Source organism: Lipophrys pholis (genome assembly GCF_963383615.2).
Source record: "Lipophrys pholis genome assembly, chromosome: 22".
NCBI lineage: Eukaryota > Metazoa > Chordata > Actinopteri > Blenniiformes > Blenniidae > Lipophrys > Lipophrys pholis.
Window position 1 is genome coordinate 4499994 of NC_137644.1, and position 69805 is coordinate 4569798.

At 46.5% G+C, this 69805-nt stretch overlaps 5 protein-coding genes across 15 annotated transcripts in view; all 5 read left to right on the forward strand.

The window, feature by feature from the left end:
- Positions 1 to 1489: 1489 nt before the first annotated feature.
- On the forward strand, positions 1490 to 7360 carry strap (serine/threonine kinase receptor associated protein). The gene is made up of 9 exons (XM_080491947.1): positions 1490 to 2060; positions 2685 to 2820; positions 2896 to 2977; positions 3121 to 3193; positions 3664 to 3763; positions 3831 to 3968; positions 4712 to 4848; positions 5964 to 6113; positions 6438 to 7360. Exons 1-9 carry the CDS (start codon positions 1949 to 1951, stop codon positions 6497 to 6499), a joined length of 990 nt encoding a protein of 329 aa, XP_080348073.1. The 5' UTR covers positions 1490 to 1948; the 3' UTR covers positions 6500 to 7360.
- Positions 7361 to 9073: 1713 nt separating this feature from the next.
- tmpoa (thymopoietin a) lies at positions 9074 to 28786 on the forward strand. 4 transcript variants are annotated; one of them, XM_080492274.1, is made up of 8 exons: positions 9074 to 9577; positions 19667 to 19784; positions 20735 to 20878; positions 20988 to 21145; positions 23270 to 23362; positions 25165 to 25209; positions 26943 to 27043; positions 27163 to 28780. In XM_080492274.1, exons 1-8 carry the CDS (start codon positions 9335 to 9337, stop codon positions 27524 to 27526), a joined length of 1266 nt encoding a protein of 421 aa, XP_080348400.1. In that variant the 5' UTR covers positions 9074 to 9334; the 3' UTR covers positions 27527 to 28780. The 4 variants fall into 4 exon arrangements, with proteins under 4 accessions (XP_080348400.1, XP_080348401.1, XP_080348402.1 ...); XM_080492275.1 differs by lacking the exon at positions 25165 to 25209; XM_080492276.1 differs by lacking the exon at positions 23270 to 23362.
- Positions 28787 to 32141: 3355 nt separating this feature from the next.
- On the forward strand, positions 32142 to 38675 carry slc25a3a (solute carrier family 25 member 3a). Of its 6 annotated transcripts, none has more exons than XM_080492261.1 (8): positions 32142 to 32257; positions 32856 to 33010; positions 34950 to 35074; positions 35612 to 35791; positions 35863 to 36044; positions 37585 to 37757; positions 37847 to 37957; positions 38344 to 38675. In XM_080492261.1, exons 2-8 carry the CDS (start codon positions 32869 to 32871, stop codon positions 38502 to 38504), a joined length of 1074 nt encoding a protein of 357 aa, XP_080348387.1. In that variant the 5' UTR covers positions 32142 to 32257; positions 32856 to 32868; the 3' UTR covers positions 38505 to 38675. The 6 variants fall into 6 exon arrangements, with proteins under 6 accessions (XP_080348387.1, XP_080348390.1, XP_080348389.1 ...); XM_080492264.1 differs by lacking the exon at positions 34950 to 35074 and adding an exon at positions 33860 to 33984 and having other exon boundaries at positions 32147 to 32257; XM_080492263.1 differs by having other exon boundaries at positions 32207 to 32315.
- Positions 38676 to 50730: 12055 nt separating this feature from the next.
- LOC308127239 (L-lactate dehydrogenase B chain) lies at positions 50731 to 59887 on the forward strand. Of its 3 annotated transcripts, XM_080492139.1 has the most exons (9): positions 51899 to 52242; positions 52334 to 52928; positions 53990 to 54126; positions 54962 to 55079; positions 55181 to 55354; positions 55432 to 55605; positions 57637 to 57754; positions 59114 to 59237; positions 59370 to 59887. In XM_080492139.1, the coding sequence occupies exons 3-9, from the start codon at positions 53998 to 54000 to the stop codon at positions 59535 to 59537; spliced, it is 1005 nt and encodes a 334-aa protein (XP_080348265.1). In that variant the 5' UTR covers positions 51899 to 52242; positions 52334 to 52928; positions 53990 to 53997; the 3' UTR covers positions 59538 to 59887. The 3 variants fall into 3 exon arrangements, with proteins under 3 accessions (XP_080348264.1, XP_080348266.1, XP_080348265.1); XM_080492138.1 differs by lacking the exons at positions 51899 to 52242; positions 52334 to 52928 and adding an exon at positions 50731 to 51221; XM_080492140.1 differs by having other exon boundaries at positions 51895 to 52928.
- A 7986-nt stretch (positions 59888 to 67873) lies between these two features.
- Positions 67874 to 69805, forward strand: part of gys2 (glycogen synthase 2) — a 16620-nt gene continuing 14688 nt past the window's right edge. The window contains exon 1 of the mRNA XM_080491548.1: positions 67874 to 68067. Coding sequence (XP_080347674.1) covers positions 67944 to 68067 — 124 coding nt within the window. The 5' untranslated portion in view covers positions 67874 to 67943. The remainder of the gene's footprint in view (positions 68068 to 69805) is intronic.

Below are 69805 nucleotides of genomic sequence, written 5' to 3' on the forward strand. Positions count from 1 at the left end.
CGGGAAGGGGGTTGGACCTTCCCCAGGTGGAGGAGTTTAAGTATCTCAGGGTCTTATTCACGAGTGATGGGAGGAGGGATCATGAGATCGTAATAGAGTGAGGAGCTCAGCCATCAGGAGAGACTCCAAGTCGAGCCGCTGCTCCTCCACATTGAGCAGAGCCAGTTGAGGTGGTTCAGGCATCTGATTAAGACTCCCCTCAGTGGCCTCCCTTTATAGGTCTACCAGGCACGTCCAACTGAGAGGAGGCCCCGAGGTCGGCCCAGGACTCGCTGGAGAGAGTGTATCTCTGGTTTGGCCTGGGAGCGGCTCGGGGTTCCCCCGGAAGAGCTGGAGGAAGTTACAGGAGACTGGGAGGCCTGGATGGATGGATGGATGGATGGATGGATGGATGGATGGATGGATGGATGGATGGATGGATGGATGGATGGATGGATGGATGGATGGATGGATGGATGGACATTAAATTCTTTCAGATTAAAGGATCAGATTGGCCCATTTACATGACCACTGAACAAATTAATCAGAGTATTGAGCCAGTTTATGTGTACCGATATGACTGGATTAATTTCAGTGGATTAATCCCGTCATGTTTTGCACTGTGATGTTTGCAGTCTGTGACATGCGCACAGGATCCCACAACCGGCTGGAATTAACCAGTTATTAGACTTGTGGGGGTTTTTTTCCCATCATTTCTGAAACTTTAACATCAATGATTCTTGTTCTTGGTCAAATTGGAATCAGGAAGAGACAAGACGCTTTAGTGCGCGACGTGGCTACACCACCGCCTCCAATCCGATCAGGATTTCAATCGGATTGTGCAAATATGATCAGATTGAAGTGTTTACATGGTGCAAATTTATTCAGGTTGTCATTTAATCGGGTTAATTTTGGTCCAGTAACAGCTATTATCTTCTCAAGTGGCCTTTACAGTGCAATTATCAGAGGTTTTTTTGTTGTACTTGCTGTATTCTAAATTAGATTTGTGTTGGTGCTGTTTAATAAGTTTAATAGTTGAAGAAGTTTTTGTGCTCATTTTGTGCTTATTTTTATATAAATGTTTATTAATTTATTAAGTTATATATATATATATTTAAGTTGTTGTTGTTGTTTTCTTTATTATTATTATCGAGTAGAGGAACTAGCTTGAGTTTTTTTGCTTTTTTATTTTAATTCGGAGTCAGCTTGCATGGATTTTACTTGTTTTCCTTCTGAAGTATATAAAGATCACCTTTATAGATACACATCTTCTTTGCATTAGTTTTTACTGTTGTTTGTTTGTTCTTTTTCTCTTTTGCATTTGTTTTTAATTTGGGGAGGAATTACTTTTTTTGTTTGGTTTGTTTTGTGGAGAAAATGTGACCATTTCTTGCTTGTTGCTTTCCTCCAGAGCATGACACGCATAAGAGCTCTTATTGTGAAAGACCACTTTGCTTCTACCGGTGGTGACCCTGATCTTACTGTGAAAGGCTACTTTTCTCTTCCCGGTAGTGACGCTGCTTTTAATGTGAAATGCCGCTCCTCATTTTCCGGTGCTGACGCTGCTCCTCGCTATGGCTCCTCGCGCTGCTAGTTAGTTGCCATGTTGTAGCTATTAGCACGACGGAGACGAGCCGCTCTTCAGTCTCTTAACCCGGACTCAGACCCGCACAGCCCCGGCAGTTGGACCGCAGAGCCTCGGACTCAGACCCGGCGCGAGAGCGGCAGTCGGCCCGCAGAGCCTCGTCAGTCGGCCTGCAGAGCCCCGGCAGCTAGCCCGCAAACCCGGCAGCTGACCCGCGAGGCCCCGGCAGGTAGCCCGCAGAGCCCCATCCGTCTCCCCGCAGAGCTCCGTCCGTCGGCCCGCAGAGCCCCGGCAGCTGGCCCGCAGAGGAGTGCTAGCGTGCTCCCGTCCCGTCCTCCCAGCCCAGCCGAGCCGCAGCTCGCTCACCACCCCGACCGGAGGACCATGGCCATGAGACAGACTCCCCTCACCTGCTCCGGACACACCCGGCCGGTGGTGGACCTGGCCTTCAGTGGGATCACTCCCTATGGCTACTTCCTCATCAGCGCCTGCAAGGGTGAGCCGGGGGCTACAGGGGGCCAAACATAGGGTCCAGGGGATACAGGTTGTCAAACATAGGGCCCGGGGGATTCAGGGGGTCAAACATAGGGTCCTGGGGATACAGGGGGTCAAACATAGGGCCCGGGGGAAACAGGGGGTCAAACATAGGGTCCGGGGGATACAGGGGGTCAAACATAGGGCCCGGGGGATACAGGGGGCCAAACATAGGGTCCGGGGGATACAGGTTGTCAAACATAGGGCCCGGGGGATACAGGGGGCCAAACATAGGGTCCGGGGGATACAGGGGGTCAAACATAGGGCCCGGGGGATACAGGGGGTCAAACATGGGGCCGGGGGCAACTGGGTGTTGGGAAGACGTTAGAGTCTGGGGGGGGGCTCGGGAGGCTTTTTTGGAGGCTTTTGGGGTGGAGGGGGCTCAGTTGGAGACTCTGAGGGGATTCGGGGACGAGGGGCTTCAGGAAGTTTTGTTGGGTCCAACATTAAATCGTGGGATTTCTTTAGAAGTGTTGACGTGTTCGGCGCCCTGGAGCAGCCGGTGTGTAGGAGTCGGCCTGCTGCTCGCGGCCTGTTACTGAACCATCCACCTCATCCTTCATCTCCTCCTCCTCTCCCTCACCAGATGGCAAGCCCATGTTGCGCCAGGGAGACACAGGGGACTGGATAGGAACGTTTCTGGGTCACAAAGGTGCTGTCTGGGGAGCCACTCTGAACACGGACGCCACCAAGGCCGCCACGGCTGCCGCTGACTTCACAGCGTGAGTGATTCGGACTGGACTGCTGGTCTTTTGTGTTGAGATGCTTCAGCTGATCGAGGGTCTCTGTACCTGCAGGAAGGTGTGGGACGCTGTGAGCGGAGACGAGGTCCTGTCGCTGGCACACAAACACATCGTCAAGACCGTCACCTTCACCCAGGTAGAGTACGGCTTCATCCCGCTTGCATGAAGGGAACGCTGCACATCATGCCACAGCTGAATAATGATCCTCACGTGAGGTTTAGTGTAAACGTTGAATAAAACATTGATTCATGCAGTCGTCTTCAACTTGTTTCTGTGCAGGATAGTAACTTTCTGCTGACTGGAGGGAACGACAAACTGCTGCGAATCTACGACCTCAGCAACCCTGAAGCAGGTGTGTGTTTTTATTAAATTATATTCCAACATGGTTGCTGCCTGTCAAATTTGCAGATCAAACTCAAACCAGGGATCATAACAATTCTGTACTTGAACCCCCCACCCCGCCACCCCAAATGTTCTGATAAAGTCAGATTGGTTGTTTAGGCTTTCAACTTGTTTTGGTTCACTTTGTTCTGATGGATGCAGTGCTGCCCCCTGCTGGCCACATTATTCCCGAATATCTGAATAGCACTAGAAGATGAGCTGTGTGTGTGTGTGTGTGTGTGTGTGTGTGTGTGTGTGTGTGTGTGTGTGTGTGTGTGTGTGTGTGTGTGTGTGTGTGTGTGTGTGTGTGTGTGTGTGTGTGTGTGTGTGTGTGTGTGTGTGTGTGTGTGTGTGTGTGTGTGTGTGTGTGTGTGTGTGTGTGTGTGTGTGTGTGTGTGTGTGTGTGTGTGTGTGTGTGTGTGTGTGTGTGTGTGTGTGCAGCGCCGCAGGAGATTGCAGGCCACACCTCGGCCATTAAGAAAGCTCTGTGGTGCAACAACGACACTCAGATCCTCTCTGCTGCTGACGACAAGACTATACGGTCAGTACACACACACACACACACACACACCTGGCCCTCTTCAGTTACTGACCGTGTGTTTGCGCAGGCTGTGGGACAGGACCTCCATGGAGCAGGTGAAGACACTGACCTTTGACACGTCGGTGAGCAGCATGGAGTACGTGGTTGACGGAGAGATTCTGGTGATCACGTATGGAAGGACCATCGGCTTCTACAACGCTCTGAGGTTAGCTGCTGTCACACTCTGATCATCATCCTCACTATCCTTCATCATCCTCCCCACTAACCCTCATCATCCTCCTCACTAACCTTCATCATCCTCCTCACTAACCTTCATCATCCTCCTCACTAACCCTCATCATCCTCACTAACCCTCATCATCCTCCTCACTAACCTTCATCATCCTCCTCACTAACCCTCATCATCCTCCTCACTAACCTTCATCATCCTCCTCACTAACCCTCATCGTCCTCCTCACTAACCTTCATCATCCTCCTCACTAACCATCATCCTCACTAACCCTCATCATCATCCTCACTAACCTTCATCATCCTCCTCACTAACTTTCATCATCCTCCTCACTAACCATCATCCTCACTAACCCTCATCATCATCCTCACCAACCCTCATCATCCTCCTCACTAACCATCATCCTCACTAACCCTCATCATCATCCTCACTAACCTTCATCATCCTCCTCACTAACATCATCATCCTCACTAACCTTCATCCTCCTCACTAACTTTCATCATCATCATCATCATCATCCTCACTAACCATCATCGTCCTCACTAACCCTCATCATCATCACTAACCCTCATCATCATCACTAACCCTCATCATCATCCTCATCACCCCTGATCATCATCATCCTCGTTAACCTTCCTCCTCATCATGCTGCTTGACCCTGCTGCTGTCACTCTCTGATCATCATCATCCTCACTAACCACCTTCCTCCTCATCACGCAGCCTGGATCTCATTAAGTCGGTGGAGGCTTCGGCGCCCATCAACTCGGCGTCGCTCCACCCAGAGAAGGACTTCTTCGTGGCCGGTGGAGAAGATTTTAAGCTCTACAAGTTCGACTACAGCTCCAAGGAAGAGCTCGGTGAGGAGCTCCTGCACAACACGCCCCCAGAAGTTCCACTCAACTTTTAGAAGTTTTTAAAAAGCGACACCATGTGTCATGTTCGTCTTATTATTGTCAGCATAAAACGTAACAGTGGAGGCCATATTGCCTTCATCAGATGGAATGTTGATATATTTACCCTTTCTAGAATATTATCCATAGTGGCTCGGGGGTGGGTGGAGGGGGTGGGTGGAGGGGGAGGGGTCTCGCTCGGGGACCCACGGTGCTTGTTTTTTCGGGCTGTGGGAGGGAACCAGACTACCCAGAGGAAACACACACACACATAGACAGAGCACAAACAGACTCCACATTTGAACCGGGCCCTTCTGGCTGTAAGGCGAGAGCCACTGTGGAGTCGGGACTCGTTGTGGAGCGTCACTATATGACATCAGAGCTGCAGTCTTTATTCGGTCGCCTGCCACTAACTGACATAAACACCTTCACGTAGTCTTGACCGTTTGGCGTCTCGTCTTCAGGTGGTCTGATTCTGTTCCGGAGTTGCTGGTTGATGATTGAGTCAGTCTGACGTTCACACACAGTCTTTGCTCCTTCGCTGTGTTGGTTGGCGGCGAGTGTTTCCGCCGTGACATCACAGCCAAGATGGCGACAGTTCTGAAAGCACGCTTGGCGTCGCTCGAGACTCAAAACTTAATTTCACTTGTTTTTCATATTAGTTCACTGGCGGATGACAAAACGTGAATACTTTTTTTTTTATAGCGTTTTATTCATTTATTTTTTTACAGTTTTTGGGGTCATGAGCTCTTTAACTTCGCACAATGAAAACGTCTGAATCATTTCAACACTTTTAATCACATCAAAAGTTCCTGAAGCGTCACAAACATTTATAAATGACTTATGAGTGATTGACACAATCCAAAGAAGGAAGCTGAAAGTTGAACATTTAGAAAAGGACTGTAAGCTGTGGGCTTCTTTAACCGGGAATGTTCCACCGCAGGAAGGAGCTGCGTTCTATGAGCTGAATAGAACGAAAGAAAATGCCTTTGAACGTCTTTGTTGAAGGAAAAAGCAGAATGAAGCGTTGGGGTTGGCTGGAGGCGGTTTTCCTCTGTGTGACGCTGTTCTTCTTCTCTCAGAGTCGTACAAAGGTCACTTTGGTCCGGTGCACTGCGTCCGCTTCAGCCCGGACGGGGAGCTGTACGCCAGCGGCTCCGAGGACGGCACGCTGAGACTGTGGCAGACGGCGGTGGGCAAAACCTACGGCCTGTGGAAGTGTGTCCTCCCAGGTAACTTCACCGTACCTGCAGCTCACAAACTACTGGAAAGATCTAGAACTGAGTTGACCAGGTGGTTTTCTATGTGCTCTGTGTCGTCTTCTGCGTTGTTGGTGAATTTGGCGAGTCACAGCGCCCCTAAAGGCCTGGCATAGATACTACATGCTCTGAAGCCTCATGTTGAGTCGTGTTAGGGAGAAAAAAGATCGTTTTGGCCCGTGTGTCGCATTAAACTCTGGTTTGAGTTTTCAGAGTCGGTGGTCTTCAGACGTTCTGTCCTGTGGAGTCGTCGTGTGCACCTGCCTCTTGTGAGTCATTGTGTTGTTGTGTCCGCAGAGGACCTGGGAGCAGAGAACTCTGAGCAGATCTACGCCGCCCCCCCCGAAATCAAAGCCTGAAGGACGGAGCGCCGCCGTGACAGATCTGACGGGGGTCCACCGTCTCCGAGCGCGACGGAGAGGAGCCAAGTCCACAGGGAGCGGTGTGGATCTGATGTCTGCACCGTCATGGACGACCATCATCTCTCACACACACACACACACACTCACACACACACACACACACACACACACACACACACACACACACACACGGCGGTAGCGGCTGCAGATCAACGCAGTAGAGCGGTGGGCGTGGCCTCACTGCTGCCTGCTTTCGTTCTGCTCGGCTCTCTGCCGCCGCTTCATTTCTCCACGCAGCCTCGTCAGTTTTGGTTTGGGTGTTTCAGCTTCTGTTTTCAGTTCAGACGTCAGGAAGACTGAGGGAGCTGCAGTTGGTGCTGAAGTTAAGACGAAAAAGAAAAAAAAAAAAAAAAGATTGCTTTGAGTATTTGCAGCTGATGAACTGGTTGAAATGTCCAGGTGAAATAAAATATTGTTTGGTGGCAGAGTGAAAGGGAAGACGAGTCACTGGCTTCTTCAGTTTTGGTTTCTGTCCTCATTTGTGTCCAGTGAAGAAATAAATCCATTTTGCTTTTATTTGAGAGTAACGCACAGAGGAGTGTGGTGTTTTCCATCTTTTATTGTCTTAATGCTCATCCTGCATGCGATTGTTTCTGTGGCAGAAGCTTCCTTCCACAAGGTATGACAAGCATGTGGAGACGGTGGCTGAGGATCTGCAGTCGCCAATAAAGATTTATTTTATCACCTTTCCTCCAAATTATGATTTGTTAGGAATTTCTCCTGAGTTTTTAATGATTTTTCTTTTAGTAGTTGAGATTGATCAGAAATGACAGTCGAATAAAAGTTTTGTTCCTCCACATTCTGGCTGTTTTCCAAAATCTGAGAAAAGTAGAATGAAAAATACAGATTGTATAACGTTTACTTGAGGTTCTGGGGCCTCTATTTAAAAACATGGGTCGGATCCAAACTTGGAATGTATGCGAAGGTGACTTCCACCAAAAACTATTTGGAGCTGTAAAACTGCGCAGGCATACCTGTACACACGTTCCTGTTATAGATCCCCGTCCACCTGGAAAGTTCAGTTCATCTCCCTCAACACCACATTTTCAATCCAAATGACCGCAGGAGTGAGTTTGCATCTCAGTCTGCCTGCTGATCGATCGATCGCGTTTGACGTACAATCCTGGCAGAAGAGACGAGGAAAAGTAAATGTATGTTCATGGGATAGGTGGAGGTGAGGAGAATGATGTGGCCACAGCAGTGGAATCACTAAACCCTAACTGCAAATATAAGAGTTCATGAAGTCGGTCCAAAGGCATGGAGGAGGTACTGGCCTCAGCAATGACCAGTGATGCCAGTAATAGTTACTCTATGACCACTTTATTCAGCAACAAGTAATTAACGCGTTACTATTTCCAAACCAGTTATCCGATTAAAGTTATTTATCCAAGTCACTGTGCGTTACTATCGTAGCGTCCAACAGGACGAGTTTCTTGTCTGTAAAGCCGCTTTATTATTAAATAGAACCAGGCCGCTCCTCGGTTCTCCTCCAGACGAACACACACAGTCTGTCTGCACCATAGACATATGTGTGTATATGTATAGCTCCGAGGGGGGCAATTAAAAGGTTGCATGAACATGTAGTGCAAATATATAAATATTGCAACAACAACTATGTCACCGGGTAAGTAAATAAATAATAGTAAAAATCTGATAATAAAACCATGAGTCAGATACAATGAAGGTCAAAGGTTAAATAAGTACCAGCAGGAGGTCAGGCACTGGTCAGAACTGAGTTTTTGGTAAAACCGGTTGTGATTTTCATGTTGAGACGGTGGGGTGTGGTCGGCAGCTGCTGAAAGCAAGAAAAATACTTCTAATCTTACTTAGTTGCTTTAAAAACAAGTAATCAGTAAAGTAACTAAAATACATTTAGATGAGTAACTAATAATCAGTCATTTGATTACTTTTTTAAGGTAACTGTGGCAACACCGGTAATGACAATATGACATTTAACAAACTGAACATCTTCAAACCAGCAACCCGCACGTACGGAAAATATCACACTGCAAAGAAAAGACTTTCAAGAAACAGTTTTGACAGCGGAAAAGTAACTTTAACACCAAGTTGTGTGTGTGTGTGTGTGTGTGTGTGTGTGTGTGTGTGTGTGTGTGTGTGTGTGTGTGTGTGTGTGTGTGTGTGTCTATCCTTTCCTCTCCTCCATCCCCTCACCCCAACCGGCCAGCAGAAAGCCTCCACCTCTGTCTGGTTGTGCAAAGGGTTCTTCCTGTTAGAGGGAGTTTCTCCTTTTCACAGTCCCTCACGTGGATCTGTTGTGTTTCCCTCTGTAAGTAGCACCGATAAATGACTGTGTTGTATATATATATATATATATATATGAGAGTATTGTTTTTATATGAGAGTAGTGTCTGTTGTGAGTGACGGCAGATGATTTCGTGCGCTTCATTTTCAATAGCTGCATGTTGGTTCGACCAATGAGAGTGAGTGTCGTCCCAGGGCTCCACCAATAGGAGCTCGTGTTGTTGCTGGCGTCGGGTCCTATAAAAGCTCGGAGCCTCAAGGGGATTTCTTGTTGGTGGCGGGAGGACGATGAAGCAGAAGAGGGCAGGGCGCTCCGTGTTTTATTTACTCTTTTCTCTTCTACGCACTGCCTCACACACCTGGGGTGTTTTCCTTCTCGAGCCCAGCAGGTGGCGCTGGTGAGCCGCTGCCCGGCCCTCCCCCCTCTCCTTGTCGGCCCGGTCCTCTGCCCCCTCGCTGGTTACTCTTCCCGGGTGACGGTGCGCTCTCGTCCCTCCGTCTGCCGCCGACATGCCGGAATACCTGGACGACCCGTCCGTGCTGACCAAAGAGCGGCTGAAGAGCGAGCTGCTGGCCCACAACGTGGAGCTGCCTGGCGGGAACCCCACCAAGGACGTGTACGTGCAGCTGTACCTCAAGAACCTGACCGCCCAGAACCAGCTGCGGGTCCCGGCCGCCACTCTGGACGCCTTCTCCAGCGACGAGGAGCTGCCTCCGCCCGTGGTATCCGGCCGGGGCCGGTCCTCCGGCAGGGTGAGTCACGCAGCGGGGCCAGGGTGGTGGGCTTCACCGCGGCAGGGTTGTGGGCTGTGCCGGGGCAGGGTGAGTCCCGGGGCGGGGGCAGGGTGGTGAGCTTCACCGGGGCAGGCTGAAGCTGTACAATTCTTCAGGAGCCACACTAAATTTGCTTTTACCACATATTTGCACGTTTAAATTTGAGTATTTTGGACCTTAGTTGTTTTTATTGTTATATAAATAAGCTTGACTTTTGTGGTGGATAATATAAAAGTATATTTCCTTTGTATTTTGTTGCAAACAAACTCAGTCGTTATGTCAGAAGCTTGAAAGTTCTTGGTTTGAAGTGTGATTTTTCACTACTCGCGGTTGTTTTCTGCTCTCGGTAGAACTTTCTTTCCCTGCTGGATGTCAAACCTCCACCTGAAGGGGCCCCGGGGCCTGTTGGTCCACATGTTTAACACCCCTGCTCTAAAACACAAACCCCCTTTAGTGCAGAAACGCAGGAGGAAGAAACGGCGGATGTAAATCAGAACCAAGAGAAAGATCACTGTTAATTGTGAGACTTAAATGTGTTTGTGCTGCTGCAGATTCCTTATCACCAGACTCCCCAGTATTCTCTCATTGTCCTGCCTGAGTTTTGAAACCAGGGGCCCTTCATGTCCACCATCTGCACATCTGGAATGAATGAATGAATTTATGAATGAATGTTTACTGCCATCACAAACCACATTCACACATTTAAGAGTCACTTCCTCTGAAGGTTTCCCGCCTCATTGTAATGTGTGTCAGTGAGGAGTGTGAGTGTGTGTGTACACACACACACACACCCTCCACTCTGGGTGGGGTGTGTGTGTGATCATTTATTGTGGTTGTTTGAATTGGACTTGGAGGCTCGCGGTTGCTCTCTACTTTGTTGTGTTTGTGTGAATGAATCACAGGAGCTTCTGAGCGGTGGATCTTTACTTTAATGCAGGAATACGAGAAGTTAAAGTTTCCACAAGTAAAGCCTGACGTGTAGAGCAACAGCTTAAAGCTCTATATGCATTAGACCTTTTAGGTAAAAATGTAATGCTGTCTGAAACCCAGTGGTGGCTTTGTGAACCTTCACTCCACCTGGGAATACAACGAAGTTACATTTCTCACGTATAGATTAAAGACTAAAAGCTCTCAATCTGGATTATCCAGAGAGGCTGTTTGAAGTTATCCAAAGATCAATATCTGACAACAGATCAGCTGTATTACTGCTTTTTAACAAGAATATATGTTGGAGAGAAATTGGGGCTGCTCGATTATGGGAAAAAATCCTAATCACGATGATTTGGGGTAATATTGAAATCATGATTATTTACACGATTATGTCTTTGTATTTGGAACAGTATTTATTGAACATGTTTTTAAAAAAAGACTTAATATATGAAAATATCTTGTAACATAGTAATGAAAACTAAACTTTTGTACTGCACTCAATCTTTTGAAAACAAGAAATAAATAAAATGCAATAAGAGATAGATATACTTCAATAAATATTTATTATATGTTTAGTGAGAAAGTTGGCAACAGTGCGTCTCAGAAGGAAAACTCCACATTTTGGTGAATTATGAAATTAACTGATCACCACAGTTACTGTGGGTTGGTGGGGAACCTTATTTTTTAGAGCGGTGGGGTTTCTGGTTGGAAGTATTTTGGTGTTACACAGCGTATGCACTCTCATGGTGCAGAGAAAGAGAAAAGGAAAGAGTTACTGAGAAGTGTGGTTGAATGGAGAATAAAGTGTGGAGTTCCTTTCCTCCGACTCCCGTTCATCGACTCCACAACGTAATGGTTTCTCCTCGATTTTATGAATTTTGAGATCGTCTGGAGCCATAATCGTAATCTCGATATAAATTTGACTAATTGACTTTTTCACTTTTTCATGGATTATATTGGTATAATCTGGTATTTGGCTCCTTAACATTGGGATTATTTAAGGAAGGCAGCATCTTGTAATGTGACCAGACGACCAGATCTGTGTTTAAAAAAACGGTCCCATTGTTAAATAATCAGGATGATACCCCCCATCCAAACAAAAGGATAACTGAATGACCATGTTATTCTTTTGTTTGCTGCTTCTTCTTTAAGCTAGAATATCTCACTTCTCATGAATACTGACGATAAGGCCAGTGTTAGTGTGCAGAGGCAGTTTGTCAGCATTCCTGTGTAGTTTTAATAACGATCCCCCGGTAGCCACAGACGTCTTGCATTCCTTCCCTCGGCTTCACATCTTCTCTGAACTCTGGTTCACGTGTCCTCTCCGCTCTGAGCTCTGCTGTGTCGTCGTGTGCTGCAGGTCCCGGCTTGTTTTGGAGGCTGAATGAATGAATGAATGAATGTGAACAAACGGGTGGCATGTGAAAAATGAGCGGCAGGCGGTGACTGAACGTCCAGTGTGGAACACGGAGCAGATGTCGTGCTGCATACTTTGTGTCGGGGAGGTTTTGTGTTGAACTGCATTAATAAATCACCTCGCGTGTCTGAATGTCTGTAAAACGTTGTGAGGTAAGGTGAAGTCAGCCTGCAGATTCCAAACAAACTCACTCACTTCTCGTTTTCTCCTACAAATATGTTTTTTTTTAGTAATTTCTTCTGTTGAAATAAAGAAGTGAAACCCTAATGCAGCCAGGCTCGGTCTGATTGGACAAATGTCTCTTGGCGGAGCACGGGTGCCCCAAACGGGAGATTCATCACAGTTCTACCAGTATTTATTGTGAGGTTAAATTTGAAATACTTCTTGGTAAAGGTTCAGTTCTGCTGTTCATGTTCTGGAGCTGCAACAGAGAAATCCTCCTTTTTATTGTTCTGCGTCTTTAGGAAGGTGTGTCATCCAGTGCTTGTAATTTAACACCAGCCTCATGCAGTTTTTGACAGTGCAGCATGATAATCCAGTTGTCACTGTAATTTGGATTTTATCATGCACATTTATTAATCTGCCTTTTAAGTAGCTACTTAACCTGGATAGCTTGTAATTTGACTCCAGCCTCATTGTGCATGTTGATGTAGTATTAATGATAATAGTTGTGGTTTACTATGCAGTCCTACTCGATAATGCATTTTATGATGTCTGTTGGGATATGAAGCATATAATTTGATACCAGCCTCACCTTGTTTGGAGGTGTGACTTTGGAAGTGATTGCTTTTGAGTAATTACTGGTTTCACTGTTTACATTTCATGAGCCAAGTAGAGGCCACACGAGCCAAGACGTTCTTTTTCTCCCTGTCGTTGTTTAGAAAGATTCCCGTCCACACAGCATGAGTGCAGGAAATGTCATGTGGCGCCATGAAAGTGACTCAAAATGATGTAGTACATGTGCCAGGCCTAAGGGTGTGCTATAACCCAGCCACAAAAATGCAATGAAAATACAAAAGAAGATGGCATGAAAAAGAAATTGTTGCATTTGAGAAATCCAACATGTGGCCTCATTAAAGTGACGAGCATCAGCAGCTTCTGCAGCTCTACCTGGAGCAGGTCGTCCACCATGTTGTTAAGGGACGTCACAGAGAGGTGATGTGGGGCGATGGCATCACAGAGGGAGGTGGGGTTATAGGTCAAGAGGTGGGTGATGACATCACAGAGAAGGAGGCGGGGTTATAGGTCAAGAGGTGGGCGATGACATCACAGAGAGGGTCACGGGGTTATAGATCGAGAGGTGGGTGATGACATCATAGAGAGGGTCACGGGGTTATAGATCGAGAGGTGGGTGATGACATCATAGAGAGGGTCACAGGGTTATAGATTAAGAGGTGGGTGATGACATCACAGAGAGAGTCACAGGGTTATAGATCGAGAGATGGGTGATGACATCACAGAGAGTCACAGGGTTATAGATCTAGTATTAAGAGGAAGCATCTTGATTCTGGGTTTTTCCCCCTCGTGAGTTATTGAAACTATTAAAATCTTATAAGAAAGTGAACTTTTGAGCTGATTATTTAGCAGTTTATTTACATCTAATAATTAGTGAAAAGGAACTGTCGATGCAGTGAAATGCCAGAATAGTTTTTATGTTTGTATTTTATTAATTTCTGATTAAATTCTTTGTTTAAGCTGCTGAAAGGTGACGTAGTTTTTCATCACTTCCCCTGTTTCAGGATTAATCGTTTCACGAGAACAATGTAGTGAACGCCCTAATGAGTTTTTGTTCAGTGTCATTAAAAACTCATTTACCTCCCTTCTCTTTCCTGCATCACTTCCTGTTCTCAGGTTGGAAGATGAGCTGCAGCTTTGTGTGCCCAGTTGTTTACACAGTGCAGGTCATCAGTCTGTCGCCAGCTTTGAAGTGTAAAAAAAAAGTATCATCACTAAGACTCCATTCTTTCTGAATAGACCCTATCAGCCCCGGATCTGAAGTGTTAACATGGAGGTTTTTAATCATTATTCCTGTCCTGTAAACACAGCTGCTGAGAAGAACATGTCGGATGATTGAACATCCTGCAGCCTTTTCTCTTCCTTCCTCCCATGGAGCTGCAGCTTCTGCATTGGTTCTGAGAGAGCGGCCAATGACGTGACGCCTTCCAGCCGGTGACGCCGGTGTCACGTCGCCGGTGTGTGCTCCGACGTCACATCTGCACTTTCGTGACCCATGTGGAAGTTGCAGTTGTGGCTCCATGGCTAAAAAAAATAACAGGTTAGCAAAACAACCAGTGCAAAGCAGAGTATGTAAACGACAACAGAGGATTCATACAGCCGATGAGATATTTAGATATTGCAGGCGTGTTGAAAGTAAATCACTGACCAGTCAGCAGACTGCTTCTCAGAATCTACCTGTTCAGTTGTGCTGGGTACCCCAACTGAAAGATGACAAAAAGCGTAACCCTTTGGTACAATTATTTCAGTACCATCCACAACTTTTGCTGTGGAAATGCACGAAAACCCAAACCGTACCAAAGCGTTTTCGTTCCATCCCGGCACATTTTGTGCAGTGGAAACGGCTTTACATCACCTCTGTGTGGTTTCCTGAGAGGAGCTTTAAATCATCAACTGACTGAGACCAGAGATGGATAAAATACAACCAACAGTACTGCTCACCTCGACCTTAAATTATCCATAAGAAGGTCCAACCTGATAGGCTCCAGGAGTAAAACCTCTTTAGGTCATGACGTCAAACAGACGAGCGGGGCTGCAGGGGAAGCTAGCTATCTGGACTGTCCAGTAATACCAGCGAGTTCCACAAGGGGGTGTTCAGAGTCACTCTGTTATCCGTGAACCGTGATGGAGATGCTCCAGGAACTTCACCCGCTCAGAACTTGTCAGAATTAACTTTTGATTCTTAAAAAAGTAATGAAGATTTCTTTATTTGGATTCAGCATGTTTTTTAGTCGACAAACCATTAAAGCATTCTTTTGCTTTTCTGACTCTGCACCCGGTGTGTCTCTGTCCTTGTCCCAGGGTGGAGGTGTGTGCTTGTCTTTGCCTCTTCATTGAGGAAATGCTTTCTCGTGGAAGAGGAACGTGTGCCGCCTGCTTCCACGTGTGCAGTGAGTTTGTTGTTCAGACGTGCTGCTCATGTCGGACTGGCTGCAGGTGGACAGGCGGCTCATTCCTAACATTCTTCCTGCGATGAGGCTCGTGCCTCCTCCTTTCCCTCCACTGTAGCAGTGAGTGTGAGTAAACTCTGGTGTAGCACAGTCCCTGTTACTGAGCCAAGCAGCCACAGGTCCTGGTTCGTCTGCCCTGCTCCTGCAGGCAGAGGAAAGTGTGACGGCATTCCCACTTGGTTTGCTGCACGAAGCCATGATCTCACGGCAAAGTTATGATTTTAAAAGCCCGGGTGTGGCTTCTCTTCCTTTTTTTTTCCTCCTCCTGCTTTCCCGCTCAGACTGCTGCCGATGTTATGAAACGGGCTGGAAACCATCCAGACAAACCCTGCTGAGGCCAGTCGCACCAGACTGCTCTCTGTACGCCTTTCATATCAGGCAGTGCAACCCGAGGCCGCGGCTCCGTCTCCATTCTGCACCCACATGTTCACCCCGGACTGTCTCTACTGTCCTGCATGTCCGTCATCCTGCACCATCTTTTCCACGACAAATACCAGTTACTGTTCTATTTACGTCATGCACCCTCCCACCACTAGTGGGAGCAAGAGTGTCCTAGTCCTGCTAGGGCTAGTTTCAGCACACAGCTCGTCAGCACCGTGAGCTCAAATATCTGCTTCAGTTCAAAGAGCTGTATGTGTGTTTGTGGTGCTATGTGGGCTCCTCGTGTTTACCGTATAGTTCCTGATAGAAGAGCACTAAGAGCCTGAGAGAAGAGACGCCATGTCTGCGTCTCAGCGCGGCGCAGAGTGGTCGCGGGGCGGCGTCCACCAGCGGGTCAGCGTAGAGGGTCGGGTCAGCAGTTGCCGACTCTGGACACGCTCCGGGCCTTTCTCACGGTCATTTTATTCTTAACGTCTTTCAAGACTGCAACAGCTAATCTGGATGTGCGCATGCACGGTTTGCAGAACGACTTCCATGTCAACAAAGGCACATGTGATTACCGTATTTTACAGATTGTTTTAACCTGCAGCTCACATGTTCCCAATAGATGCTCTCCTTGAGGCTTACACTCACGCACTGCGTGTCTGTGGGGAACTATACGGTATATTCCTTTAAAAAAAAAAAAACTCTTACACTCCAAAGAGGAATTTTTGTCTCTGCCCAAAGACTAAAGTAAATAAATTACCCTTCTGTTTTTTGTTTCCAGCTGGCGAAAGAGTTGATCCTCAAGCATGGACTTCATCTTATATCCAATCTGATTTATAAAGTGTTTCTTTATTTTTAACCCACAGTATAAAACATCCAAAAGCTTGATATGTTTTAATTGCTGAAGCTGTTAAAGTCACATCGGTAACTCGCTGCAGAGACGTGATGGAAGGAAGAGGCCTCACTACGCTGTCGGACGACTCGTGACCGAATATTAACTCTGACTCGATGTCGACGGTTACTATTGGTTGGCCTTTGTGACAAAGTAGATCAACTAATTAGACTGGACGAGAATAGAACTGACTGTCAGTTTGAGGCCTGGTTGGTTTTGCCAGAGACGGTACATATCGGCAGGTCCAGATGTTTCGTCAGAGGAGATCAGAAATGTCTTCCATGTAATTCAGTAGCTGGTTATGTTACTAGTGTTGTAGCCAAAGCTGCATAATATCAAGAAAAAATTAAATCAGTGTTAGACCTTCAACAGCATCTGACCTTTGTAATCAGGATGGATGCTGCAGCTGTGACCTTTGACCTCTGTCTGGGTTATGATGATGTACTGATATGGATTTTTGTTCAAATGATTCAAAAGCCAATATCTTCTCCCTCGTCATCTATCCAATCGTTCTATGACCCATTTATCCTCTGGTACCAGTGTTGCAAAAGCATCAGTTTCCATCTGCCATGAATGATGGTGAATGTGTATTGTACATATTAAGGAAATGCTAACAAGTAGCACCGCAGCTACACCATGTCAAATTCTGAAGTTGGAGGTTAGCATTTAGCATGTAGCATTGTCACTGCAGCATGTATTCACACTCAACATCTTCCAGAAACTTCCTGAAGCCTTTCAAGTTTCAGGAAGCAAAGTGAAACGGGTCTTTGATGCCATTGTGGTGGTCGGTGCCATTTGAAAACTGCTATGTACTCGAGTACTTCTACAGGAAGGAATACTGCTATTGCTCCAACTAGTGGTGGGAGGGTGAATATTTTGTATATGAATGAAACATTAGCTGGGGCCATATTTATACGACGAGGTTCAGAGTGACAGTGCCTCGTTTGTTTCAGAAAAGTTTCACGTTTACGCAGCAAAAGCAGAGGCACTGAAAATGATCTTAGTATGACAGGCCAGGAGGGGGCGCTGTTGCTGTTTTTTGTAATGAAACCACACATACATGTGTGCAGAGAACTATACGCTATAAATGTTAACACATTGGAGAAAACCTACATTCATATTAGAGGAGAATCTCAACTATCAAACTACCAACATGGATGATAAAACTAGAATAAGGACAGGGAGTCGGGTGTGCATGTGCAGTAACAATCGACTGTTGCAGGGACTCCAAGCACCGCTGTCCTGTATGTCATGAATCAGACAAAAGTTTTGCGATTACACTCATTTTGGTTGTGTAAACGGGGCCTGAGTAGCCGTGTAGTTTCTACAAACTACCGTTTCCCTTCAGGAGTTGGTTCTAACACAAAGAGGTGGAGTAAGTTTCTCCTGCACCCCTCTGGATTAATGATGGAGGCACGTGGACGATATAAGCACAGCATTAACAAAGCATCCTGCACGTGTCTTTTATTGACTGCAGGATTCACTGGAGTCTGGCAGTAATTTCCTGCAGGCTCCGTCTCCGGCCCGCTCTGTGTTTACTATCACGAAACGCCTCCGGCAGGGCTCGGCCCCGCCTCCTTCTCTCTGCCGCCGGAGTTAGCTTCGGGAAATGAAAGGAAATTTTTGTGTGCACACGTTTCATCTGCAGCATTTTCCCAGAAGTGTTGAAGCCTTCCCTTTGTGTCGCTGTAGCTTCTTGAAGCTGACCTTCAGCCGTGTGTGTTGCAGCTTGTTGTGTGACGTAAAGCCTGAAAAACCTGTCTGCAACTGTCAGAGCTCATTTCATGACTTCCCAGTGTTTACACGCCGAGTTATGAGGGGAAGCAGGACCGTGGGACAACGTGTACTACACCACAACATGAGGACTTTCACAACTCTTTGAGACGGAAATTAAATGTGCTGCATAACCTGTGGAACACCTGAACACTGAACGATCCCAGTGAGTTCGCTGGGATGTTTATCTGCTGCAGACAGACTTCATACCAACTGTTGTCTACACATCCGAGGGCTGCTGTGTGCGATGTGGGCGTCACTACTTCAGGTCATGCATTCCACAGATTTCCACTATTTAGAATGCTGCGTACTGTCAGTAGGAGAGCAAACGGTTCTCCTGAGAGGCTCTGTTTACATGAAAACGAGTGCAACCCTAAAACTTTTGTCGGCTTCGGGATGTCTGTTCACACGACAGCGATACGCAGACTCCCTGCCATCGTCACTTTTTCAAATGGGCTCCCGAGGTGGAACTTTTCTTTGATACCCCTGACTACATCGTTTTCAGCGACTCTGCCTTTGCCGTCTAAACGAAAACTTTTCTGAAACGAACGAGGTCCCACTCTGAACGTTGTCGAGTGAGTGGGGCCTAAAATGTACAGTGTTAGGGGCCGTCCACATGAGAACGCCTTTTCACGTAAACAAGCTGTTTTTGGCCGATCACCCACACGAGGCAGCGTTTTAGAAGCGCAAAAATAGTTGTTTTTTTAACACGTGTCCCAGAGTGGGAAAATTAAAAAAAAAAAAACTGCGTGTGCCATGCACACCCCAAGGTGTAGCAGGGCCATAGACCTAGTTTATGAGCAGAAGTTTACTTCTAAATTTCCATGCGCTCAGTCTCTTCTTCTGCATTTTTAGTGTGTTTGGTGAGTCACAGCGCCCCTAAAGGCCTGGCATGTGTATGACATTCCCTGAAGCCTTGTGTTGAGCTGTGTTCATAGTGACGTGTGGACAGAATTTGTTTTGAGAACCCCGAAGAGAAAAAAGATAATTTTGGCTCGTGTCGATGTTGCACTAATGTCATTGTGCTCTCGAATCACAGTGCCCTTTCTCTTGCCCCTCATTTACCCCAGTTCTGGCTGGACCTGGTTTTTGTTTTGTTTGTTTTTTGTTTGGACTTTGACCTGAGATACTCGTGTCTCCCTGGTGGACTTGACGAGGACAGCAGCACGTCTCCTGACTGGTCAAACTTGGCCGTGCAGAGCATGAATGGACACCCCACTGATTACTGTTCAGTCTTTTGTGATTGAAATGTTGTGAAGAGGGAGAGAGGCAGACGTATTCAGACTGGTTACATCTTTATTCCCAGGCAGAGTCCGTCCTCTCAATGGAAGTTAAGTTAAAGTTGAGTGTGTTTCCAGATATGAGCCGGCCGCACCACTCAGCACGTGGGAGCAGAAATGTTGGCTATCTGAATGTTTCCATGTGACCTGGCTGATTGAGCCGCCTCAGGACTGAGATGAATCCATGACTGTCCTCGATCTGACCCGGACCTCCACTGTCAACAGAAAGCCACCAAGAAGACTGACAAGCTGCTGGCGGGCGAGCTGGACGTCACTGTGCTGACCGATGAGGGGCTGAGGGACAAGCTGCTCAAGCTGGGGATGGACGTGGGGCCGGTGGTGGGTGAGTACACACACACACACACACACACACACACACCCAGACAGGTGTTTCAGTTCACAGGTTTGCTGATTAGCCTCAAGGACCGTCAGGGTCATGGTCAGGATGGATTTGACTCTTTAGAATCACCTGCTGGACCATTCCGGCTCTTCACTGCCATTTCACTTTACATTTATTATATATATATATATTTTGATTTGAGCTTATGTTTCCATCGGGTGTTGAATCACAGTGCTCTTTCTCTTCTTGGGCCCAGTTTTAACCATGTGACTGGAAAAATTAAAATACTGGACTTCTGAGGATAATGTTTCATTCCTGCTCCGACAGACGAGGGTTAGGGTTAGTAATTGCAAGTAATCGCAATGAATTCACTGAAATCTTGCGGTTAACTGGTTTTTATTGGATTTACTACCTCTGTAATTTCATTCCTCTCGATCTGCTTCAGAAAAAAGCTGCTGGGATTTTCAGATGACAGCAGCTCTTGTGTGAAATTACTAATTCTATAGTTTCCAGCAGGTTAATGTTAGTGTCAGCCTGATTTAAAGTCAGCAGGAAAGTATTTTAATGACGAACTTCTGAAGCCTGTTCCTTCTAGAATGATGTGGTGAACATAAATGTGTGATATATTGAGCAGCCCTGGTCTCTACTATTTTTGCAGTTTGGTTTTATTACACGGTTTCAGACAGTTTTGTGTGAATCTTCCCTCCAGTGAAGTGGCGGCATTCAGTCAGATTACCTGGTGGAGCAGCTTTGATTCAAGTCTGGCTTCTGCAGTTTAAAGGAGACGTAACAAAGACATGAGCAGCTCAGTGTGTCAGGACAGCAAAGAAGCTACTTTGCTTCAAACATCATGCTCTCGCACTCGCATCAGGTTTTGTCTTCTTTATGAACACGTCTGTGTGTTCAGGGGCATGTTGTTCAGGTGTGTCGTTGTCGTCCCCCCCCCTCCCTAGCCTCCACCAGGAAGCTGTATGAGAAGAAGCTGCAGAAGCTTCTGGATAACGGGCCCGTCACTCTTCCTCAGCTGGTGCTGACGGACCTGCAGGTCAACCACAACGGGAACTCTGAGTCGGACCTGTACAGTGACAAGGAGGACGGTGAGACCCGGTCCCCTGCTGAACACACACCTGTGTCTCTGTGATACGAGGACAAGATTCAGAGCGGTGGAATGTTTTTTACTTTGCTGAAAGTTTCTTGATCTGACAGAGGTGACGCCGGAACCTGAACCTGAACCTGAGGTGGAGCCTGAGCCTGAACCGGAGCCTGAGCCAGAACCAGAACCAGTGCCAGTGGTGGGGAGAACAGTGAGGAGCCGAGGAAAGACCCCCGTCACCACCCGGACCCGAAGCGGCCAGCACCACATGGTGAGAGAGCACAACCCCTTGTTCTTCTGTTGTCATGGAAACTACAATTGGTTGGTATCCACATGTCAATTGCGTGAAACTTTCCCCACGTGCTCCCGGTATACGGTTCTACCGTTAAACCTTCCCCTTAGCTTGTGGTCCTCTCCCTTAGCTGGCCGTCCTCTCCCTTAGCTGGCCGTCCTCTCCCTTAGCTGGCCGTCCTCTCCCTTAGCTTGCGGTCCTCACCCTTAGCTTGCGGTCCTCATCTTTAGCTGGCCGTCCTCCCCTCCTCTAGCTCACTGTCCTCCCCTCCTGTCCTCCCCTCCTCTAGCTCACTGTCCTCCCCTCCTGTCCTCCCCTCCTCTAGCTCACTGTCCTCCCCCTCTAGGTGCCCCCCCCCGAGCTCTGCCACTAAGGTAGCCTGGTCGTCGTCCACTCTGGCATGTAATTCAGGATTTTGTGACTTTTTCCTGATTTGCTCTTGTCAGACGCTTTGCCTTCCTGTTTTACTTTCAATACATTTTGCACCTGCGTATTGACACTTTTTCAGGGTGTCTGAATCTAAAGTCATGGAGCGACTCTTTATGCTGCGGCCATGATGGAGACGCACCTGAAGCCTCGGTGTGTCCACCATTTTGTGGTAACGGGTTAAATAGCTCTATGTTGTCAGCAGAACAGAGTTGTTTCTCTTCCGGGACCCGGTTTTAACCAGACTGCTGTTCTTTTTCTTATTTTCTGAGGTTGTTTGTTGATTTCTGCTCTGATGTTGATATAATGATGTGTTGGTTCCCTGCAGTCAGTCTGCTCTGCTTTGTGCTTTGGACATGTTGGCTTTGTGACGCTCAGTCGAGCTGTAGATGTATTTTTGTGTCAATTTAACGGGTGGGGGGTCTGTTCTGATTGATTAAATGGAGAGAATGTGATTTTTTTACTCGTTGGTGTGACCAGGACATTCTATATGTGTGTGTGTGTCGGCAGCTGGACTTCATTAGTTTCCTGGGCCGTTCCACAGGAAGTGTGTGTGTGTGTTGTTTCAGTTTCATTGGCGCAGTCACACCCAGCTCGGACTCGAAGCACATGACGAGGATTAGCTGCTGTCGTGCACTCGCTGGATGACACCCCCCCACACCACACCACACACCACCACACCACACACCACCACCACCCTATGTCCCCCCTCTGAATGCTGTTGTTGTGATTTAAAGAAAAAAAAAAAAAAAAAAAACCTGTGAAGCTCCTCCTCCTGCTGGGTGTAGTGGAGCAGAGATAAAAAGGGGGAAGTTCTCGTCTCTAAGCTCACAGCGCCCCCTGCTTTTCTGTCTGTGTGTGTGTGTGTGTGTCGTCAGGAATGAGAAGCACGTGAACCCCGGTGGTCTGACTCCAATAATCTCACATAATCGTGTGAGTTGTTTTTCTGTGGACAGACTTAAAGAGTTCACAGCCCTCAGAAGAGCTGCGTTTGCAGTTTCACTAAACTCCTGTTTACTGGAGTTAAAAAAAAAAGATCTGATTAACAAACTCATGAATGCTGAACCATTGGCATTAGGCTTCACCCTCAGCAGCTGGAATTAGCATTAACATGTTGGAATAGCGGTTTTCTAAAAGCTGTCTTATTTCACTGAAACATAAAAACACACGCCCCTTTAAGGTTCGGTATCTTGTGCAGACTCACCTGAACAGGGTCGAATGCTGACTTTGTTGTCGGACCGCCTGCTGAGCGATGGACAGGTTTCATCTTCATTTGATTCAAACTTTGGGATTGTTGACGCTTCTTTCAGGTTGATTAAGACTCGGAGGTAAACTGGGCTCCTGGTTTCTTCTGCAGCCTGTGAAGCTTCAGTTAATCTGATGAGGCCTTCAGGGACCTTCAGTTCATCTGGCTTGTCACCACATGCTGAACTCGCACTGTTGGTTTGTAGACGAGTCCTGATCACAGCTCCTCTCTGAAGCTTCTGTTCTTTCCTCATGGTCGTCCTCTGCACTCACGTTTGGTCCAGTGGTGCAGCTGTAGTATTCTTCATATGTTCCGTTCCACAGCAGTGGTGCTTGTTCACTTGTGGTTTGAGTTTGACCTCCGGCACAGACTCTTCAGTTCCTACAATCTGTGGTGAAAGTCTTCCTCCACCTTCTGTCTGAAACCCGCAGCTCCACCAGGGGACGGTGAGACTACGTCCTGTGAAAGCCAGCAGAGAAATGCCTCCAACACCCGTCGTCCTGCTCAACACGGCTCTGCTGGAGGTCGGTTTATCTGATTGACCAGTGCACCAGGTGGTGGAGCGCTGGACTTAGTGCACCGGGTTGTGGTGCGATGGACTGAGTGCACCGGGTGGTGGAGCGAGTGTGTGAGGACTCGTGTCATGGGGGGTGCTGCTCACACTGCGTCGTTCACGGGTGTCGGGTTTGTTGTTTTTTTACAAGTCTTGTCTTTTCTGCTTCACATTTTGTTGTATATCAGAATCTGGACCAAACTGAGGCCTGCAGGAGAGCGGGACCACAACTTATATTAACAATCCATTTACAGTAAAACCTCTGGTGTAGGGACGCCCTCAAATCCAAGGGCAAGTGTCCCCTGGAGGCAGGCGTCCTCTCTTTGGAGGGACGGGTCACGAAGACAAATTGGTTCGTTCAGTATCAACTGGTCCTACAAACACCAAATATGTTATGGTTATTTAAAAGCACATAACTGAACCAATACAAGATGTATACAATATAAATACATATGTATATAAGATGTATACAAGATAATTATTAAATAAGATTTAATTTACTTCAGGGACCACATACAGTCCAGTTACATCCTGAGTGGACCAGACTGGTAAAATAAACTATAATGACCTTTAACTTTACACTTGAAAGTTTTTCTTTGTTGTGGTCACAGTGTTTGTAATGAAATTCTCTATATTTTTGTAAGATGAAAATGATTACAATTTCAACATAAAGTCAATTTTAATGAAACATTCTGGTGCAAAATACAATGAAATGTAAAATAAACTTGTATAAATCCTTTATAACCTCCTTGCTTGGTGGGACCAGATTGGAGCCTCCTGGTCTGTTTTGGCCCACGGGCCTTATGTTCTCTGCTGTTAAGTGAAAGTGAAACTTAAGTACGCGTGACGTTAAAATCACCATCCACCTTATGCGCCAGGCTCCGCTTCGACCCTCTGTGGGGATTTTCGGGATCGTTGCGTTACAGAACGAGCATGGAAGAGAGCCCGGAGTGTAGTGTGGATGCAATCATGTAGCACCCGCGGCCTGAATATTCTAATAATCGGGTCCAGCCCAAGTATGTTGGCCGTTTCAGTGTCGCTCAGCTTGAAATTTGCCAGGAAAACCTGTCCGATGTCCTCGTTTGGCAGGTTGTCGCTCATCACAGTGTGTTAACAGTTAAATATGTGTTTGTGCACAGTGACTTGTCTGCCCAGTACAGGGTGTCCCCTCCTCAGAGGTTCTACTGTATTTATCAAACGATAAGGTACAAACCATGTGTGACCCCGAGATGTCAGCGTATGTCCACAGAACAGCCTCCATGACTGGAGTTGACTGACGGAAAAAGAAAAATCTCCACAGATGAATTTAAAGCGAGAATGATCAAATGGGCTGTTGAGAAGAGAAACTGTTTCTTCAGGACTCATTTGTTGACAGATGTGAGTTTCTAGTGAAGAAAACATGAGATTCTTTCCAGCATGTTCGTTATGAACTGGAGTCAAAACGCCTAATGAGACAAACTGTCTCTGCAGACTGAGTTTTTAATCTGAATGTCCAGTAAATCTGAGCTGTACGACTTTTTATCAGTTCATCACATGAGAACTGTTTAATTCTGCATGTTTGAAATTGAATTCCTAACTGTATTTAAAGATGACAGTGAAGACATGATTTCGCCGCTCATGAATCCCATACTCAGTCTGGAGAGAGCCGCCACTACAGTGTGAATTTAAATTAGTTTTTTGACTTATTAAGGCCTCAGTGAAGGACGTCAGGTTCAGTCCATATGGTTTGGACACTTTTTTCATGTTCCCTTTCCGTTTGTTTTGGTTTGTCAGGAGCCTGAACCGAGAAGAGACGCAGCAGTGAGAGCAGTTCGCCATGTAAGATCACTTAATGGATTCCAGTTGTCTCACACCTCGGAAATAATGACTTCCACACAAAAAAAAGCCCCAAAAAACGTTCGGTTTGATCGCACCATTCAAAGTCCACAAATGGCCTAATGCTAACCTCCAGAGTATAGCAGGGACAATGCTACATGCTAATGCTAACCTCCAGAGTATAGAAGGGACAATGCTACATGCTAATGCTAACCTCCAGAGTATAGCAGGGACAATGCTACATGCTAATGCTCACCTCCAGAGTATAGCAGGGACAATGCTACATGCTAATGCTCACCTCCAGAGTATAGCAGGGACAATGCTACATGCTAAAAAGTCCTACGGCGAGCAAAGAGCCTGGAACTTCAGCTGAAACTTATTGAAGGTTGGGGATGGATTTGAATACCCAGGATGTCCTGTTGATTTATGATTAGTTTTAATTGATGTAATTTTTATAACTTTCATTCGGATGCAACTTTTTCCAAATATTTTTTTAGGACAAATCGAGAGAAATGAACATCAGACCATCACAGACAAATCTGTTTGTTTTTCACTTCAGGGATTTTTAACTTAACTTTCCCACCTTGAACTGGGAATTCTGAGTTCGGCAGACAACTGGAGCGTGCCTGGTGCTTGTTGTGTGACGGATGACGGGGTCTGTGTGAAGAAGTGGGAGGGTCCGCCTAGAGCAGTGTTTCTCCAACTTTTTTTCTGGTGACCCAGGTTGTGAAAATGATCGCGACCCAACTCACAATAGGTCTCGTATAGAAATTGTGAGCGAAGCGAATTTGTGCATAAATCAGGCAAAAATAAGTGCATTTTAGGAAGTTAACAGGTTTTTTCTTTTTCACTGCAGATGACACACATGGGTCGTGGTTCTTGGTTGGGATTGGAACTATTAATAAAACCATAGTTCAAAAAATACTTTTTGCATGGCCTCACTCCTGACTTTCTTTTGTTAGTCGGAGGCTCTTCACCTGCGTCGACCCTTCCACCTGCGCCGTCATCGGCGGGTCGAATGTGAGCTGCAGTCTGCTCTTTAGCTGGGTCTGTGGCTATTAGTTTCAAAGCAGGGGTGGTTCATGCTCACTCGTGTGCCGGCTTCCTTCGCAGGCGGTAGGTGGGCGAGCATTAGCTGCAGTCTGTTTGTTAGTTGGGTCTTTCTTTTTAATTATCCAAGCCTCCATTCTCGCTGCTAATTTCAGGCTCACAATGTCTCAACTGTTCGGGTGGAAACCGGGAGTGTGGTAAAGTTATGGCACCTCGTGTGGCTCAAATGTGTACTGCAACTATAAATCTTCAAAGACTAAGTGATGATGCAAATTTATTTGGCGACCCAAATAAAATCTCGCGCAGTCTCTGGGAATCGGTGGTCTAGAGAGCAGGGCGGCGACGGAGGACGTTCTCGCATTCAGTTTCTAGGACCCGTCCCCCATCCGGTGGGGGGTGCAGCTGCCCACACTGACAGCTGAGGAGGTCTGATACACAGTGACGGGCATTATTCCTCAGTGTGGGGTGGGGGTTGGGGGGTGGGGGGGCTGTCCTCACACATGATGCTGGGCTGCAGCCCTGTCTCTCACACACACACACACACACTCTGGTGCTGCATGTAGGTTCATTGTGTGTGAAGTGGTCACATGGTGAGAGGGGTCTGGTTTCATGCAGGGGGCCCCCTGCTGGAGGAGAGTGGGGTCACAGGTGGAGGTCTTCTGGTGAGACTCTGCTCCTGTGTGCAGGTGGAGAAGATCGCAGCCAGTGAGCAGATTCTTCCGGTGGAGGAAGACGACGTCCTGAAGGAGCTTTTTACAAACGACATCAACAGTCCAACTGGAATCAAGTAAGTTCCCACAATTTATCTCTGCTCCCAGACGTTTACACTCGCAGGTCTGTTTCTCCTCCTCCTACCTGGAGGTCTGTCTCTCCTCCCTCCTTCACCTCCTCCTGTCTGTGTTGCAGCGCCACCTGCAGGCGGCCCATCCGAGGCGCGGCCGGCCGCCCGGCGGCGCCCAGCGACCTGTGGAACGATGACAAGCGTCTCTTCTCGCCCCTGAGCTCCAAGCTGAGCAGCTTCAGCTACACAGAGCGCCTGGCAGTGAGCACACCGCCCCCCGCCTCCTTCAGCGCCTCCTCCAGGCTGCTGGCCGCCGCCGCACCTCCTGCGGCCGCCTCCAAAGCGGCGCGCCCCGGCTCGCTGTGGAAGAAGCTGCTCCTGCTGGCCGTGGTGGCCGGCTTCCTCTTCCTGGTGTACCAGGCCATGGAGGCCGACTCCCTGAACCCGTTCCCGGCAACGGACCACCAGGTGGAGGACAGCAGTGCGTAGGAGGGGGGATGGGGTGTCTGAATCCTCGTGGTCTTTTAAAGAGTGAATCCTTTTCGTAGCCTTTTCGTTTTTACCTCTGATGTCAGCCAGTTTTTCCCTTCATATCTGAATCAAACAGACGAGTTGAACTCATTTTAATCTTGGAGCCGCATGCAGTCCCCTGTCCTACCTGCAGGGGGCATCCTCTAGTGTTTCCCTTTGCTTCAGTGCAAAAGCTTCAAGAGCGTTATAACAGAGTTTACATTGAATTTACTAAACCTGAACACGATGAGCTCTCCACGGAAAATCTCAGATTTAACAGCGTTTCCTGCAGAATCAGTGAAATGTGTCTTAGCAGATTGTAGCCTTCATGTTTTCACACATTCAGCCTCACCTACATGTGACCAGAAAGCATTCAGATGTTTCGTCTGTTTTAGTGAAGCGAGTTCTCCTCCGGGGGTTTGACCTGAAGAGACGAAGGGTCGTTCAGCAGCAAATCTTCAGTCGTGATTTCAAACGACTCGATTTCCTTTGTAGATTTAAACTTTTTCAAGGTTTTACAAAGATATTTAACAAAGTATTTATGTCATTTGCACTGAATTGAAGAGTAAACATTTAGAGTTTTTCTTGTTTAAAGATTATTATGCCGTTATTTTAATAATCCAGAGAGAGTGTGTGTGTCCCTGAGATGAAATGAGTCAAACCCCTCTGTGGACCGGCCCGTCCCTGCTGACCGGACCCCCCCCCCCACCCACCCACCCACCCCCGACGAGTTGTTGGACACTCGGGGACCTGCTGGAGTTCGGAGCTCCAGATGAACCAGGACCACCTGGTTCTGCCATGTGACGGTTTTTTTTACACTTGGTGTTTGTTGCATGTTGTTTGTACTGAAGGTCGTGGAGCGAGCGCTTCTTCACCCTTTGCCTTAGAGTCTGAAGACGGTCTGAACCGCTTCTGCCCTCAGTCTTTCTTATAATCCGACGCTTCAAGATCTTAAACCGATATTTTTCTAATGTTTCTCTGTATTATGATTCGACGTATCTGATGTACTCGTGAATATCTTCTCAATAAACTATTGCGTTACCTCAAAGAACGACTTGTTGAGCCGCTGCAGCTCCTCCAGGACCTTCCTGTGAGACACACACACACTTTAACATGTTAAGACTATAAAACCTTCTTACAGGCTGAGTTTGAAGTTAATTTGTGCTTCATGGAAAATTTGCAGTTTGAAATTGTTTCCATGACAATGTAAACTCTATAAAATAATGAGTTTCTCACTTGAATGATTTTATTTTATGTATTTTGGGGGGGAAACATCCAAAACCAAACGAGTAATTTGTTTACGTTTCGACGTGCTGGAAAATAATCCGGAGGAAGTCGACTCTTAATCTGAAAACTAATATTACCCAGTATATCGTATTAAATGTGTATATAATGTTTATTGGTCAGTTTGTTTTATAATTAATCTTTTATTTTGCAAGTCTTGACGAGCAGTTGAATATTTTGAACATAAAATAGTTTTGAGGATAAAAGGCCCTTTAGAGAAAACTGACGAATACGAGCTGAATATAAACTTTATGTAGGATAGTTGTTTTTCAAATGGGTCCAGTGATCCCTTCCAGTGCCACTCCTCCTCAGCTGGTGGGGGACTGGTTCGAAGACCTGGCCGAGGACCAGGACTCGGCCAGGTCTGTCTTGGTACCAGTGCTGCTGTGTCGGCCTGGAGACGGACCAGGGTGAGTTTCTGAGTGGCGCAGGTCTTCTCCGGACCCTGGTCGGGGGTAGTCGGTGATTGAGGACATTGGACTGCTGTGATGCTTCTTCTCCACATCCTCACCTTGCAGCCATGGGCCCTCCGAGACCTCCATGGAGCCTCCGAGACCACCATGAACCCTGTGAGGCTTAGAGGTTTAGAGATGGAGTTTAGGGTCAGGCTTAGGGCTTAGAGTTAGGTTTAACAATCTCTAGTTTCTCGATGGACCAGTCGGAATGGGACCTACATGCGATTTATTCATCCTAACCTCTAACCCTATCTCATAACCCTATGCCTCAACAAGAACAATAAATTGCTTTCTTGTAATCCAAGATTAAGGGTCCTATCCAGCTGGAGAAAAGTGTACATAGACTGTTCAAAATCACGCTGTCGTCGGTGTTATAGTGTAAATAATTATAAACTATTTTGTGGCGTCAATGTCTAACCCTACCCTTAACCCGAGCCCTACACTGTGTACTATGGACCAAATAACAATCTTAACATAATTTGCATCAGCTTGAAATCAAAAACACAAATTATTTGTTTCATATAATAATGATGAAGCAGATGCTTGTGTTGCATGAGCAGACCTTTCCTCTCCAGCACACAGTCAGAGTCTCCACCAATAATATTATGCGTGTCTTCCAAAAGGCTGAGTCAGCAAAATCTGGAGCGTAAACATTCCAGAGCGTAACATGAAATTAGTAAATATCGCCTGTCACTAAAATATAGCTGCCGCCTGGGTCACTGAGAGTAGAGACATGTGTAAATGGGATATTTTTACGGGTCAAAATCACAACTCCCCGAGCTTTACTGGAGTAAGTGCACTGGGATACCTGGTTGACCTGATACACCTGAGTGACTGCAGTACCTGGTTGACCTAGTACAACGCAGTAATCTTTCTTTGAGAGGTCTTATATGTGTTCCTGTAAGAACAGAATGTCAGCAGACAGTGACTTTAAATGAGCAAACACCTTTGCAGTGTGAGTACATGATCCATTCCCCTTACATTCCAGCTGGTAGGACTAATACCGCCACCTTGTGGTAGTTAACTACGTTGCATATCTAATATAAATCTGCAACTATGCATCCCTTCAAGAACAAACACAATAACACGAGTACAACACAAACCACAACCTTAGGAACAGAACCCCCTTCCCCGTCGAACTTTCCCAAACACAGTGAGAACACAGACCCTGAATCCTCACCCTGCTGCCGGACCATACGAGCTGCATGTAGGGTCCAACACTGCAGCCACCAGGCTCTCCAACGACCATGAAAATGTCCTGAAACAAAATGAATGCACAATAAAAGTCTGTGTGTCCTGGAGCGACACACTGAACCCCAAACTGCTCCCATTGGAGTGACAGCGCCTTGGCATGGCTGCAGCCTCCGTTGTGGTGGACGGGTGGACGTGAACAACCATGTAAAGCGCTTTAGCGTTAGGGCTGCTCATGCTGTTGTTTCTGTACCATCCACAACTTTGGTCAGTTGGGACGCATGAAAACCCGTCCCGCCAAGTCCTGGAACATATGGTGTGGTGGGACCACAGCTTAATCTCTCTCTCTCTCTCTCTCTCTCTCTCTCTCTCTCTCTCTCTCTCTCTCTCTCTCTCTCTCTCTCTCTCTCTCTCTCTCTCTCTCTCTCTCCTGGAGGATTTGACCTCCCCGGGCCTGAAGTCTCCAGCCCTGATCCGTCTGCAGGGAGTGGATGTCTGTCTTGTTTGTATGTCCTCGCCTTTTCTCTCCTCTATCCTCTCACCCCAACCAGAATATCAGAAAGTTGCCACCTCTGAACCTTGAGATTTGTCTATGAAATCAAATCAAATCAAATCAAATCAAATGGACCTGCTGAAGGTTTGAACTCCAACCAACAGCCTGTCCAGAGGGTCAGGGTCCAGAGGTAAAACCAGAAGGTAGAACCACCACCAGAAAAAAAAGGTAGTTTGAAATGTATATCATAAGTTTCAGACATGAGCAAGGCAAAATTGCTGCACAAGACCAGCTACCAACTTGAAATAAATTCATGGAAAATCCTTTGCTTCACGTCGGAGGGTGACATTTGAAATTCGACAGCTTTTAAAATTCAAAGTCTGATTTCGATGATAAAGAAATTCAGAGTTAGAAATTGGAATTCAGACTCTGATGGCACCTATATATTTCCATACCACAGCGCCACCTACGACTTTGGAAAAATTCATGTACAATCTATGGTTTTGCACTCTGATGTGCACCAAACCTCAACATGCACCATATTCCAACATGCAGGGATGTGCGAGGACACGTTCATCACTGCTTCCAGCTTTAATGTCTACTTATATTTCTATTTATATACTTACTCATTTGCTACTCATTTCTCTATGTGATTGTCTGTACATGTCTGTGCTTGTACATACAGACATTAGGTAGGGTTTACTTATATGTTTGTATATGTACAGGCTTATGTCCACTGTATGTCTATGTTAAGTCTACTTATATCTGTCTATGTATGTATGTATGTATGTATGTATGTATGTATGTATGTAAATCGTATATAAATCAACTTATATCTGTTTGTATCACATATGTTTAGCTCTACTGATATGTCTAATGTGTACGTGTATGTAAAAGTCTACTGATATAAGTCATATATAAGTGCGTATATGTTTAAATCTATATACTGTTTGTCTATTTACATGTCTGTCTAGTGTATATATGTTTAATTCTACAGATATATGCCTATGTGTATAAATTTTAACTCTAGTTACATAGGTCTGTGCGTCGAATCCCCTCTCACGTCAGTACAAGCACCACCTTTATTTCAGTTACCTTCTTGTGATTGGACCAGAGATACTGATTGACAGAAGACTGGCTCATTTTATTGGACAGAAAAGCCCCGAGTCCCGCCTCAGAACCTTGATGACGTCACGAAAGGACAAACGTATTTACCGCGGGGTCACTCGGCCTCTCCGAGCCGCCGGTAGCAGCAAAGTGGAGCCGCCATCTTAAGACTCTGACAGAGTGAGTGCGAGAATTCTTTAAAAACTCAGTTTGTGGATCAAAAGACAGCGAGCAATCCGTAAGGGCGCGTTCCTCCAGACCTCTGCTCTCTGCCTGGACCTCTGGTTTCTGCTTGGCTGCTGATTTATGATGCTTTTATTTGACAAGTTGAGAGGGACCCTTCCACCTTGGAGCGGTCACGTTAGCTTAGCATGTAGTATTCAGCCTCAGCTGGTTAAAACAGCAGATCCTGATTGGATGAGTGCACGGGGCCTTGTAGCCATTTAGCTTCTTAGCATGTGGGCAGACTTTAAAGACTTGAAGTTTTCTCTTTTCTTTTCTCTGGTTCTACGTTAGCATGCTAGGCTCACGGTCATTCTGTCAGAGCGACGCTAACCAGTGCGTGACGTCACTGCGCTGGTGTTATAGTTGCGCGTAACGACGCAGAAGTCTGCACGCATCGCCTGAGTTTGGAGTCTGGACCTGAGTCGGTGGGATCTTAGCTGTGCACGTGGGGCCTTCAGCCTGGGGGAGGGTGTTGTGTGCGCGTGAGTCCGCTGGGGGCGGGTCGTGTTACCAGCTCGCTCCTCTGCTAACCCGCTAACCTGTTGCTCCACAGGCAGGACACCACCATGTACCCGACCACCCTGACGCAGCTGGCCCGGTCCAACCCGTTCAGTGCCCCGCTTTTCAGCCTCCAGAAGGTGGAGGAGCCCCAACAGAGCCTCCATGGACAGATGCCCCGCAGGCTGGCGGCAGCCGCCACGGCAGACGGTAAAACCCGGCGGATGGTCCGGAGGCTAACGTTAGCTTAGCCCGCTATTTCTGACCGGATGTCCTCAGTTTCTCTCGGGATCAGATTCTAGATGTTCACATTGTGGTTAGAATAGTTTCTCCGAGTCTCTGCATGTTAGCCACCGAGTGTGGATTCTCCGGGAGGTGTGCTCTGGATGGTTGTGTGGCTGTTAGCAGCGAGGCCTGCACTGCACGCTGTGGAGGACAAGGAAGGACAAAGTAGTGTCATTACTCTGCTCTGCAGCAGACTGGATCCAGACAGACGATCAGACCCGGATCCTGCAGGAAAACTTGCAGACTGGGTACCGGAGCAGCTGTAGAGTTCTGGACCGGTCCATGAAGCATGTGACCCTCCGGTCCTCCAGAACGGAGAGAACAAAAAGTCCTGACAGGAATATTTATGACCTGCTGTAAAAATGATATCAAACTTAGTCTGACATTTTGCTGCAGTGTCAGTTTAGGTGTTCAATGTCTAAAGTTTCATCATTTTAAGGTGATCCCCCCCCCACCCCCCACACACGCACACACATTTGGAATTTGGGCTGTGCAGTCAGGACCTGTTAGAACAGGTCTGGATTGAGGATTTAATAAAATTGTCCTGAGAGAAAACACCTTAACATGCATTCAGTACAGTTTGTAGGTTGTACATCCTGCGTGTGGGAGGTTGGAGTATTTAAAGGGCTTGTTTTTAGGGTAAACATTTGTCGGTGTGTACTTCATACCAGTGTCTCTCACAAGGACAAAACGGGTTGAATGAGACTGAAACAATGAGAAGTGTTGGATTCCTCCTGAGATGGTTCTTCTAAAGGTTTCCCTGTGTTTCTTCAGAGGGAGACAGTTGTGAGTTCGGCTCTCAGAAGTATTTCGTCCTGTGTGGATTTGGTGGGATTCTGAGCTGTGGCACGACACACACAGCCGTTGTCCCCCTCGATCTGGTCAAATGCAGATTGCAGGTGTGTCCCGGTGGCTCGGTGCTTTTTCTTCATTAACGTCTCACCCGTAACAGTTTGTTTTTTGTTTGCACCAATCTGCATGGGACGCCCGGCCCATTTGTGGTGGAGTTGTTTCGTCACCGTTTTAATTCCCATGATTCTGCTGTGTTGGATTGATCGTAACGTGGCTGCATGTCGACGTGTTGAGTGATTCTGCCCCCCCTCCCACCTCATTGTTCCCCGGCAGAGGACTCCTGTAGGTCAGTGTCCTGCTCGGGACTGAAGGTTGACTGTAAGTCACAGACGATCTGAGAAAGTTTAAACTCTCTGATGGTTCATCAACTCTTCCCGTCCGCTCAGAACGCAGAGCCGGTATCAGCTGATCACAAAGAAATCATGTGATTTTATTTCATCAAATGTTTTCTGTTCATTCTTCAGATGATTTTATTGATTATTATGAGACCTTGCTGGTGTTTTACATTTGTTTTGGCCTCAGCTTTAACATGGGCAGTTTTACAGCTCCAGAGGTTATTAAATGTTACTTTTCCATTAAATGTTGAATAAATCATATATTTTGATTTAGAGTAATTATTGATTGAGTAACCAGCCTATTTCCTTTGAGATTATAGAAAGTTTGAAAAGCTTCCCTCAGACTGCTGTCAGGAAAAATTAACTGCCTCGAACCACAAATCAGTAAATAATAATAACCTAAAATATTCTATACAATGTGAGAAGTATAATTAAAAACAAATATTTTAATGCCATACAAAGTGTGTGTTGGTCTAAAAGAGGCTCACTCTTGTAAAACACCAGCGACTTGACTGAATCGACTCCGGTCGTTCTAATAACTGGTGGCATGTTGGTGTCCGAGCGCCGCGGTGGAGGAGTGTGAAGCTCTGCACCGCGCCGTTCGCCTGTTTGATTCCTGTCCTGTGTTGCATGTGACCGTGCACGTTGCATGTGTGTTATCCCTCCTTCTACCACAGAGGAAGTGAGCTGCGAGTTCGGCTCCTCAAAGTACTATGCCCTCTGTGGCTTTGGTGGCATCCTGAGCTGCGGCATCACGCACACAGCCGTGGTGCCCCTCGACCTGGTCAAGTGCCGCCTGCAGGTTTGTATGGACCCTCACTGCAGCGCCAAACTCCAGCTAGTCCTCCGACCGCCGCGTCTGCAGCACCGCCCCCGCCAGGCGGCTCAGCCGGAGCCTCAAAACGTTTCAACTTAAAATGAGAAATAGAAAATAAAAGAGCTTTAGAAAGGTTTCAATTAACAACTACCTCACATCTGGTTTATAAAGCCTCTGCATTTTACGTTTGTGTTTAAATTCTTACCTTTTCTAGTGTTTGAATTTAGGAATTTTAACTGTTTTGGCCTTTTGGCTTTTTTACTCACTTCATAAGAAATAATTCGGAACAAACCTATTTCCACATGTCAGTGGCATTTAGATGCAGCCACCCAATCAACATGCAGGGATAGAATAAGAAACCGATCTGAACTTCAAAGATTTAACAGTGAAAGAAGACAAACATGATAGGAATCTCAAGTTTCCAAGAGGAAGTCGAATAATCAGTTAAAGTTTTGAGCCTGGCTAAGGTGACGAGTCATCTGGTCCCAGAGCTGAATCAGAAACTGAGACTCTCTTCCTCAGGTGGATCCAGATAAATACAAGAGCATTGGTAATGGCTTCAGAGTGACGGTGAGGGAAGATGGCGTCCGGGGTCTGGCGAAGGGCTGGGCCCCCACCTTCATCGGCTACTCCATGCAGGGACTCTGCAAGTTCGGCTTCTATGAAGTGTTCAAGATCTTCTACAGTGACCTCATGGGAGAGGTGAGTCCGTAGAAACGAGTTCACCGGAGGGAGAGAGGAGTCCAGTCTGACCCGGCCGGTTCTGTCTCCAGGAGAACACCTACCTGTGGAGGACGTCACTGTACCTGGCCGCCTCGGCCAGCGCAGAGTTCTTCGCCGACATAGCTCTGGCTCCCATGGAGGCTGTCAAGGTCCGCATCCAGACCCAGCCGGGCTACGCCAACAACCTCAGGCAGTGTGTGCCCAAGATGTTCGCTGAGGAAGGCATCTGGGCGTAAGTGGTGCCACTCACACACACACATACTGCACACACTCCTCAACACGCTCCTTAGATCCACCTCTGGAGGGCGCTGTGCTGCTCTGCAGCTCCGCGGCTCCTCAGCAGCTTCCTGCTGTACAGTTGGAGGTGCTTGAGTCATTGGCGTGTGAGAACAGTCCACCTGCCCCCCCGGCCCCCCGCTGTAGCGGCACCCCGGTTTCAGACCGGGAGCCCCCGCTGCAGCCAGCCGGGGGGGCGGACAGATGTTTGTCTTAAATGAAACATTGTCTTTTTCCTGATCACCACAGTTGTAGTAACTAGTACTTGTGCACATGCTCAGTAGAGCCAATCAGAATGCTCGCTCCGTGGTGTCATGGCTCCCAGTCCATATTCTCCTGCACTTGGTAGTTTTATTTTGACAGTCGCCATGATAACGATCCAACTTGGTGATCTGTCCAGTAGAATGTCTGTGTACGAACATTGTTAATGTTTAGAGCGTATTACACTCTGCTGCATGTGTGTGTGGTTTCTTTACAAAAATAATCAGCGCCAACTAGTGGACCAATATGAAAATGACATTTCTGTGGAAACCGACATCGTCGTCTTGTTTGTGAGCAAAAGTGAAACTTGCATAAGGTATAAAATAGACTAAACCCCCGACATTTTGAGCTTTCCTTTCAATTTCTGTGTATTTTCAGGAGAGTTTTACCAGTTAATGTTGACAGAAAAAAACAGAAAATAGAATCAAGTGTTTGCTTCTAAAAAAAATGACAATGACAATATTAATTAGCTAAAATATTAGGATTTGGTTGTTTCTGCATTTAAAGTATTTAGTTTGTCAGTGGAAAACACAGCCGTGTGACTCTGTCACCGTGGTTACCATGGATACAAATCTTAGGCCCAGTGTACATGTTTCATGTGACACCGAAGTGTTGGGCCACAGGAGGGCGCTGTCGCTTATTTATGTAAAGAAACCACATAGACTTGTGCTGAAAGGTGAGTAATTGACGAGATCGGTATCTAATTAAAATACTAATGTCGGTAAGTAAACCGTCGGTCACAAGACCATGGTACGAACTAACCCCCCCCGGATCGTGCAGCAGTGGGCAAAAACTGGAGGAGATTCATCTACTGGAGAGTCTATTCAGAAAGCTGAATACCTAATTATGCAAATGTGTGTTAGACCCAAACAACTAAATTGTTCAAAGAAAACCTTAATTGAAAATTTTTTTTTTAAAAAGAAACCACAAGAACAAAACGCTATAAATGTGAAGGAAATGTAGAGAACCTGACATTCGTATGGACTGATGACGAATTGGATGCTCTGAGGAGATTCTCAACTATTAGTTGTTTACTGGCGCATGAGCTGAATGAGAGACGGGGAGCGAAACGGCTGATCAGCAGGTTGAAACATTAAAGTGAACATTGTTACTTTTATGTGTACAAAGTCGTGCTTTAGTTTGATTTCTCTTCAGATTCAGTGGTTTTCTCAGAATGTGGCTGCAAAGCCTCGGGTGCGTTTGATTTCCTGACCCGCTGCTGCCTTGCTGTGCAGGTTCTATAAGGGCGTGGTTCCTCTGTGGATGAGGCAGATCCCCTACACCATGATGAAGTTCTCCTGTTTCGAGCGCACCGTGGAGCTGCTCTACAAGTTTGTCGTCCCCAAGCCGCGCAGCGAGTGCAGCAAGTCAGAGCAGCTGGTGGTCACCTTCGTGGCCGGGTACATCGGTGAGTGAGGGGTCCGGGCCTGCAGCCGCTGTGTCTGATCTCCTCCGACGTGTCTGATCTCCTCCGTCTGATCTCCTTGCTCCCTGCAGCCGGGGTCTTCTGTGCCATCGTGTCGCACCCTGCTGACTCCGTGGTGTCGGTGCTGAACAAGGAGAGTGGCAGTACAGCCGTGCAGGTTCTGAAGAAGCTCGGGCCCAAAGGTGAGTCCGGCACCGGAGCCTGAACGAGACGCACTCCTTAGACCCACCACTGGAGGGCGCTGCCAGGCAGCTCCTCCAGAGCTTCCTCACTCGCGCACACACATACACACACTCCTCAACACGCTCCTTAGATCCACCTCTGGAGGGCGCTGTGCTGCTCTGCAGCTCCGCGGCTCCTCGGCAGCTTCCTGCTGTACAGTTGGAGGTGCTTGAGTCATTGGCGTGTGAGAACAGTCCACCTGCCCCCCCGGCCCCCTGCTGCAGCGGCACCCCGGTTTCGCACCGGGAGCCCCCGCTGCAGCCAGCTGGGGGGGCGGACAGACGTGTGTATGTGTGTATCTGTCTGTGTGTCCGTGTCCCCTGGTCTGACTGTCCCGTGTCCCCAGGTGTGTGGAAGGGTCTGGTGGCTCGTATCATCATGATCGGAACCCTGACGGCTCTGCAGTGGTTCATCTACGACTCAGTCAAGGTGTACTTCCGCCTGCCCCGCCCTCCTCCCCCCGAGATGCCCGAGTCCCTGAAGAAGAAGCTGGGCCTCACAGAGTAATGAGTAATCCCCCCCACACCTCCACACAGCAGTTGTTTTCTATATTTATGTCCTGAGCCGCTGCTCTTCGTGTACATTTGAAGCTCCTGGCCAAGCGGAGCAACAGATTCCTCTAGAACACGATTCCTCCCTAGAGTCTCCGGAAAGTCTAATAAAGAAAAGATTCCCTGGAAAACAAACAAACACCCGGCTCTTTGTTTCAACACACACACACACACGCACACAGGATGTTTGGATGTAAGATGATGGTGTGTGTTACTCTTGGATTGTGCAACTTTAAAGTTTTATTTTTCCTTCAGTAACTCCACCAGCATGGAGAAATGCACGTTAAACTGATCAATTCTTGTGAAGACATTCAACCTGCATCACCAACGGTGACCAGTAGGTGGCGACAACAGACATGAAATGATCGAGCAGACTTGCGTGTTGACACGTTGCTTCACGAGATACAGGTACATCTCAAAACATTACAATATGAAAATGTTCAATATTTTCGGTCACTCATTTCAGAAAGTCAAACCCATATATGATATAGGTTCATGACACAGAGGGACAGTTTTCAAGCCTTTATTTCTTGAAATGTTGATTATGGTTTACAGAGTGAAAACCCAAAATTCAGTGTCTCAGAAAATTTGAATTTTGTGGAAAAGCTCAGTTTTGTAAAGTCCTGGTGTCTCAGCCTCCTCAGCTAATCAACTCAAAACACCTGTAAAGGTTCCCTGAGCCTTTAAATGGTCTCAGTCTGGGTCAACAGGCTACACAATCAAATAAGTAGAAGGAAAAAGGGAGGTAGGAAAAGGTGCAGCAGGAAAAGGGATGAGCAGCCTGGAGAGGATTGTCCAGCAAAATGCCTTGAAGAATTAGGAGGAGCTTCACAAGGATGGACTGAGGCTGGAGTCAGAACATCAAGAACCTCTAGGCACAGACCAGTCCTGGACATGAGATCCTAATGTGGCTTCCTGGTGTCAAGACACTCCTGAACAAGAGACAATGTCAGAAGCGTCTTTCCTGGACTGTGGACAAAAAGAACTGGACTGTTGCTCAGTGGTCCAAAGTCCTTTTTTCAGACGAAAGTACATTTTGCATCTCATTTGGAACTCCAGGTCCCAGAGTCCGGAGGAAGAGTGGAGAGGCTCAGAATCCACGTTTCTTGAAGTCCAGTGTGAAGTTTCCTCAGTCTGATGATTTGTCCTGCCATGTCCTCTGCTGCTGTCCCTCCACTGGGTTTTCTGAAGTCCACAGTCAACACAGCATCCAGCAGGAAACTTCAGAGCGCTTCAACCCAAAGTCTAAAACCAGGTTCCAGGAGGAAGCTGAACCATCTCCAGGTTCCAGGAGGAAGCTGAACCATCTCCAGGTTCCAGGAGGAATCTTGGGCCATTTCCAGGTTCCAGGAGGACTCTTGAGCCATCTCCAGGTTCCAGGAGGAAGCTCTGAACCATCTCCAGGTTCCAGGAGGAAGCTCTGGAGCATCTCCAGGTATAACGGTGACTCCAGCTGGGAGCTTGAACAGGTTCAACGGGTTTAGGGATTTAGAGAATGACTATTGCAACACATCAGAATGGTGAAACTAACCACGTCACGACGGTCTAATCCCAGCTCACGTTCTCCAGTGGAACAGTGCGCAATGTGAGCTGTACCACCAGGGGGCGCTGCTCCTCCAAAGAAGTTGTCAGGTGAAGGCAGCAGAGATCATCTTTGGTCTGAAGCCTCTGTTTTCCTTTTTTTCACAATGTTTTTTATTGTTTTCAGCATTCATACAGATAAAATCACTTGTTATACACTTCTTTTTTTGTCTTAAATAGATAAACAAACCCACCCAATCCCGCCCCTCCTACACAAAAAAACAAAACTTCTCTCTCTTAGTCTGTCTTCCGATGGATAGAACATACGACAAATACGGTGTACGTCATTGTCTTGAGTTGAGTATAATGTAAAAATGCAAAATAAATAAAGTGATGAGAAATAAATACATTTACAGAATAATAACACCAAAGAACTTTAACAAGAGACAAATAATAATAATAAACATAACTTCAGCTTTGTTCTAGTGTTTTGCATTGTTTTGGACTTTAAGTGCGATCAGCAGAGGTTTAACCTCAGGTTTTATGAGGTAATAATAATGATGGCTTGGGTTTATATACTATATACTCAGCTGACTCAAAGCACATACAGAAACCATTATTCATTCATACCAGTCCCACCAGTGATGCTAAGCTACGTTGTAGCCGCAGCTGCCCTGGGGCATGCTGACAGAGGCATGGCGGCCATTTTGCCCCTCCGACCACCACCAACAGGTTTTCTCAGGATTTGTCATGGTGAACCTCAGGTTTGATCTCAGCTTCCTTCCAGCCGATGTAATGAAACGGAGAGAAGAGCAGTGCAGCTCTGCTCTCATTCATCAACAATTGTGTTTCAGTCTGAAATGTTGCTGCTCAAGTTCGTCTTCTTCTCGACGGAACGTTCTGCAGGACTCAAGGTTTAACAGCCAAATAAATCGTATTAGAAACGAAACAAATTGTCACACTGACACAGATAATGTGTGCCACAAAGTCTTAGTACACCTTTTAATCAGGAAAGTTACACTCTCTCTCTCTCTCTCTCTCTCTCTCTCTCTCTCTCTCTCTCAAACACTGAAAACGTACATTGAATCTCGGTGAAACTTTGAAAACCTTTTATCGCCATGGTCTTTAACCTGTGTGTGTGTGTGTGTGTGTGTGTGTGTGTGTGTGCCTTCAGTACCAGCATCCCTGCAGAGTGCTGAGATAACAGATCATGAGATGCATGAAAACAGTGGAATAAACACACACACACACACAGATTCCATTAGTCTGTTGGCACAGTTTCCTGTTGGAAAGGTTTTCAGGGGTTGCAAGGGGTCATGGGAAATGGAGTCCATTTAGCATCATTTCATGTTTTCTTTGCAGTTTGTCTGAATAAAACATTAACCGTGTCTCTTTATCTGTCATCCTGCTGTCATTCCCATGTGATTTATCTGTTCCAGCCTCACACATTACCCCCCACCCCCACCGCCACCCCCACCCCCACCCCCCATCCCCTCCCCGGGTTATTTTCGTGATCCGCCAGCAACATGTCGGCCGCTGATAGAACCAGTGACACGTTTATCAGCTCCTCGTCACCTCCGGACGGACTCACAGGGATTTATAAACATAAGAATAAACACGACACATGAATGACAGTCACAGTTATTTATTTTAAATAAACAACAAACTAACAAACCAGGAGCGTTTCCACTTTGTGAACGTTGTTCCACTGAAGGAAACACACGACTTGAACCTGTTGGTTTGAAACCAAATGTGACTGTAACAGTGTGTGTGTGTGTGTGTGTGTGTTTATGACCCTCATGTTTGTTTACAATGGATGAGCAGAAGGGAGGGGAGGGAGGGGGAGAGAAGTGCAGTAACAGGCTCCGTCGCCTCCATCAGTCTCTGCAGGAAGGAACAACAACCGTGAAAGAATCTTTCCACTTTTGGAGCCGGGATAAAAACTGTGTGGATTCAGTGGATCCACACACTGACGTCGTGTAAACCCCCCCCCCCCCCAAAGTGAAGAAAGTTTTGCGGATGCACTCGTATTTGTTGTCGTGTAAAAGGAGCCTTAAATGAACCTTCAGAACTCTGGTTCTGTCTCAGTTTGCTTTGGGTCCGCCTCCTTCGAGGAAACCTGAGAACAAACTGCTAATGAATTGATAAAAACTGATAAATGTTTCTGCTCATATATATGAATGTAGTGTGTATTGTTAATCAACATGAGGTGAGTAAGAAGCTCTACGGCAGCATGAAAACGCTTGAAAAAACAACTAAAATGGCTCAAATAAACAAAACCTAACGAGAGTTTTGTGTTTTCTGTCAGAATCGTCAGGAAAAAGTCATTAAGAGAATAAAAGCTGCTTCGCCTGAGTCTGGTTATAAAAGAGGAACGAGAGTCTTTATGGTTCGTCACACTGAACTTTGCTCCTGTTGAGCAGCTGCCCACTTCACCCAGAACAAAATAGGCCAATAATTATATCAAGCAAATTTGCATGAAATCTTCAGGGATGACTCGTCATCATTCAAGGACCAATCGATCAATCAGCTCCTGGAGAGGAAAGACATTTCCTCTGTTGTGGAAACGCTGGAGCGCCGCGGTGCAACGCCAGTCAGGGCTGCAGCAAGGGAGCTGCTGTGAGCCGCCTGCTAGCACACTGCTAACTCCGTTCCATTAGCCGCCTGCTAGCACACTGCCAACTCCGCTCCGTTAGCCACCTGCTGTCACTCTCCTCTGACCTCATCATGTCACTCTCCTCCAGGATGTCACTCTCCTCTGACCCCATGCTGTCACTCTCCTCCATGATGTCACTCTCCTCTGACCCCATGCTGTCACTCTCCTCCATGATGTCACTCTCCTCTGACCCCATGATGTCACTCTCCTCCATGATGTCACTCTCCTCCATGATGTCACCATCCTCCATGATGTCACTCACCTCTGACCCCATAATGTCACTCTCCTCCATGATGTCACTCTCCTCTGACCCCATGATGTCACTCTCCTCCACGATGTTACTCTCCTCCATGATGTCACTCTCCTCCATGATGTCACTCTCCTCTGACCCCATGATGTCACTCTCCTCCATGATGTCACCATCCTCCATGATGTCACTCACCTCTGACCCCATAATGTCACTCTCCTCCATGATGTCACTCTCCTCCATGATGTCACTCACCTCTGACCCCACAATGTCACTCTCCTCCACGATGTTACTCCTCCATGATGTCACTCCTCCATGATGTCACTCTCCTCTGACCCCACGATGTCACTCTCCTCCATGATGTCACTCACCTCTGACCCCACAATGTCACTCTCCTCCACGATGTCACTCTCCTCCATGATGTCACTCACCTCTGACCCCATGATGTCACTCTCCTCCATGATGTCACTCTCCTCTGACCCCATGATGTCACTCTCCTCCATGATGTCACTCACCTCTGACCCCACGATGTCACTCTCCTCCATGATGTCACTCACCTCTGACCCCACAATGTCACTCTCCTCCATGATGTCACTCACCTCTGACCCCATGATGTCACTCTCCTCCATGATGTCACTCTCCTCTGGCCTCCACCTTCACATCAGATTCTTCTCCTCCACCTCTACAGTCACTGATCTCTCTGTGACTCTCACACTATTTCCAGCAGTGACGAGCTGCTGATCGCTTATATTTTCTTTTATTAGTGATTCCACTACTGTGACACCAAATAATATCATCTCCTGACCTCCACCTCCTCCATCACTCTTTCTCTCTCAGTAAAATTCATTCTAAAATTCTTTTCTGTCAGGATTTAGCGTCAAATGCCGGCGATCAACAGGCTGAATGAGATGCAAAACTATTGACGGGGCACTTCGCATTGACCATTTATGGTAGAAAGTGGGCGTGTAGGGGGCGGGGCCTGAAATGTTGACCTTCCAGGTGGATTGTGATCTACATAACTATCTATACTATCATATCTATATAAAAGGAAAGTGTGTGCAGATGTGCGTACAGTTTTATCGATCTGGCGCACGCCATTTTCAGCTTTTGGGTGCATGTTCATTTTTAGTAGGAATCCTCCACAAGGTTTTATAAATGACCATGTTCCCCCACAATTCCTTGCGGCGACAACATTTAAAGGGACCCGCCCATCGGAGCGCTTAGGGAAACTCAGGATGACTCAAAGCAGATCATGTTAAGTTACTAAAGCAATAATCTGCCTTGAACAACCTGAAATCATCTAGAACCCAGATCCCAACTTGGAATCTTCTGCATGTTGTAAAACCAACACAGTAAACCTTTACTGCAGCTTATTCTCACTTTGATTGGTTATTTATTCACCTGGCAGCCGTTTACCTTTAGTTCCTCTTTTCCTTTGATTCACATTCAAACCTTGTGATATTTGAGTTTATAGCTGCGGTTAGAGCCTCAGGGCAAAGTGAGAGAAATGCGCTTTTTGTTGTCCATTTTTGGAAATTTGTCATTTTTTCCACCACAGCTGACGTCACTAACCTTCACCGCCGGCGGATTATTATTACGCCACCTAGTGGAAGCGCTGTCAGATTGTCAAAACAAGGTGATCGCCTTTCCCTAACTCCTTTAGGAAGCCTCCTAACACCTTTCTTTCACCTCGTGATGTCAGCTTCTGCAGCGCCACCTGGAGCAGGTCGTCCGCCATTTTGGTGTTCAGTGACGTCACCAGAGGGGTTATAGGTCGAGAGGCAGGGCGATGACATCATCGCTTTCAGCTAATGTGCGTCTTGTCCGCTCACACGTCAAAGCCGAGGCAACGTTTCCTAACTTCTCCACTGGTGGGACATGTTTTCATATGAACCTGTTATCAGACTCCTAAAACGCGGCGCCGTGTGGAGGGTCGGGTAAAGACGATGGTTGCGTGAAGCGGCGTTGGCGTGTGGACGGGACCTGAGTCCCACTTCGTTAAACAACACATCACATTACAGTTGGTTTTCATGAGCAGGTCCAGCGTGTTCCGGGTGTGTCGAGAGACAAAGAAATGAAATGTGAATATTTTCACGATGCCCTCCGAACTAAAGGAAACTCCTGCGGTTGTTTTTGAAGTGGTTCACTTCATGTGGGGCCGTCAGTGTTTTTGATGAAACTCACTCAGCTTGGTGTTTCTGGAACAGTGAGACGCGTTCTGTCTTCTGAGGTTCTTCATGTTTGAATTGACGCTGCTTCGCTCTGGACGTTAAAGTGGGTCGGGACTTGAGCCTGTTGCTGATTCGTTGTTCTCAGATTGAATCAGGAGATGCAGACAATGACGACGACGATGATGTTGATGATGATGATGATGATGATGATGATGATGATGATGATGAAGACGAGGGCGCATGTGCCACATACTTGTGTGCAGGCGGCCATTGTCCTCGCAGGCCCGAGCTCAATTTAGAGGTCATTGTTGAGCTGCAGCTGCTCTTCTGGTCACATGAACGACGGCAGGAATTTTCCAGGGGGAGGAATCTAAAGCAGGCGGGGATGGAGGGGGGGGGGGGGGGGGGGGGGGGGAGGAAGGGAGGGGGGAGGGGGGGTCGCTGGGCTCTGCCTCTGGTATTTGAAGACCTTGACTGTGTCTGATGAAGTGAGAGTTTTAATGCTCCTCCTTCATCTGCAGTTGGTTCTCCTGCTGACAGACAGATAGATAGATAGATAGACAGACAGATAGATAGACAGACAGATAGATAGATAGATAGATAGATAGATAGATAGATAGATAGATAGATAGATAGATAGATAGATAGACAGATAGATAGATAGATAGATAGATAGATAGATAGATAGATAGATAGATAGATAGATAGACAGATAGATAGACAGACAGATAGATAGATAGATAGATAGATAGATAGATAGATAGATAGATAGATAGATAGATAGATAGATAGACAGATAGATAGACAGACAGATAGATAGATAGATAGATAGATAGATAGATAGATAGATAGATAGATAGATAGATAGATAGATAGATAGATAGATAGATAGATAGATAGATAGATAGACAGATAGATAGATAGACAGATAGATAGACAGATAGATAGATAGATAGATAGATAGATAGATAGATAGACGGACGGACGGACGGACGGACGGACGGACGGACGGACGGACGGACGGACGGACGGACGGACGGACGGACGGACGGACGGACGGACGGACGGACGGACGGACGGACGGACGGACGGACGGACGGACGGACGGACAGACAGACAGACAGACAGACAGACAGACAGACAGACAGACAGACAGACAGACAGACAGACAGACAGACAGACAGATAGATAGATAGACAGACAGACAGATGTTTTCATGTCAAACTACATCAACGTGCTGAAGTGCATTGTGGGAACACCGTCACTACATATTGTGATAAACAGAGTTTCTCGTACATTTGGAGGATTCATCTGAAAGAGTCGCCTCTTGACCCTGAAGCAGGTGAATGTGTGAACTGAACATGAATGAGTGTTTGTGGCGCCGCCAGCGTCCGTGCTCACCCTGACCTGCAGTTACATAACCTCCTCTCTTATCTAACAGAAGAAAAGCTCGGCAACTCCTCCCTCCTCGACAATAGAAGCTTCCTTCTGGGGGTGGGGGGTGGGGGGGCTCGGTGTTACCAGGGGGTTTGCAGGATGGAGGCTAAACATTCCTCCTCACCGGGTATTTACAGTCATAACTGCAGCTTGTTGCTCGTCACTGAGACGCTTTGTTTTCTGAGGTCAGAGGGTGGAAGTGTATCGCTGAGTCGGCACTTTTACCCCCAACGATCCGCTCCAGCGCACAAAGCAACCTCTCTCTCTGTTTTCTAACAACTTTACGCACACTTTACTCTTTGTATATTGTTAACAGGTTCATAGTCAGGTGTCTAGCTTTTCTGTTACAGAATACATATTATATATTTGGCTTCTTTAGTTTTAAAATGTTGTATAATTTGCTTCCCCGTCGTGGGATGAATAAACTAAAATAAGTTAAATAGATGAGAACTTAAGTTTGGGCGTTTAGATTCTAAACTGCTCGTTGACTTTCTGATCATTCAAACTGATTATTCAGGTGTTTAATTATCACAACATCAATAATACTCATGATACTGGATCAGTTCACTGTAAATTCATTCATTAATTCTGGCTTCAGAAACAATGTACACGTTTGTGTGTGTGTGTGTGTGTGTGTGTGTGTGTGTGTGTGTGTGTGTGTGTGTGTGTGTGTGTGTGTGTGTGTGTGTGTGTGTGTGTGTGTGTGTGTGTGTGTGTGTGTGTGTGTGTGTGTGTGTGTGTGTGTGTGTGTGTGTGTGTCCAACAAAGACTAAGATTGTTCTTCTCTTTTTACGTTGGTTGTTATGTGAAGGTTTGTGGGGCTCAGAGAGCCGTTGGAGATAAAGAGCCACGATGATAACAGGGCGAGAGCAGCTGTGTGTGTGTGTGTGTGTGTGTGTGTGTGTGTGTGTGTGTGTGTGTGTGTGTGTGTGTGTGTGTGTGTGTGTGTGTGTGTGTGTGTGTGTGTGTGTGTGTGTGTGTGTTACGTAACATTATGTTATACAGCCAGATACATCTCTTGACACCCCCCTAAACTCCCTCTGCTCCTATTGGACGAGCACAGAGGAAGGACCGCAGTCTCCCATTGGACACTCGGCTGAGCATCATCACCGTCATAATCCTCACCATCTTCATCATCCTCGTCATCTGTGCCTTGCGTGCAGAGAACAGCGTGTTCATGTCACTTTTGGCATTTCCTCCCTGTTGGAACCAAAATCTCCTCTGTTTCTGGAGCAGAGGATTGATTACTGATATTTCAGCTCCAGAGAAGTAAAACCTTCTGGTCTCATCACGGAGCGCCGCTCATCCCACACATGCATCATCTTCAAAACCATGGCACCGTTTACAAAGGGCAAAAAACAACAACAAAAAAATGGTAAAAACCAAGAAATAATCTGCAAATCACAACTTTCCTCACTTTATGTGAGCGCTGACGTTGAAGTCTTTTGGATTAAAATTATTATTATCTCATTTTTCTTTTTTCTTTCTTTTGACACTTCAGTTTAACATCTCGAATTAGATCCGAGAGCGACGCGTCAATTAATTCCGTGCCACTTCTACTGCAAAAGTACCTTAACGTGAATCCCCGACAAACAAAACTGTCAAAACGGTCAAATTCCAAAACACAATTATTTTAACAATGAAGATGAGATGTGAAAAAAATGTGATATAAAGACCAAGCAGTTGAAGACGCACTACATTTTATAGACACACATGGAATGTTTACAAATAAAGAAAATGTTTACAAATAAAAACTAACATTTACTAATAAAGAAAATGTTTATAAATAAAGACAAATGTCTAAAGATACATATGAAATGTGTATCTGAACAAAGCTCTAATCCAGTTTACAGGATAAAGTTGAAATGTAAAGAACAAATACCTACAATTTAAAGCTTTTTAAGAATATTTAAGATAAATATAAAAGGTGCGAGCCCCCGTGTTTTCTTGTTCTTTGCACAAACGGAACTTTGACCTGAGCGCAGACTGAAGGCATGTGACCCTCCAGTCTCTGACCCTCCATTCAATGCACAGAGATTATCAAGAGGGACAGATTATCTAAACACACTGAGCAGGTCACTTCACTTAAACATTCACTGAACTCCCAGACCCTGCAGCTTTGGTTCTCAGGTGAAAGTCCACCTGAGTCTGGCTCCGCCCACACACACACACACATACTACATACACACACACACACATTGATAAGGTGAACACACCTGTGGAAGTTGACCCTGCAGCTTCACGTGAAGGAGACTGGAGTTATTCAGGCGGCGCAGCATCGTTAAATACGCCTCATGTTGTCGCTGTTGGTCACATCGCAGCTCCAGGAGAGCCGGATCAACGTACTTTAATTACACTCTGACATCCTGCTTCATTACTTTTACATCTATTGATTCTGCAGTCATGTTGATTCTTTCGTTACAGTAAAAATAAAAAATCATCCAAAGTTTTACCATCAATGTCGCCCGTCTGTCATGTGATCATACGTCCCCGTCCTTCATGCAGTAGCATCATGTAATGAGGAAAGTTACTCTCTGCTAAAAGTACTGCCCGTTTTCTCAATATTGAAATGACTGGTTGGTATTTGGCCGGATAGAAATCAAATTAAAAAGAAAGACAGAATCTTCCAAAACGTGGTCCAGTCTTCGTGTCTCAAGAAGATGGTGGCTGGTCAGTAATCGTCTCCTGGATTACTGACCACCTGACAGACCTGCAGTCCTCCGGAGGGGCTCACAGGTTCTCCTCCTTGGCCTCCTTCCACACAGTTTGAGGTTAATAATTGTCTGTAAATGACCCATAGACGTGAATGTGTGTTTGAGCTGCTCACCTGTTCAGGTGGAACCTGCCGTCACACTTGGTGAAGCTCCGATCCGGCTCGCCGACACCCGGTAGACCAGATGATGGATCCCGGACCAACAGTAACAGAAAGTGTTTTTGTGTTCTGGTGTTTTCACGTGGTACCGCGCTCATTTCTAAATGAGTCCTTCCTCCCTGCTGCAGTCAGACTCTTCAACCAAGCCTGCTCCCAGTAGACCACTGCACACTACTACTGGACAATATCACTCCACTCCAACTGGGCAATAAGCGGTGCTATAACTATAATAATCTATAAGAACGTATTTACTATGTAAAATACATCCACCCCCATATTCTGTACATGTCCACACTTATAGGCACCGTGTGCATATTCTTCTATTATATTGTATTTTTATCTGCTTTTCTTTAGTTCCTGCTATGTGTGCTTCTTTCTCTTTACTATCCTGCTGTACCACTGCAAATTTCTCCACATGCGAGATAAATAAAGGGAAATCTTATCTTATCTTATCTTAAAACCTTCTATTTACTGTAGTCGTAGAGATACAGTTCCAATACCAGCCAACAGGGTGCGCTCTAGCACCTCCTGCCTTATTATTTTAAGTGTTATTCTGTTATTTCCTGATAATTTGACATTTGCATGTCTCAGGAAGGAACTGTAGGATTATCAGACCAGAACCTCTAAATGAGTGTACTGTGGGGGAACATGGTAGAACATAGTACTGCATTATGTATTTAGTGTCTCAAGCTTCTGAGACAAACACTGTATTTCGTAATGAACTTAACCAGGGTGATATGATGGACAATAATACTCATACGCAACAACGTTGAAAATAAAGTTTTGTTGTGTCGTCGCTGTTCATTCACACAAAAAGTCTTAGCAAGTCCGTAAAACACGAGTTTTAGAAAACGTCGTCATGACGTGTCGGGTTCCATCCGATCATGGAAAAGCCCCACTTTTCTGAACTGAAAACTAAAGAACACGAACTTTATGTTCACAGTTCATAGTTTTCCTCCAGGATGGAGGATTCAGTGTTTCTTTAGAATCTAAAGTGAAAGATCCCGATACAACTTGGCGAGTACTACTTGACGTCAGTAATCTTCTCGTATCGTTTGCATATGAAGTATTGATGACATTTACTAAGTATTCATCTCTGTACTTGTATCGGCGAGTACTCGTGCTGGCGCTGATCAGTGCAGCCCGAGTTTAAATCCTCTTACAGCGCCACCACATGGCCTGGCATGAAAACTACAGCGTTCGAGCGTTTCAATGTGTTCTGCCATTGTTTTGTCAAATGTGTTATAATATGAATAATGTTTTTTCCTCTGATTGGTTAGTCACATTCACACATTCACACGTTCATCCACACAGCTTTTAGAATAGTTCTTCCTGTCAGGAGTTCCTCTGGGCTCCCTGTTGGTTCTCCCAGATATTTCTTCCATGAGGTCCGGATCAGAATCACAGGATGTAAAGCAGAAAGACAATCATGGTGCAGAGATGATCAACCTCACGGTTCAGTGACATTAAAAACACTGGAACTGAAGAAAGGAGTGAAAGGAGAAGATAAAACCAAAATGAAGGTGGAGGAAAGAAGTGAGATCCGGAGGAGGAGTGACCGCCCATCTGGCCTCCCTCCCGGTATTTGAGCCCGGGCAGCCCACAACCCCCCCTCCTCCTCCTCTTCCTCCCCATCCCCCTCCCCCTGCCCCTCCTCCTCCTCCTCTTCCTCCTTTCTCTTCATCTCTCCTGCTCTCCGGGACGCTGCACCGAGTCGAACTCCTCCTGCACCGGGACCACATAGCGGATAATCAGCTCCAGTCCAGCCGGTGAGTGTCACCTCCATCTGTGCTCTGCGGTTCTTCCCCCCGGGTTCCTCCTCCTCTCTCCCCGCGGTTCTCTGTCCCTCGTTACCCCGGCTCCCTCCTCCCCCGCCTCCCCGCCCCGCGCTGCGTGCTGAGCGGCTGCGCTGCAATGGATGCTCGGTGCCTGACGCTCGGAACCATTTTATCGGTTCGCGTGTCACCCCGACGAGCCGCTCGGCCCATCAGATCTGCTGCCTTTCAGGCCTCGCCCCGTTGAACCTCGCGCTGAATGTTAAAATGTGTCTCGTGAAGAGAGGAGAAGGTTTTTCACCTTCATTGTTTTCATCCTGATTCTGGTGTGAACTCGTTTCTCAAAAGGTGAAAAAACGCACAAATCAGCGTGTGACTGGGAGAACTTCCACCTCTTAATGGGAGTTTTAGTGGTTTAAATGAGCATTTTAATGGCTGAAGGACAAAGCAGGGACTGTTACATAAATGATACAGGCCTGATAACCCCCCCCCCCCCCCCTATAGAGACCCCCACCCTGTTTACTCCCTTCATGATTACCCCTCCACCCTGTGACCTCTCTGACCTTGAAGGATCTGATATGTGCAGCAGGTATGTTGACTGTGAGGGGGTGGAGGGTAGCCCCCCCACCCGCCGGCCAAGGTCAGTCCTCTCCAAACCACGACCTTTAGTTACAGTAAAGCTCTGTGCTCGTATATGAGACCTGGTGTTTCTTGGGATACTGTGATTAAGTAGGACTACGGTGTCTGGAGAAGCAGGACAGTTGAGAGACGTCCTAACTTGACCGTTAAGCAGTTGGACTTATTGAGGTCTGGACGTTTGGTGTTGCACTGCTGATCTGCGCAGTGAGACCAGGAATGTCCTCCACTTCAATACTGAACTCTGTGGGTCAGGGTTTGGACTCGAGTCCTTTCTGAAGCACGGTGGCGGCAGCATCATGCTGTGGCGATGCTTCTCAGCAGCACGTCCCTGAAGGACGGCGAAGGGAGAATTTAAAATCCGATAGAGCAACTTCAGGTGTGTCTGAATAAACACAAACTATTGTGGTCAATTTCGTCAACTCGTCTTCCTCATCAGCCAAAACCTTCTTTTGTCTCCCCGTCTTAAGAGTCCCGTGAGCACAGCTCAAACCCATGAACATCTGCCCGGTCTGTAGGTGGCGCTGTAACGGCCACAGAAATAAACCCCCAAGAACACAGAAGAAGACAGAGACTCTGGTCATGGTGGACAAATCAACTCCCCCACGGCGCAAACAAGACTGTTGAGTCCTCCGTCTGTGTCCAGCAGCGTCCCTGGACTCTTCTGGAAGACGCTCCCGTCGACTCCCTCAGGAGGACAAACTCCAGACGACTACCTTGACCGTTTCATGTCGAGAGAAAACTCTGGCGTCGTCCAGGACTGTCTTTCCTCTCGGTCCGTCTCGGCCGGCGCGTTGCTTCTGATTGGCTCGTGACCTGGAACCTTCCGGGCTTCAGACTGTCCCTGATAAGTGGCGTGTCGTTTCCATGCAGTGACCCACAGCCACCTGATAAAGCTTCAGGAATCCACAAGTTGAACTGATTCCAGGTCAGCTGGACGTCGTAAAACAAGACTTCACGTGCGTTTCTGGATTCCCTCCAGTGGGACTCGTATGAATGTTTAGCGTGAAGTGAGGATTCGGAGCAGAGAGAAGCCTTTCATACAGTCGACCACAGTTCACACCGGTTTGTTCTAGTTTCCACTTCCCTGAATGTGTGCGATGGGGGGAGGGGGATGGGGGTGGGGGGGGGGTGGGGGGGCACAAAGACGGTCTGACCTACAAAACACACCACCAAACATTCCTGCACATAAACCAATCAGATGAAGTTCTGCTGCCCGCGGATCCTTTTTCTTCTCTTTATTTCAACATCAAACCCGGCGACCCGACATAAAACCACAGAATCAGTGAAAAAAAACTGTCTAAAAATAACCAACCGCTCCTTCTGGAGGAAAGCCAGCGGCCGCCGCTCTACCCCGGGTTCAACAGACGGCCGAACATCATGTGATACGGCGGATAATTACAAGAGAAAATGTGATTTTAAGACTCGTAATGCGGCGCTGCAGGGAATCTACCCGCAGACCGCCCGACATCTATTCATCTCCTGAGCTGTGGTGTGGTTCTCTTGTGGTCCCCCCAGAACGACAATAACAATAATCGTAAACGACTCGTAAACAACAACTGGCAAAGCAATGAAACCGTTCAAACACAATCTGAGGCACTTTGGAAACACTTCTGTGTGGGAACTTTACGACGGATATAAAAGTGTGTGTGTGTGTGTGTGTGTGTGTGTGTGTGTGTGTGTGTGTGTGTGTGTGTGTGTGTGTGTGTGTGTGTGTGTGTGTGAGCAGAAACCTCCAGACATTTAGAAATTGTTGGCGATCCAAAAGTAAAGTTTTACTTTTAAAGAGCGACGACAAAGAACTTTTAGTTCCAGCGACAAAAGGCTGAAGATGTAGATATTAAAATGAATAATATACAGTAAAATGAATAATATACAGTATTATTACTGCTTTAAAATAAATGTGCAGGAGTTTAAAGGCCCAAAACTAAGGTTTGCCTATATTTGCCTGTATTATTCTGTATTATTATTCCCAGTTGTGAGATTATCTGGATGAAACATCTGAGCCTTTATTGACGGTCTGATCATATCTATTGATCCGGTGATCTTCAGGTGAGGAACTAATGAAGTGATGACTGAAGGTCTGAAGTCCGACGCCCCCCCATGTCTCCTCTGTCTCCCTGCAGCTGCCATCATGTCTTCAGTCCTGCAGAAGCTGATCAGCCCTCTGGCCGATACCCCCAGCGAGCCCCCCAGGAACAAGGTGACGGTGGTGGGGGTGGGCCAGGTGGGCATGGCCTGCGCCGTCAGCATCCTGCTGCGGGTGAGACCTCCAACACGTCCTCATGGTGTCCCGGCTTTAATAGAAACGACTACGTCCACGTGGAGAAACACTGAGCTGCAGAACGTCCTGAAAGAATCCCGTTGTTCTAGATCAGGGGTGTCAAACTCAGATCCTGGAGGTGCAGCCCTGTGGGTTCTCCGTGTTCTCCATGTTCTCCCTCCTTCAGCACACCTGAATGTCCCGATGGTTCATCACCGAGTTCAACAGGAGGACCGACAACGAGCTGCAGAGACGTGGGAAACGTGCAGCGCTGCACCTCCGGGATCTGAGTTTGACACTCCTGTTCTAGATCATCTGAAGTCTCTAGGTCCAGCTACCATGTAGCGCCCAATAGAAAAGCACCGCCCAATAGAAAAGCACCGCCCAATAGAAGAGCACCGCCCAATAGAAGAGCACCCTCTGTTTTCGGAGGTGTGGAGCGCTCGGAGAAAGAGCAAACCTAACTGCTTGATAAAATAGGATATTTTGCAGTGGGTGCAAAAAAAACTCAAACGAATTTTAAAGAATAGTTTGTATTCGTAGCACCGATCCTCCTCCTCGTTCGAGTTCTCCGCTGATGCCAGGCTGCCAAAAAGTGTGCATGCGCAGTTTGCAGAACTACTTCCATGTCAGCAAAGGCTCATGTAATCACCGTATGTTACAGAATGTTCTGCGCTCACGTTCCCGATAGACCCTGAGGCTCGTCTATCGAGAACCATACGGCTGCTCTAGGTGATCCCAGATCCGTTAGTCCCGGCTGGGATCCGGGAGAGCGGCTCAGACAGCGGGTGTGTGTGGGTTGAGACGCTCACGGTGCCGTTGTTCCTCTGAGCAGGACCTGTGTGACGAGCTGGCTCTGGTGGACGTGATGGAGGACCGGCTCAAAGGGGAGATGATGGACCTGCAGCACGGCAGCCTCTTCCTCAAGACCTCCAAGATCGTCGCCGACAAAGGTGGAGAGCAGCAGGGGTGAAGGTCTGCTCCGCCTGGAGGAGCACGATGCTAACCACAGTCTGCACCACCCCCCTCCCCCTCCCCACCCCCCACCCCCCAGACTACGCGGTGACGGCGAACTCCCGCCTGGTGGTCGTCACAGCAGGCGTCCGTCAGCAGGAGGGGGAGAGTCGCCTCAACCTGGTTCAGAGGAACGTCAACGTCTTCAAGGCCATCATCCCCCAGATCATCAAGCACAGCCCCAACTGCACCCTCATCGTGGTGTCCAACCCCGGTAACACACACACACACACACACACACATACACACACACACACCTGACCTCTGACCTCCCTGGCGTCCTGTCTCCAGTGGACGTTCTGACCTACGTGACCTGGAAGCTGAGCGGTCTGCCAAAGCACCGCGTCATCGGCAGCGGCACCAACCTGGACTCGGCCCGCTTCCGGTACCTGATGGCTGAGCGCCTGGGGATCCACGCCACCTCCTTCAACGGCTGGGTGCTGGGCGAGCACGGAGACACCAGCGGTGGGTTCTGACGTTCTCCATCACAGAACCACCACAGAACCATGACAGAACTGCCACAGAACCACCACAGAACCATGACAGAACTGCCACAGAACCATCTAAATCTCAACAGTCAAAATTGGTACTTTTATTTTGACAGTCTACGTAATAACACTCCAACTTGGTCCTTTTATTTTGACAAACAACGTAATAACATTCCAACTTGGTACATTTATTTTGACAGTCAACGTAATAACACTCCAACTTGGTACTTTTATTTTGACAAACAATGTAATAACTTTCCAACTTGGTACTTTTATTTTGACAAACAATGTAATAACTTTCCAACTTGGTACTTTTATTTTCACAAACAATGTAATAACACTCCAACTTGGTACTTTTAGAGCCGGTTGTTTTCTGCTGCATGCGTGTGATTTCATTATAAAAACTAACAACAGCACCAACTAGTGGACCAACATGAAAACTACCATTTCTGAGTGTTTCTGTGGAAACTGACATCAGTTTCAGGACGTTGTTGCATTGTAAACACGGAACCTTTCAAAAAACAAAAATGATGCGTTCTCACTTAAAATCAGTTTCATTGATCACTCTGGATACAGTGGGTTTTATTGATCACTCTAGATACAGTTGGTTTTATTGATCACTCTCCATACAGTCGGTTTTATTGATCACTCTGGATACAGTCGGTTTTATTGATCACTCTAGATACAGTTGGTTTCATTGATCACTCTCCATACAGTCGGTTTTATTGATCACTCTAGATACAGTCGGTTTTATTGATCACTCTGGATACAGTTGGTTTTATTGATCACTCTCCATACAGTCGGTTTTATTGATCACTCTGGATACAGTCGGTTTTATTGATCACTCTAGATACAGTTGGTTTCATTGATCACTCTCCATACAGTCGGTTTTATTGATCACTCTAGATACAGTTGGTTTTATTGATCACTCTCCATACAGTCGGTTTTATTGATCACTCTGGATACAGTCGGTTTTATTGATCACTCTAGATACAGTTGGTTTCATTGATCACTCTCCATACAGTCGGTTTTATTGATCACTCTAGATACAGTTGGTTTTATTGATCACTCTCCATACAGTCGGTTTTATTGATCACTCTGGATACAGTTGGTTTTATTGATCACTCTCCATACAGTCGGTTTTATTGATCACTCTGGATACAGTCGGTTTTATTGATCACTCTAGATACAGTTGGTTTCATTGATCACTCTCCATACAGTCGGTTTTATTGATCACTCTAGATACAGTTGGTTTTATTGATCACTCTCCATACAGTCGGTTTTATTGATCACTCTGGATACAGTCGGTTTTATTGATCACTCTAGATACAGTTGGTTTCATTGATCACTCTCCATACAGTCGGTTTTATTGATCACTCTAGATACAGTCGGTTTTATTGATCACTCTGGATACAGTTGGTTTTATTGATCACTCTCCATACAGTCGGTTTTATTGATCACTCTGGATACAGTCGGTTTTATTGATCACTCTAGATACAGTTGGTTTCATTGATCACTCTCCATACAGTCGGTTTTATTGATCACTCTAGATACAGTTGGTTTTATTGATCACTCTCCATACAGTCGGTTTTATTGATCACTCTGGATACAGTCGGTTTTATTGATCACTCTAGATACAGTTGGTTTCATTGATCACTCTCCATACAGTCGGTTTTATTGATCACTCTAGATACAGTCGGTTTTATTGATCACTCTGGATACAGTCGGTTTTATTGATCACTCTGGATACAGTCGGTTTTATTGATCACTCTAGATACAGTCGGTTTTATTGATCACTCTGGATACAGTCGGTTTTATTGATCACTCTAGATACAGTCGGTTTTATTGATCACTCTGGATACAGTCGGTTTTATTGATCACTCTAGATAGTCGGTTTTATTGATTACTCTAGATACAGTCGGTTTTATTGATCACTCTAGATACAGTTGGTTTTATTGATCACTCTAGATACAGTTGGTTTCATTGATCACTCTCTGTCTGGATTCAGTTCCCGTCTGGAGCGGAGCCAATGTCGCCGGAGTGAACCTGCAGAAGCTGAACCCGGACATCGGTACCGACACTGACAAGGAGCAGTGGAAGGCTACACACAAGGCTGTGGTGGACAGGTACGCACACACACACACACACACACACACACACACACACACACACACACACACACCTTGAAATGTACCTTTTCTTGAATCGTTTCTCTGTTTAAATTAGTTTTATTTTCAGCTGTTTAATTTCAACATTTTAAATCATATTTTTCCTTCAGCTCCGTTTTGTTTTTCATAATTAGATTAATTTCACATCACATGAAACTGAGAAGATGTTGCATAATAACTCGGTTTTTATCTCCTTCTTTTAATGATCTCATATAATCTGTTCATCCTGCAGTCCACTGCAGTCCAGATGTTTGTCTCCAGTTCAAACTGTATTTATAGGTTTTCTCTGTGCCACTTCCTGCTCCACACACATTGGTATAAAATGATAATTAATTAGGCCTGAGTATTAACTCTACCCATTCATCTTCTATTTGCTATATATAAAATATATTGCTATTTTATTGTGTCAGTCTTTGAAATTGCTAAATATAATTTTATTTCCAAATCAGGTACTATTATTGTTATTCATGCAGAAGACGTTACATGACATATATATGTGTATGTAACGATAAAAAACACGTGTAAAGATATTAGTTTCACATCACAAAGAGGCTTCACAATAACCTCACACAATCGTAACACGTATGTATTTTTGAAGAATGTGAATGTTTTGAAGTTCTCTGACTCTTTTGAAGGTTTACAGGACTAATTACTATGACCAGCAGTTCAATGCGACTTCCTCTGTCCCTTAAACATTAACGCTCATTAATTAGATCAGCTCACAGTAATTATTATTTATTATTATTTATTTTAATACATCAAACTAGTAGAGCGCTTTTTGGCCACTAAAGACGCTTTATATAAAGAAACATAACTAAAGAGGAACAGATTAAGAAGTTTATGGAAACGTCAGTTTTATTTTGCAAAGCGATTTGTTCAGCCTGACTCCGTGTTGTTTTGCTCACCGTCGCCCCCAACAGGCCGTTTGCGGTCTGGAGCGATATCGCTCCATGGATCAGACTCTTAACAATCGGACGCCGTTGTGGAGCAGTACATCTTCATTTCCTGGGCGAGCCTCCGTCAGCCAATCAGAGTCGAGTGACGGAGCGGGAGTCTGGGCCAGAGTCCAGGGATTACCGAATCCCCTGAAACTAAAACTAAACTCTGATTTTAACCTTAGGTTAGTTAATCTGATCACTTTGGCTGCGATACGATCGACTTCTTGTGAAATGAACCAAATCTTGACAAACTGATTCAGTGAACAAACCGACGAGGACACGAGTCACGTGATGCGAAGAACCAGAAGGAGGAGCTGAGACTGAGACAGACGACCTTCCTTTGACATTGGTGACCTTGCCTGTTGTGATTCCGTCTCAGTGCCTACGAGGTGATCAAGCTGAAGGGCTACACCAACTGGGCCATCGGGCTGAGCGTGGCCGACCTGACGGAGAGCATCGTGAAGAACATGAGCCGCGTGCACCCGGTCTCCACCATGGTCAAGGTCCGACACACACACACACACACACACACACACACACACACACACGCACCCTCAGGCAGCGTGCTGACTGTGTGTGTGTGTGTGTGTGTGTGTGTGTGTGTGTGTGTGTGTGTGTGTGTGTGTGTGTTGCAGGACATGTACGGGATCGGGGAGGAGGTCTTCCTGTCTCTGCCCTGTGTCCTGAACAGCAGCGGCGTGAGCAGCGTGGTCAACATGACTCTGAACAGCGAGGAGGTGGGCCAGCTGAAAAAGAGCGCCGACACGCTGTGGGGCATCCAGAAGGACCTGAAGGACATCTGAACACGCACACACACACACACACACTCACACACACACTCCTTTTGTAGCTCCCTCTCCTCTTTCGAGTGACTCCACGCTGAAGGAGCTGTTTTCTCTCACTTCTCCTCCTTTAAACTACAAAGCTGATGTTACTGTTGGTGTTAGCAGACGTGTCCCATTGTGTGTATGGACTCATGTGACTGGTTTCAAGTACGACCAGCCCCCCCCTCCGGACCCGGACCAGAACCAGAACCAGAGACTCGCTGAGAGGAGGCGTTTGCGCCGAGGAAAGACGAAGCTGCAGCTCACATGTTGTTTAAACTGTCACAGCAACACGTCGTTCAATAAAGCTCAACCTGGTGTGAAGACTGCTGCGTCCACACGAGTGTTTGTAAAAGTGTGAGTGAGTCCAGAACCTCTGGAACACGGTTAGGAACACAATACCATTGTGTACTTTATGGGCAGGTTGGCTACCTAATGATTAATGAATATCAATGATAAATTTTAGTTTGAAAAAGAATCTGGTATGCATGGAAGGACCGCCTGCTTAACAGGAAGTGATCGCCAGTCTATAAGTTATACTAAACTATTAATTTGAACTAATAGTTAAATTGATAGCAATGACCAAAATTAACAGTAAAGCCTGAACAGTTTCAGAGTACTTGAGGCAGAACAGTTGAGATTTAATTCATCTTTGTGCTCATTGAACAGCAAGTATGATTCCAAAATTAGATTTATTCACAATGAAATGAACCACACCTCACTGAGTCCCGACCCGGAGTGACGCTCCACCCTGTAGGTGAAACCAAAGGAGGAGAGAGAAACACCACAAGCCGGGAGGCACACCACCCAACCCCCAGAGGCGCCTCACGACCCGGGAGGGCGAGTTGAGAACACCAGGCTGCAGCCCCACCAGCCGACCCAGACAGGTTGTCCTGAGTGGCAAATAGTTCCAGACACCAGGGGGCCAGCCGGAGCCAGAGCTCCCAGGGGTCACCCTGGTCCAGGCCAGAGTCGGCTCAAGACAGGTCTTAGTTTGGTTATTTTAAACACATTTCATAACAATAAAATAGAAAATTATTAAAGGACCAAAAATCTCATGAGTCTTAAATAGACCTGTGCTTTAAACTGTAGACATCAGTAGAAACATGGACACGTTGTTAGTAGAAATATGGACATGTCAGTAGAGACATGGACAGGTTGTCAGTAGAAACATGGACACGTTGTCAGTAGAAATATGGACATGTCAGTAGAGACATGGACAGGTTGTCAGTTGACACATGGACATGTCAGTAGAAACATGGTCATGTCAGTAGAGACATGGACAGCTTGTCAGTAGACACATGGACATGTTGTCAGTAGAAACATGGACATGTCCGTAGGAATATGGACAGGTTGTCAGTAGAAACATGGACATGTTGTCAGTTTGACAGTTGGAGATGAAGAGGCCGTGTTGTGGCCATCTTGGATGAGGACCCTCATCTCCAGTAGATGAACTTCTATTGATGGTTTTTGGAATAATGAAAACTCGGTGATCCTTCAGAGCAGACATGAGGTTCTGATCCAGGAGGATTTTATGATGGAATACGAGTGTCTGTGTGTGTGTGTGTGTGTGTGTGTGTGTGTGTGTGTGTGTGTGTGTGTGTGTGTGTGTGTGTGTGTGTGTGTGTGTGTGTGTGTGTGTGTGTGTGTGTGTGTGTGTGTGTGTGGTTTTCAACTCTTATCTTCAACATTATTTTGAATCACCATGATCCCCTTTTCTTACAAAACCTTCTGATGTACTTTGGTCCTCAGTTTGTCCTCCCTGCTCCTTTTTTTAAATTACATGTATCTAAAATGTGTTTGTTGTTTTTTAATCTCTTTCGTCCTGAATGAACTCTATAATCTGCTACACTGTTTCTGTTGAAGACGATATAACGTTGGAGCCACGCGGTGTCATGGAAAATAGACCAGCTCCAATCTAATCAGGTGAAATCTTCAGCTAAACTCGAAATAACATAAACTAGAAACAAATATTTAATCAAACGTCACAAAGTTGATGGAGGTTTGTTTCCTATACGGTCAAACGTTCATAAACTCAGTCTGGGATCAGCGTTTATGTAGAGAACTGGAACCAGATCAGGTTTAATACGACAAGATTTAACATGAATAAGTGACTGAATGAAAGAAAGAAAGGAAAAGAGAAATGTTGTTTCTCTGTAAAAGTGTGTTGAGATGTGTTGTTATTGGTACTATACCAACAAACAGTGTTTGACTTAAATTGATAAAAAAGTTAATTTTTTTAAATTTTGTTCTAACTTTTTAAACGTTTGAACTATTTGTTCATTTATTTATTCATTCATATATTTATTTATTATGTTTGATCAATATTTGATAATCGATCTCCACATCAAGTGTTTTCATATTTATAACGCGGATCAGATGTGCTATGTGCAATGAGAACGAGTCATCGTGTTTAACAGGATATAATGAGAATATTTCACCTCAGTAAAAAACACTGCAGCGCCCCCTTCTGGTGAATTTACCATAAAAGTACAGGCAAGATGTGATTTTACTTTAAAGTAACTTTCCTTGCTCATTCGAACATGTTTCTCTGAAAGTGAAAGTTGACTCGAGGTTATTTTGTCTGGGTGAGTTCGGTCAGATCCACCAAACAGAAGTGAGTCGGTACAAAAGTTTTATTCACACAAATGGAAAAGCTTCGACTTCTGACGGTTTTGGAGGAATCTCAGGGGGGAACGTCCTGGCCTGGGGGGACCAGGAGGAAACGTCCTGGCCTGTGGACCCCAGGCGGTCCTTCAGGTGGGAACCTCCTGGTAGAAGGGGGACAGCTTGTTGGTCCGGGCTCTCTTCACGGCTCTCCTGTAGACGTAGCGCTTCCCGAAGCGCAGGCTCAGAGGGTTGAAGTTGAATTTGCTCCGGCGCTCGTTGCACAGCAGCTGCCACTGCTCCTCATTCTCCCTGAGGGTGAAGCACAGGCCGGGGTCCTCGAGAACCAGGTCCCTGGACCCCCGTCTCCTCAGCACAGACAGGGCCGCCCCTGGAGGGCAGACAGGCAGGGAAGGGTTAAAAATGCAGCGGCGGGAACTACTCCATCAGAGGGTGGAGACATCAGTTCTGACACAGAATGTGGGTCTGCAGCTTCAACCTGCTCAGAAGCTTCATCCTCTAAAATCATCTCCTCAATCAAAAGGTTTAAAGTCACAAGGAGTAATAACTCGTCTGTTAAACATTTAAAAAAAACTGTTTTCGCATCGAGCTCAAGAATATATTGGGCTGCCAGATCTGAGAGAGAAAACCAGGAAAAGACCAGAATAAAGTACAGAACCAAACACACAGCTGGTGAATGCAAATCATATTTACAGTAAAACTGAAATAGTTAAATAAACTGTTTCAATGTGAAGCGACTGACAATGTCCTCCCTCATTATTCTGTCAGTTCAATTTCATCTGCCTCTTCAGTTTGGATATTTTCTCTTTTTTTTTCATATTTATAGAACATTATTTATATAATAGAGTACAGAGAATGTCTGCCTAAAAACACACTTGAAAAACGTCCAGTCCCACAGACCTGGCAACCCTGACTGCTGCTCCAGGACCAGTTAAAGTCTCCTGAAAGACTTGGACTAGTCCAGAGAGAAGATCTTGTATTTAGTTTGAGTATTATTGAGTATTATTGAGTATTATTGACTTTGAAGGAGGGTTAATACTGATTCTCTGGAGTTTCGACGGGCTTGTGACGGTTTTCTTTACTTTAAACTGGTTTTATGCTTCTTCTCTGTAATTCAGGGTTCAGTCTGGTGGTCTGCGGTCCGCCCAGTTCCCTGGGGTTCAGTCCAGGTTCAGAAGAAGTTTCTGGAATATGATCCGGTTGTCTTGCGTTTGGCCGCGGTTTAAACTAGATGTCTGGAGTGGAGTCCAGATTTGGGTCCAGGTTTAGACTAGTTAGACTCGGGATCAGTCTCCTGGAGTTCATAGTTTTTCTGCAGTATTGGACTGGGTTCACACTGGTCGCTTTCCTAGTGTCTCCTAATTTTAATCAGTTAAATTTCACAGGTGAAATTGTACAGTTTTACTGGTCAGTTGAGATGGTCTGTGGTAATTTCGTCTTCTTCTTCTTCTTTTTTAAAGGTAAGGGAACAACAACAACAAACAAACAAAAAGAAAACAGACATAACCAGACAAGATTAGTTACTGAAAGAAATGAAAAGATTAAAGAAAGTAAGTAAAAGAAAAACAAAATAGAATAAAAAAAATGACAAAAAAAACCATCCATCTCCATCCCTGTCCCCAACACAAACATCACACACACACTCATTCATTGAGGGGGGGTGGGGGTGGGGGTGGTAGGGGTGGGGGTTCCTATTGTCTCTTAAGCACTGTGAATTGCCCTGTGTTTGAATGGTGCTCTTTAAGAAAATCTGCCTTGCCTTGCCTTGCCTTGCCTTGCCTTGCCTTGCCTTGCCTTGCCTTGCCTTGCCTTGCCTTGCCTTGCCTTATTTCTTGTCTCCTGTCTCCCTCCTCCTCCTGAACCAGAGTTTGATTTATCAAAGGTTTTCTTTAATGCATTTAAACACGGAAAATGCTGGACTTACACTCAATATATGAAGTGAAATGCTTCAAAATTGGATTAAATTAGACTGACCTCAATATAAAGCACTGATACTGAAAGTGGAGTGAAATCTGACTGAATGTGTGAAACTAGAAAACAATTCAGTTTCATTCAACTGAAGCCACACAGAGTCTGCATTGTATGCATTCATACAATTAATCAAAATACAAATTAATTGAATTAAGTTATATTTATAAAGCACTGATAATAACAGTCATCTCACTCGTAATTTAAATTAAATATTAAATAAAAACTTGAACGATCCCTCAGGAAAAAGCCTAAAGAGAAAAGTTTGTATTTAAAAATGAACATTTTGTGTTTTGAATGGATTTTGATAAAAACAAAGAGTTTTTAAATTAAATGAAAGTTTTGTTGTGACGAGCATAAAGTTCCTTCCATTGGAGAAATAAAACCAGCCTGTTTTTCCAAGACGAATCAATGAGAGTGAAGCTGTGGAGGAGTCTCACCTGTGGTGTGCGTCCTCTGTGCGGATTCGAACAGCGGCGCCGCCGCCACGCTGCGCCCGTCCTCTGCCACCATCAGCACACACACCAGGACCAGCGCCGCCAGCCTCATGTTCACAGCCTCAGATCCGCACGGCTGCTCTCGCTCCGTCCCGCCGGGCTTTATGTCCTCCACCAGGTGACCCCGCCGACCTGCAGCCGGCAGCCAATCACGGCCGCTCGCGCCGCTGCTCTGCTAAATTGCGGCGCCGTCCGCTGCCGGCGGCGCTGAAAGGCTTCGTTCGTTCGCTGTTCGTGGAAATGGCGGCGGGTCAGCGTGCATCATGCACATAATGTGGCAGCGCTGCTGGTAAATGGTGGAATCACGGCTGTTTCACGGTGATGAAACCACTGATGATGTGAGATGAGCTGCTTCATGAATTATTTCCACATTTGGAGGCACAAACATCCAGAGCTGAAACGCTCCAATGATTCACAGAGGACGGCGGATCAGTGTGGCTGGTTTGTGTCCTTGTGGGGGGGGAGACATCGTTCATCAGTCCAAACAGACATCCAAAAAGACTTCTACACACTTCTATGGTTGTAGAGGACCAGTACGGTCCTGCATGTCCCAGGACCAAGAACAGCTCATCCAGATAGACTCTACATGTAGTACAAGAAGTATGGTCTGAAAACGATCATATGACGGTGTGGAACGATCAGTAACCTCACTGGGTTCTGGATGTCCATGAAGTCCAACTGCGAGATACGGTTCCAGAAGGTTGTCAGGCTCTTTCACTGCGGCGAAGATTTGTCCAGCAGGTCGGAGGGTCTGGCTCAGGTGGTGCTCTGCAGGGCTGGCCGTCCACTGACCTCCACTGAAGACTTGTCGAAGAGTCAGGAGACTTTCAGGTGGACGTCCTGAACTGAGGGACGTTCCTCCCTCACATGGGGGCAGATATGACCACATATCTTCACGTGTCTTCACCAGTTCACGTTTTGGTTCTTTGAGGAGCTGGTTGGTAACTAACTACCTGGAGCAGCTCCGGCACTCAAAATGTGTGTCTGATAAACGTTGGCGTTCCAGCCTCTGTGACAAAGGTTCTCAGACTGTGGCCCAAGGGCAGCAGCATTTCTGGCAGCCAGCATTGAATTCTAGTTGTTAGTTTATAACCAACCATGCATCGCTTTGAAAGGATGAATCTTTGTCTCCTGGTCTTTGGCGACATCTGTAGACGAGGTCTATGGATAAGCGGTAACTCCAGGTGTGACCTATAGGGGTGCTGTGACTCACTAAAAGCACAAAAAAAACGCTGAAGAAGACGCAGAGCGACATGACACACCCTGGGGCAGCCATGTCCTTAAAATCATTAAACTGGATTTAAAACCATTTCAAAACACATGTGGTCCTTTATGAATACAATCAAAGTGGATTGGACCTGGAGATCAAAGTGTTTCTGTTAACAGTGTTAAAAGCAGATGAGAAGACCATACAAAGGATGTGTGTGTGTGTGTGTGTGTGTGTGTGTGTGTGTGTGTGTGTGTGTGTGTGTGTGTGTGTGTGTGTGTGTGTGTGTGTGTGTGTGTGTGTGTGTGTGTGTGTGTGAGAATAAGCATGAGGCTTCATCCTCAGGCCCTCGTTTTGCCTTGTAAGCAAACTGGAGTGGATCAGGTTTGTCTGACAGTAAAGTTCTGCTCTGTCCATACACAGGATTGAGTCAGAGACACTGCTCTGGAGTCCTTCAGATCTTTGGCTCATGTCTGCTTTGGAAATGGGACAATGCTGGATTCCCTCCACCGGTTGGGGACGATGCCGGCGTCCAGGAGGTGCCGGAACAGTCTGGATAACAGCCCACCTCGCTGGGTGGAGCTTCCCTGAGCACCCTGCCTCTGAGCCTGTCAGAGGAGAGCTGAGGGTTTCAGGAGTCCAGGTTGCTGGTGTGATGCTGTTGTTGAAACAGGCGAGGGAGCAGTTTAGCTGTTTTTTTTACTAAGCAAGCTTTCATGTCCTTGGTAATCCACTTTTTGTTATTTGGAAAAATGGTTTCATGTTTCAAGGGGGTGAATGTTTCTTTGGAAGATCAATGTTGGGTTTCTAAATTGGCCCTCAGTGATCAAAACGTGCCGCTCTATGGGATCTACCATATCAGGGAAGTGCAAAGCCAACTGTGACCAGTTGTTTACACAGATAAAGAGACCAAAGCAGATTGTGTCCAGGCTGAAGAAGAGGATGAACTTTCCCCTCTAACACAGATTAGGAGGGGTCAATGCGTTCTCCAAATTTGGAAATGGGTTGTAACATTGACCAATGAGATGTTGTGGGAGGGACTCCGGTACTGAAGAGTCTGAAGGGTTCCTCTTCTCGTCAACTCTTCCTCTTCCTCTTCCTCTTCCTCACACCGTCACCGTCGTCTGAGGGTTACTTCTGTTTGTCAGCAAGCTCCACCCATTTCAGGGGTATCAGGCCCTGCTGAGACAGGGCATCGTTCGCTCTGTGTTCATGGACACGTGGAGGTCAGGAGGTCAGGTGGTGTCATGCGGGGGAGCTGGAGGAGGGAATGTTGGTCTTCTGGCTCCATGATATGAGAACCTCTGACATCCACGGTCGGTTCTCACCCACAGTGAGTGTGAAGAGCTTCGCTAGCTGGAGCAGCTCTTCCAAGGCCAACTTCATGTTTCAGGGGAAGATGGAGAGCCTCCGTCAGGTTGAGGCCTTTAGTGTCCTGAGATTTGTTTTGGACAGACGGTCACAGTAACAAGACTGTCTCTGTCCCGTTGCAGTGGAAAGGAGCTCTGTTTTCTGGTCGCTCTCAGTTCCCACCTCCACCTGTTGATCATCTCCACCCTCACTTTAGATCATCTCCACCCTCTGTAGATTATCTCCACCCTCACTGTGGATCATCTCTACCCTCACTGTGGATCATCTCCACCCTCACTGTGGATCATCTCCACCCTCACTGTGGATCAATTCCACCCTCACTGTAGATCATCTCCACCCTCACTGTAGATCATCTCTACCCTCACTGTAGATCATCTCCACCCTCACTAGGGTCATAAACTTTGGATCATGACCAAAAGGAAGAGGTCAAAGGTTGAAGTAGCAGAAAAGGCTTTTCTTCTGAGGATGACTTCTCCAGACAGACTCAAAGTAGAGAAATGGCTGGCAGAGAGCCAAGAACGGCGGTGCGTGTGTGTGTGTGTGTGTGTGTGTGTGTGTGTGTGTGTGTGTGTGTGTGTGTGTGAGGTCAGCGCCCTCTGTGGGCGGTCCCTCTGTTTGCTGGGCTCCTTCTCATCTGTCCTGTTGTCTCCTGTGAGGACTGAGTGACGGACCGAGTCCTCAGACATCACAGAGCTCCTGAGTCGGACTCCCACCATGCCGCTGTCCCGGTCCCTGTCCATGACGTCCCTGAGCGGGCTGCTGCCGGCCTGGGAGGAGGACGAGCTTCCTGTGGAGGACCTGCTGCTGTTCGAGGTGGCCTGGGAGGTCACCAACAAAGGTCAGCCTGGTCTCATAGCAGTACTTCCAGCGGTGCAGTGGTGAGCACCGTCACCTGGCACTGTTTGAATCCAGGCTCCGGGAGTTTGCATGTTCTCACCGTGTCTGTGTGGGTTTGTTCCTGCGGTGTAGAAACGTGTTGGCGTTGGTTTATATTATTCCTCTCTGTGACGGACGACCTGCACAGAATCCACTCTTTCTGTTGGCTGGTTTTATTGTCGCGCTTCATCTGTTTCGTTCGCCTGTAGAATATTTAAGTGTTTGTTTCTTTAGGATCAATCAGCATGAGGACAGACGGGCGATGAACACGGCTCCAGCTCTCTGATGGTGTGTTTGGGGTCATCAGTCAGATTTTTTGTAAAAGTCACTCGTGGCCTTTCAGAGTAAATATTAAAATCCAGAGTGTGACGCAAGAGTCTGTGAAGAGTTAAACATTAAGCTGCAGATACGTGGAAGGTGATGTCCACATGTGAGAGGAAGCTGAAGCTGTAGATTCGGACTTAATGTGGAGGTCTGACCTTCACTCACTGCACCTGCCACCATGAAAAGACACCATCATTTCACCTTTCAAATTAAAGTGCTGGCTTCACTAATCAGTTGAATATCTCACCTGATATTCAACTTTTGACGTTAATGATAAAGATGAAGCTCCCGTTTCTCGCTTCCTTATTTTAAAAAAATCATAAAGATTTTAAAGTCAAAATTCTGGGTAATTTCTTAAGCTTGGGTTGAAAATGGTTCAGCCTGCAAGACACACAACAACAACAACAACAACAACAACAACAACAACACTAATAAAGCTTTACTGATACTGTTAATTCAGTATGACAATAAAATGAAAAAAGACACGTGTCATGAAATAAAAAGGGTTACGTTCAAATCAAATACTTTTTATTGGGAAAGTAGAAATCTTCTTTCTTCCTCCTGTTTCATACAAACAAACAATAAAACCAAAAAAATAAAAAAGTTAATGGCCAGAACAGAAGAAATCCATTCATCTGTCATCTATATCGCTTCATCCTGTTCAGAGTCGCAGAGTGCTGGAACCAATCCCAGCTTACTCTGGGTGAAGATTGATACACCTGCACAGGTGAGAACAGGTGAGGACAGGTGAGGACAGGTGAGGACAGGTACACCTGGATAGGTGAAGACAGATGAGGACAGGTGAGGACAGATACACCTGGACAGGTGAGGACAGGCGAGGACAGGTGAGGACAGGTGAAGAGAGGCACACCTGGACAGGTGAGGACAGTTGAGAACAAGGTCCCGTTTACACGACAACGAATTTGAGTGTATCCGCAAAACTTTCTTCACTTTGGGGGGGTCCGTTTACACGGCACCAGTGTGCGGATCCACTGTATCCACAAAGTTTTTAATCCTACTCCCAAGGTGGAAAGATTCTTTCACGGCTGCTCATCTGTCCTGCGGACACAGCCGGAGGCTACAGAGCCTGTTACTGCGCATGCGCATCTCTCACCCTCTCGCCTGCTCACAAAGTTGTAAACAAACATGGCGGCCAGTAGTGGTACGACCCGCGGTCCATATTCTAGTTTTATCATCCATTTCAGTAGTTTAATAGTTGAGACTCTCCCTGATAGCATCCGATGTGTCATCAGTCCATGCAGATGTCAGGTGCTGCACACACTCCTCTGTCGTTTCATTATAAAATCAAGCAACGGCGCCCTCCTGTGGCCCGGCATACTAACTACATCGTTGTCTCTGTGTCCGCTGCTGCAGTG

Bases quoted from the DNA above. Each gene is read 5' to 3' on its own strand.
- strap (XM_080491947.1), top strand. From the start codon at position 1,949: ATGGCCATGAGACAGACTCCCCTCACCTGCTCCGGACACACCCGGCCG. The intron at 2,061-2,684 runs GTGAGCCGGGGG...CTCCCTCACCAG, and splicing joins CCTCATCAGCGCCTGCAAGG to ATGGCAAGCCCATGTTGCGC. The intron at 3,969-4,711 runs GTTAGCTGCTGT...CTCATCACGCAG, and splicing joins GGCTTCTACAACGCTCTGAG to CCTGGATCTCATTAAGTCGG.
- tmpoa (XM_080492274.1), top strand. From the start codon at position 9,335: ATGCCGGAATACCTGGACGACCCGTCCGTGCTGACCAAAGAGCGGCTG. The intron at 9,578-19,666 runs GTGAGTCACGCA...CACTGTCAACAG, and splicing joins GGGGCCGGTCCTCCGGCAGG to AAAGCCACCAAGAAGACTGA. The intron at 27,044-27,162 runs GTAAGTTCCCAC...TCTGTGTTGCAG, and splicing joins AACAGTCCAACTGGAATCAA to CGCCACCTGCAGGCGGCCCA.
- slc25a3a (XM_080492261.1), top strand. From the start codon at position 32,869: ATGTACCCGACCACCCTGACGCAGCTGGCCCGGTCCAACCCGTTCAGT. The intron at 35,792-35,862 runs GTGAGTCCGTAG...TTCTGTCTCCAG, and splicing joins ACAGTGACCTCATGGGAGAG to GAGAACACCTACCTGTGGAG. The intron at 37,758-37,846 runs GTGAGTGAGGGG...TGCTCCCTGCAG, and splicing joins CTTCGTGGCCGGGTACATCG to CCGGGGTCTTCTGTGCCATC.
- LOC308127239 (XM_080492138.1), top strand. From the start codon at position 53,998: ATGTCTTCAGTCCTGCAGAAGCTGATCAGCCCTCTGGCCGATACCCCC. The intron at 55,606-57,636 runs GTGGGTTCTGAC...GTCTGGATTCAG, and splicing joins CGAGCACGGAGACACCAGCG to TTCCCGTCTGGAGCGGAGCC. The intron at 59,238-59,369 runs GTCCGACACACA...TGTGTGTTGCAG, and splicing joins CGGTCTCCACCATGGTCAAG to GACATGTACGGGATCGGGGA.